This window comes from Amphibalanus amphitrite, unplaced genomic scaffold (genome assembly GCF_019059575.1).
Source record: "Amphibalanus amphitrite isolate SeventyFive unplaced genomic scaffold, NRLGWU_Aamphi_draft 000944F_arrow, whole genome shotgun sequence".
NCBI lineage: Eukaryota > Metazoa > Arthropoda > Thecostraca > Balanomorpha > Balanidae > Amphibalanus > Amphibalanus amphitrite.
Genome location: NW_024882438.1, coordinates 5533 through 66480, shown reverse-complemented (window position 1 = coordinate 66480; position 60948 = coordinate 5533). Strand labels below are relative to the sequence as shown.

Genomic DNA, 60948 nt, shown 5'->3' with positions numbered 1-60948 from the left:
GATGGGGAAAGACGCCCCCCTAAATCCGTAGGCTGTCCTTCAAGCAGCCCGTCAAATAATTTATTACATACTTGTGATGAGAGACAAAAGCCGATCTGGGACTATTGAGAGTTCAGTACGGTCGAGTGCTCCCCATGCCGGTCTCTCGGCCCACACAGCGACTTTTTGGGCGGCATCTGACTCTGAGAACCCTCACGACGGCCTCTGTGGGTCCCATTATTGGCTCCAGGGCCCCTCACGACATCCTTTGAGGGCTCCCACGTTGGCTCCACGGGCCGCGCTGGCATCTGAGGTCCCCACGATGGGCTCGAGGGCCCTCAAGCATCATGAAGACCTATAAGGGCCCCACAGTGGTCTCCGAACGCCACCACGGAGGTTTGTTTGGCCGCGCTGGACTATGATAGCCCTAACGATGACCTCTGAAGCCCTTACGACTACTTTTGAGGGCCCTTACGATGACGTTTGGTGTCTACTGCAGGCTCGAAGGGACTACTGATTCGTTCAGGCGATTCACGTGCCCATTTATGTCACTTATAGTGCAGGGGGCATCTTCCCCAACCCCAGGGGGCGTCTTTCCCACCCTGTGGGGTAAGATGCCCCCTTTCACTTCTTCAGGAAAATGCTTAATAGCAAATAAGTTTTCATATTTCAGGCACGAAAGTGTGATATTTTTTAAGAAAAATGATGTCGGCTTCCGTTGAAACTCCAAGTTTTTTATTTCCGATCGTAATTCTCGAATAATATATGACATAGCAAAACCCTGGGCATCTTTCCCCACTCCCCCCTACCGCTAGACTGCCAATACCATGAACAATCAAATAGCAATCTTGGATTTTCGATTATCGTTCCACATTTTCCAAATCTCGAACTAAATCTTGGCATTTTTTTTTGTATTTAGGTACTTCACGACCATAATGCATGCATTATTAACTTCACTTTTTTTACCAAACACGTAATCGTATGATAAAATGAATGTCAACATCGTGTTGTACGCCCAAAATTACCCATAAAACATGTGTAAATAGACTGCGAATAACAGTTCTCATTTCGGGGATATGTGCTTACCTGATTGACCTGACCTTGTCCCTGGCCTATGTTTCATTGACCCCTACATGGATCTGACACTCTTCTAGGCCTTTTATGAAGGACTGTGTACAGTTTTGACAGAGTTTATGACGATAGGCACTCATTACGAGGTGCTGAAGTCCATGCTATTGAAAACCCGATTTCAGGTGTTTGACCTGACTTTGACCCGACCTGTGACCTCGAAATCCAACTACTTTCAAGTACTCACCTGAAGCGTCTCGTCGCGTTCTTTCGTTTGCCGCTTCGTGCATTTCGCTGGGCCTATTGGTTCTTCAGTTATCGGCTGGAGGCGTTTAACGCCACCCTCCCCCCAGCAAACGGCGAGTGGCGGCGAGTGGCGAGTGAAATACCCCAGCGACTGCCGGGTTAAAAAGAACATCATATCCGGGTGTAAGATCACAAGTTCTAGGTAGTTTGACCATGTAGACTTCGGTAGTTGGACAATGTAGAGGTGGCCCATGACCATCTATCAATTAACTCGTGAGTCGGATGCCGGATGCTTGTTGACAGTAGTCCTCTGCTCCCGGCAGTAACGTTGCCAGAGTTCCGGGAGAGTGACCTCCGCATCGAGCCGAGCAGCTCTCGCATCCGCATCGACTGGATTGTGCCGGAGGCGTGGTCGGCCTCCTACCTGGTGACCGTGTACAAGCGCCCGCCGCCTACCCCCGGCGGCGCCGAGACAGGCGCCGCCAGGGACCGGCCACGACGTTCGCATCAAACGCGCCGCCACCAGCGACACCTACAAGTCACCACCAGGTATGACTTGCAGAGGGACCATCCACGGCTGCCTCCAGCGCGCTATGGGTCCGATTACGATTTAGCACGTCAAAGATATCAGCTGATGTCAACTAGCTGCTAAATGCCTCAAACATAATTTTGCTGGGGTTTAGTTCTCCAGCTGTTTTCTTGGGATAAGAACAGCTGGTTGGTGTGGTCTCTGCACCCCCATTGTTAGCGCGTAGACATACTACCTATAGGTATATGTCCTACACTGTTCAGCCCTTTCAGTGCTGAATACCCGGATGGATGTAATGCATGTATGTACAGGTCTCGCGAGATTAAGCGGTAGGTTTTGCACTTTTACATTTCCGGTTATATCTCAGAAACTAATCGATCTACGATGAAGCCATTTTACACGATCATGGCCGGCTTGTTACCCAACAAGTCGATCGCATCTTCAACACTTAACCCACGAGCCGCTGGGGGGGCATAAAGTTGCCCCCCCCCCCTTTACGTTTTGTAAATATCTCCGAAACCTGATGAGCTACGAACGTGAAACTTGGCATAGCTTCAAATGAATACCTAGGCAATGTTTGAGGAAAGTTTAGTGGTTGTAGCACCTAAGATGACGTCACAGTGACGTCATAAAGTTTTGTCGTTTTCCGATAAGGACCGTTTCTGATGACGCTGAGTATGAAACTCAACTGTAAATGAACTAGACAGCACCTGCTGTCATCCTAAAATATCTAACTACACTTCCATCTAGTTTCTGGCCAATAATCGACCCTTTATATTCGGTCCCATATATCTGATGTATCGTGAGGAATATAAGAGTCGCAAATCTATAATTTCACTTATGACGTCACTGTGACGTCATTTCAAATGGGATCGACACCAAATTTGGACACAACCTCGGCTAGGTATTCAGGAAGATGTGTGCAAAGTTTCGCTTCTCTATCTCTTCGCGTTGCGACGATATCGTCGCAGAAGTAAAGGGGGGCAACTATATGCCCCCCAGCGGCCGGCGGGTGGCGCGGAGGCCCAGCGGCCGCCGGGTTAAAAGCTTAAGACGACGAAGATATAGCCTGAAGTACACTAAATTTTCTAGGTGCAAAACCTACCGCTAAAACCCGCGAGCCCTGTACCTATAACCTAAGTACAAACCTCCGTGTGAAATGCGATCATGTGTAATGCGTATCCCTTGGCACGACAGTGGTGCTGGAAGAGCTGGACGAGAACGCCCTGTACGAGGTGACGATAGTTCGTGACTCGGCTGGAAAACAGACCATGGTGGGACCTATCATCATTCGCGCTTTGGATCCTCCGCGCAGGTGAGAACGCTGGTGCTCTTCCCTAGCGACACGTGTCACTGATCCTGTGTGTCACTGATCCTCCCTGGCGATGTGTGTCACTGATCCTTTCCGCTAGGCCTGAGACGCGTGGGTCCCATCCAGTGCCTAGCCCACATGAATGCATAAGTAACAATGGAGACATACCTATATGATACATTAATACGATTTATGATTCGTCTGTGCATGCTCCTGCAGCCATCAATGTTCCCGGTGGACGATGGACCGCGCATGTGTTTGGCGCTCAGCTACGTCATAGTGATGGTGACCGGCCTGCTGGTCGCCATTATCCTGCTGCTGGCCAGGTTAGTGCATTACGAGACCACTTCAGCATCACCTGGCACTTACGACAGAACACTGTAAGGTGTCGCAATGGGCTTGGAATACCCAATCCCTCGCGATTAAAGTGACCATCCCACCTTAATATTAGTTTTGAGTTGAGATAGCAAAATTGGGGTCCCTGGCTCGCACTTACTAGTTACTGGTTTGAGCACTCACAATGTCGAGAAAGGCTTCAATGCGGAAATATTTAAGTTCAAAGTTGCAGCACATTGGATTCAGATGGGCCAATGCATTTGAATGTCCCCTCTGAATTTTTGATGTTAGCGCAGATCTAGCGATTTTAAAACCTTATACCTACAAACATCTTTGTGAAGCAGTGATAGTAGGTATATATGCTATTTGCGCGCAACATCTGCCGTAAATGCCGCGCTTTTTAAATACCACATGATTGCCTCGAAATGACGCCGTAGGAACAGCGAGGGCCCCGAAAAAAAATAACAAAAGTAGGGGAGAGCGGGGTACGACGCTCCCCTTAAAGGGACTATCCCACCTTTAACATGGGGTTTGAGTTGAGATAGCCAAGTTTGCGGCGAGGTTCAGAAACCACTATCTAGGTTGCAACCCCCGCGGCCTCTTGGTGTTGAAGAAATTCGTTCCCTTCATTTGAAAATGGGCCTTGTACAAGGCCCTATCTTCAACATGGAGCGACCGTTAGTGTGACGTCACCTCGTTTAGTCATTCTGATTTAAATGGGTTTGTTCGTTGAAAAATCGCTTAAAACTTGGTCTGAACTTTGTTGTGGTGCCTACAGAGTAAAAAGAATCAGCTTTATGACAGTAATGTGGCCTGGGGAAGGAGGTAATTTTGGGCTGTGACGTCACATATTTGAAAGTTTGTGTTTGGAATATGGGAAGCCTAAGATGTTTAATGAAAAATAAATGCCAGAACCGTGTTTCTGGTCATCCAATCTATAAAGTCGGGCACAATTTAACTGGTTTTAACAACATTTTAGAAGGTGGGATAGTTCCTTTAAAGGTAGTGTGCCACCTTTGAAAGATTTCCCGTTTTATTTTTCCTAGGATAAGAAGCTTCTGTTTTTACCTAATATCGCAAAAAAATCAAAAATGGGCCTGGAATAGTGCCTTTTTCGCCTAACAGTTTATCGGTTTTTAGATATGTATAACAACTGTAGTGGGCTCACCTGCAAACAGGCGTCGGGCAACAATCGCGAATGCGGCGCACTTGTGACAATAAGCAAAGGTCATTATAGTGTTACGACCATACGACGTACGGGAATGAGTTATCAGCTGTCTAATCGTAGACAACACAATGTCGAGCCTTAACCCTCGCCGGACCTATTGGTTTCTACATACGCGCCGGCCGAGGGGGGGGCGGGTACGACCCCCCCCTCGCCGTTTCGCCCCTGGTGGAGCTAGCGCGTCGAGGAAAAAACGAGCGTGTGCGCCGTTACGAGACGCAGAGATTGGTACCCGATTTTAAGGTCCTAGGTCAACCGGTGACCTCTGAGGTCAGGTCAAGTGCCCCAAGGTACGGTTCAGTTTTTGGTGAATAACTTCGCAAAAAACGGTCGCAGAGCGCCGATTTTGGCAGCATCGTGTTCGTCTCGCTCAGGCGCGTCGAATGATATACTTTTTGTCCGGGTCAGGTCAACTTGGGGTGTTGACCTCAGGTCAAGGTCAGGTCAGCAGGTCACCCCCAGGTCACGAAGTTGGTCGAAAGAGGTCATGTCGCATATCATTCGATTCGGTAGGTCTTCCTGAGTCCATTGGTGGCTTTCCCGACTCGCTAGCTCAATTTGATCAAGAGTTATTGACGAAAACTAATATGACCTTGATGACGTCATAAATGACGTCACGCAAGGTCAACATTGCAAAAGTGACGCATCTAACCTTGCAAGGAGTGCATCAAATCACGATTCTGTGTGCTTGAGATAGTTGGAGATCGTTCCCGGCGCCAGAATAGCAGTTTGAATTTTTCCCCATTGACTTATAATGGTGAGGTCACGAAAATGACCTGACCTCATTTGACCTTTAGGAAAAATCTGAGGTATACAAGTTGTGGGACTCATAATGGATACTAGATCCTGCAAGTTTCATTTCCCTGTGACATCTCCTCTGGCAGTGAGGGCGTTGCGAAGTTACGACATCTGAAGACCGTGCAGAGGTTCACTTATGACGTCATAGGTCAGTGACCTGACCTGACCCAAAAATGCGGTTGGTGTCAAAAGATCCGGCTTGGATCAAAGGTCAGGTATGCCAAGTTTCAGCTCTCTATCGCCAGCGTGTTCGGAGCTATCGCGAAAAAACCCTATGGGGGGCGGCACCCGCCCCCCCCCCCCCTCGGCCGGCGAGGGTTAAACTGTAAGCCTGTATTGGTATTGTTTCTTAAATTTGGCTGTCGAACATTAATTTGTGGTTTGAAATATGATTTTATGTAAAATAATTGATATGAAACAGCCGTCTCTTAAGTCATGACCCCATTACACCACACGCAAGTGGCAGAAATGACAATGATCAGCTGACGCATTTTTCTTGGCCGAAGTCAGAGCGCGCGGCCCGACGCACCACGCGTATTTGGAAATTCCGACCTCGACGAGCATCAGAAGCCACCTAACAGGCGTGTTCGAAACCGCAGGAGATGATGATGAACGGGTTTATCGAAACTTGATTGGATGAGCCTATCGGTAATAGCGATTTTAGTGTGTGCATTTATTGTTCATAGTGGTGTGAAATGTGGTTGGGGTACGACCGACAACCCGTCGGGGCGAATTTCGCACTGGGGTACTCAAAATTTGAAGAATTTAAGACGTTTCCATAAGTTTTGAAGGTATGGATAAGTTCTAAAAATCCGGTTCTCCTTATCCGGGTCATTAACTCCATATGGTCCAAGAAAGCTGGCACACTACCTTTAAGGGAAAATGCATACACTCGCCGCATAATCGCATCCACCATGGAAATGTGTGTGCATTAGAATAGACCAACTATTTCTCTTTCTTTGCGAGCTGGAAATTGTGCATTATCACCTATGTAGTGAGCGAGACAGATGTTTTAACCCGCGCACCGACGGGGGTCTGCGCCAACTTCGTACCGACGGGGGGGCGGATGACCGCCCCCCTCCCCTGAGATCTCGAGAACAAAGCAAGATAGCGACAAGCGGTAAACGGCATCGGATATGCACGGACAAGGTCTACAATTTTTACTAAGGTCATTTTCAGGTCAGGTCAAAGATGACGTCACAGGGGTAAAAAAAGTCAAAATGGCGGCGCCAGATATGGGGAGAGTTTTTCTCGAATAACTTTCGAACTAGTCAAGATAGGAACAAACTAAGGGCACCATCGTAATCCTCTCGTCAATCCGCATCGAATGATATATATGTTGACCTCGAAAGATCAAGGTCAAAGGTTGACCTCAGGTCACGTGACCTCGAAGTCATCATATATATCATTCCATGCGTCTTGACGAGCTGAACATAATGTGACCATCCTAGCGGCTGTATCTTGTACCTGTACGGAGTTATTGGCAAAAAACCGCTGGTGACCTTTGATGACGTCACATGACCTTACAGCTGCCCAACAGCAAAACAGACCTCAAGGTAGTGAAGGTTGATCGTATATGAAGTCATGTATGGTAAATGGGGCCATTCGGACCCGTTTTAGTGGTAAAAACAGGGAGTTGATTTTTTCCCCATTGACTTAGGTATAATGTGGAGGTCGCGAAATTGACCTGACCTTACGTCACCGACATCAAAATTCTGAGATATACAAATTGTAGCTAATAATGACCTTATAACATCCTGCGACTTTCAAAGGCCTCCGACATCTACTGTAGCTCTGGCACGGTGACAAAGTTGCAAAAAAGTGACTTGAGGTTGGGTCATTCAAAGTGACTGGTGACCTGACCTAAAACGTTAGGAGGTTCAAACTTGCACACTATGTGTAAAATTGATGAGAGAATAGTCGTACCAAATTTCGCGGCGCTACGCGCCGCGGCAAAAAACCTCAGGAGGGGGACGGATATCCGCCCCCCGTCGGTGCGCGTGTTAAAAAAGTCTTGCAAAAGGGCGTCTTACCCCACGGGGTGGGTACTGGGTAACTATATACTAACATTATATACTTACTTACACTTACTTAACCTACCTTATAATTACCTCACCTTATACTTAACTTATAGTCGGAGTCGATTATGGAAATAAAGCCAGAGCCGGAGTCGGAGGCTCAGCTCTAGTCATTTCGAACTTCATATAAGCCCGGCAAACGGAAGCGAGAAGCCAGCTTGAGGCCCTATGGAGCTTGGAGGGCATCGGAATTAGTGCCACATGAGCGGATAAAGCTTGCAAAAAAGAAGATGATATCATGCAACATTTCTACGGTACCTACGTGCAGTCGCCTCCCAGATGGGCGATATGAGACTCGCTGGCCCTGGAAGGAAGATGGGAAGACACAGCTACCAACTAACGAACGTCATGCACTCACTCGGCTGGAAGCTTGCGAAGCCTCGCTCAAAAGAAACAAGCGACTGAAGAAATATGATGACGCTATCCAGGATTACATCGAGCGAGGTCATGCGGAGACAAACGCTCTCAACAGGGGCGTCGACGCGTAAGGAAAACTGGTCCGACTTTTTCTCGGGGGGCCCCACCGGTGGGGGCCCCCAGGTATCGAACGGCTTCCCAACGTACATTTACATACATACATGAGTATACAAATGTATAGGCCCCCGCGGTGTTTAGCAGGGCCCCAGAGGCGCAGCAGGGCCCCCGAATTCTATAGCAGGGGCCCCCGTGGCCGCAGCAGGGACCCCCGTGGCCGCACCAGGGGCCCCGTAGTCGCAGCAGGGCACCCGCGGGTCGCAGCAGGGCCCCCGCGAGCCGCAGAAGGGGCCCCCGCGGTGTCTAGCAGGGCCCCAGAGGCGCAGCAGGGCCCCCGCATTCTGTAGCAGGGGGGGGGGCGAGCCGCAGCGCCCCCGCGAGGCGCAGCGGGGCCCCCGTGGCCGGCAGGGGCCCCGTGGCCGCAGCAGGGCCCCCGAGAGCCCCAACGGGGCCCCCGCGAGCCGCAGCAGGGGCCCCCGTGGCCGCAGCTGGGCCCCGAGAGCCCCAACAGGGGCCCCCGCGGCCACAGCAGGGGCTCCCGCGGTCGCAGCAGGGCCCCCGCGAGCCACAGCAGGGCACCGCCTAGTCGAAAAAGTGGTCCGACTAGTCGGAAAAGTCGGACCGGTGTCGACGCCCCTGGCTCTCAACGACTTCGTCGATCTAGTCCTCATCGAGGGCGACCGGTCCAGGAACAGGCTGCTGTGGAAAACCGGGATCTTCACGGCGCTTTATCCGGGCCGAGACGGGTGAGCACGGGCGGCGGCTCTGCGCACAGTAGATTGTGACCTGCAGTGCCCCGTTCAGAGACTTCACCTGTGCAGAAACAAATAGCTGAGAGCGCTGCAGGTCACCCGGGGGAGGGTATTGCGGATTCTAAAATGGAGGACCGATTTCCTTTAGTCACGCTTCAAATCGCGGGCGTTGTATTTTTGGAGCCTGAGTTTTGAGCCTATACCTATATGGCCTTGGACGGAATGTGTGAAACTGAAAAAGAACGAAGAAAAGACTGGGTGGGAAAACGATCCTAGTTGGGTCCTTGATTGGAACCTAGATTGAGGAACCTAGATTGAAGAACCTAGATTGGAACTTACATTGAAACTTTGATTGAAAGTGAGCTTTTCGGTTTTGAAATGATCCTTGAATTGTGTCTGGTTAAGTACACGCATATCTACTTTCTCGTACCGACGCGATGATTTGATCAACGGCGATAAGTGTGCACACAAGTGTGGAATATACCTAGTACATCTCGTAACACGACTCGTATGGGCGTTATGCTCTATGGGTAGGACAAAATGCCCGATTTGTAGTCCTCTCAATTCGGATAGCATATCTAAAAAACTAGGTGCATGCCACATGTTTCTGATGTGTTATTCGAAGAAAGCCAAGGTAATGAGCTACCAAATCAGCTAACTAGTTGTCATTAAATCAGTAAGCTAAAGAGATATACTGATAACTGAGGCTGGAAAGTAAGGGTGGCCACTTTGCCCCACTCTACCCTAACAGTGAACGGCCTATTCGTCCTACCCAGTTGCCATTTTTTTCCAGAGTGCCCGTTCCCGAGGGCATCTACCAGGTGACCGTGGCCATCACGGTGTCGGTCGGGTATCTGTTTGTGCTGCTGTCGCACGGCGGCCCGCTGTCGGCGGGCGGCACGGCCGGCTGCCGTGCGGCCGCCGCCATCACCCACCTGGCCTTCTCGGTGGCACTGGCGGCCGTCCTGCTGCTGGCGCTGGCGCTGCCCGGCCTGCTGGGCGGCGCGGCCGGCCGCTTCCCCGGCAGACACGCCTGGGCGGTGCCGCTGCTGGCCGCCGGGCCGCAGACGGCCGTGGTCATGCTGCTTATCGCCGCCGCCGTCGACTCTCGCGGATACGTGGACGCCGCCCCGCAGACGTGAGTCGGACGCCATACCACCCCAGCGCGACTGGTTAAACCAACCCGCGTCCCAGTGGCGGTCTCAGCCACCTTCGCCATAGTAGGGGGAGGCATATGTTACCACCCACCTCTAACTCAAAAACTAAGTGGGCTAGAAAGACGCGGTAAAAAGCAGTAGATAGCACTCAATGCGTACGTTTGAAAGTATTTCCGTCATCTTTCATTTTAGAGCAATATTGGGGTCACCAAAGGTCATCAAAGGTCAAAATTTGCCAATTGTCATTAGGTACCTCTATTTTTAAGAAACATGCCCTTATCCCAGGAACTATGATAGCTAGAAAAACGCATGGAAAAGCATTCGATAGCTTTTGAACTCTTCTTTTGATAAGGTCAATATCAAATTGACCTCAGGTCAACGGTTTAGCCTCCAGAGGGCAAAAAATAAAAAAAATAGCTGTTTTTAAGAGAAGTGTTTTTTCGACAATAACTTTTGACAAGCCACGACATTTCTATTGCCAGAATCGTGTTCCTCTTGCCAAGACGCGTCGAATTAACTATAATTTGACCTTGAAAGGTCAACTTGAAAATTTGACCTCAGGTCAAGGTCATTACCTCACCGGAAAAGGTCATGTTGCATATCAGTCGATGCGTGTCAACAAGACAAACACAATGAGGCCATCCCCAGCCTTCTATCTCTTTCAAATCGAGAGTTATTGGCAAAAAGCTGTTTGTAGCCTCAAATGACCTCGGTGACCTTTCTAGAGGCTATCAGCAAAAAAACACACCCTGGTCGTCACGGGTGGTCCAAATCATTGTGATTCTGAAATATTTGGACTGTTCCTATGCGTAGGGGAAAGTGGGGTAAGACGGTCAGGGTAGGTAAGACGGGCACCCCTTCTGCAGACCAAACCAATAGCGCTACGAGCAAGAAAAGTTAGGACCAGAATTGCCTTTCCCACTACACACCACCATTCAAGTCTGGTGAATTTGTGTTCAGTCGATAATCTTTTATTTTGATTTCTTTAAAACACTCATTTCATTGAAAACATCCATAATGTATTGTGCAAGCTTTTGTGTACAGCACTATAGAGTTAAAAACTCGCAATCACTTGTGGTACACTCATATGCCAACAGTGTTCATTTACGGCGGATTTGCTTTGTCTGCATCAAATTGTCCACAGCGAAAAATCGTGCTGAACTTCTGACATTGAGTTTGGGGTAAGACGGGCAACTATGAACCCAATGGGTCTGTAATGGTGAAAATATTTTTGTTGCTGTAGGAAAAAAGAAGCATTTCTAATAAGAATATGTTCGATTCCGATACTCACAGACATGTTAGCAATATTCCTTCGGCACAGTTTATTCTCGAATAATGAATGTGAAAAACGGTTCTACATGGCTTCTGAACTAGGGCCTATATAGGAGCATACGCCTTCTGCACGAATCTCGTATACTGCCATTTCCGAAGCACTTGAGACCAACGAGCGACTGTATAAATGCGGCTAATCTCGGGCATTTGTTGCGAGCTGCGCTGATCGGTGAAAGAAGCTGGCCGTCTTGCCCTACCCATGTGACCGTCTTACCCCATGGGGTGGGGTAAGACGGGTTTTTGCAAGGTTTTGCAAAAATAGCTGCAGTTTATTTGTTGAATCAGGTCTAAGTCTCATCTTCTGGCAAATGAAAGTAAAATGTCTGAAAAAGGTTTTCACCCAGTTTCCCGTTTCTATGATGTTTCTAACCGGCCGAAAAATGGCTCCAAAGTTAAGGTGCCCGTCTTACCCCACTTTCCCCTACACACGGATCTAGAGGCATTTTCATTTTCTCCATTGACTTATAATGGTAAGGTCACGCCACTGTCCTGACCTTAGGTCACGGGTATAAAAATTCGAGATATGCAAATTATAGGCGCCCATAACATCACGCAATCCACCAAGTTTAAAACCTCTCTGACAAACACTGCAGGCTGGACATGATTGCAAACTTTTTTAGGCTTAGTCAGTTAACTTGACCTGGTGACCTGACCTGACATGACCTGGGGTCAAAAAATTCACACATTGTCCAAAATTGATGTACAGAAAGCTACTGCAAGCGCCGCAGCGCTACGCGCCGCGTTTTTTTTTTTCACACGCAAAAAAAAACGCGACAGGTTGGTAACATATGCTCCCCCCCCCCCCACTGGGGCGAAGGTTAACATCGTCGGCACAGACACATGAAATCAGGGTGCGGTGTGCTCATCCTATCATATACCAGAGGCTAATTGCGTTGCATTCCGAGGCCAGTTGCGATGATAGATTGCACCTACTAGTTACTACCAACTTCCAATCAATAGGAGTGAGCGTATTCAAGCTGTATCATGACGTATAACTTTAGAGACTGCTGGCGCCTGGCAGGCTACCCAATGACAATGTATCGCCAGTTGTAACATTGAAGTAGCTAAGAACGCATTATTACAGGTGCTGGCTGGATTTGGACCCAAACAACGCCATCATGTGGGTGGTTGCGTGTCACCTCCTCATTATCTGGCTTGCTGGACTGTTCCTGGCGTTCCGGGCGCTCACTCTTCCATCGGACAAAGTTCCACTGGCAATGAAACACGCCGACAAAGCGAAACGCAAAAGGTGAGACTAGCCAGAGCAGCAGGCTCACCACAGCCGCTCCGAGTCCCGCTGATCAGTGTCGCAGCACGCAGTGCGCTCTGTGAGTTCGCACATCTAACAGGACGTGTTCCGTTCCAGCGCGCTGGGACGCCTGCGCTTCACCACCACGGCGCTGCTGGTGCTGCTGGCGGCATGCTGGGCGCTGGGTGCCGCGGCGGCCTTCTTCGGCAACCGCACGCTCGTCATCTGCGAGGCGGTGTCGACAGTGCTGCTGGCGGCGGCGCTGGGCGCGATGTGCGCCGACACTTTCATCGCCGGCGCTCGGCCGTGGAGGCAGCGGGTGATGCCGCAAAAGGGAGCAGCGGCGGCGCCCCGGCCCGGCGGCCGCCCGCCAGCCAACCTGACACTGACCACCGTCCATCCGGCCGGGAGCACGAGTAACAACATGTTTGTCAAGAGGACATTCCACTTTGGCGCAGACCCGGCCGAAGCCGACAAAAAGATTATCCTATCCATGCCAACACCTGAATAATCAGTCAGAAATCATATCGTAGGACATTCAGAAACACAACGAATAGACTTCTTAACCAGCGCAGCGTATGGGGCCAAAACAGACCCTCTCCTTTTCCGTCGATATCTCCTCAGTATTACAGTTATCGTCACCAAACTATCAGGACCTCCGCCCCGGCATCAATTTTACAATTTTGTGGCAAAAAATAGGCTACGATAGGTTGGCCGCAGATGACGTCAGAATGACGTCTTGTTCCGCCATTTTCGATAAACAAGTTTTGCGGGAAGAGCCTACCGTTTTGAGAATAGAGAAAATGTCAATGACAAAAAGGTGTAAAATTACCGGTGCTATAAAAATGCTATCCTGGAAAATCCAAAATTTTGTTTTTGATAACACCAATTGACCGTCCCCAGCCCCCTCCAACAAGTCACGGGTTAGATGGCCAAAAGTATATTTTACGTGTCGAAATATCAAATTTAACCCGCCCCGCAGGGCTATCGGTGGACCCTACCACCCGTAGGGGGGGGGGGGGGCGAAACGCCCCCACCTAAGATCTCGGAAAGCTACCGGCCGATTTTCAAAATTCAAATGACGTTGGATAGTCCCAACGGGGAACTACTACCTTGTGACCAAATTTCATTGACCTCGGCCCAACCGATAACGTCACAGGTCAGGTCAAAAGTCGAATTTTCACCTTTTACAGGCATTTCAAGAAATGTGTTGTACCTACAGTCTGTCTTAAAAGTACCGCGCAAAGTGACGGTGGATCCATCAAGCCTGACCGAGGAAGGACCTACTATAATTTGAGTCACGAAGCAATTGACATCCTCGTGCATTCCCCAGGTCAATTGGTTCGGTCACTTTCAAATTATAGCAGGCCCTTCCTCGGTCAGGCTTGATGGATCCATCGTAACTTTGCGCGGTACTTTTAAGACAAACTGTACAATCGAGTAAAAAGGAATGCCATTGGAAATCATCGATGGGGAATTGTCCGTCAAACACATGTTTTGCTATTCGAGGTCACTAATACCAGGTCAGGTCACAGAGGTCAGGTCACTGAGGGTCACAATACGAAAGGGTCGTGTGATACATGTTTTATGGTCCATTTTACATGACCAATGCGATTATGTGAGTCAGGCAACCTTTAGGGCCAGCTAAGGCTATATTCTGGTGAAGGTCAGGTCCAGATCAGGTCAAATTAGGTCAAATTTCAAAGCTGACATTTTTGCATTAAATGGATATCGATTCAATGCAGCTCGTCACAAGGAGTCCAATGGTGGTGTTTGTTTAGCGCTACATGGTCTAGAATTGCTAACAACTGAGTTTGAAAATTTGACGTCATCAATTTTGAAGTTTTTTTTGCTATAACTTGGCCAAAAAAGAGATATCGATCTCAAGTTTAGTATGTAGATAAGAATACGGTACGAGTTATCATATACATCCGTTTTTTATTTCGAACAACATTTTGGATTTGTTTTGCTGCTATAAAAAAATCCTTATTCGATTTTAGGGGGTCAAAACCCCAGAATTTCAAAGCCATGAGGTATCAGTTTTGTAGCCCTATTTATTCTACACCTTTCATGTCTTAGACATTTTTCTGTATCTTCAAAGCTGTAGGGCTGACAGCTCTTCCCGCAAAACCTTTTTGGGTCGAATATGGCAGAACATGACGTCATTCTGACGTCATTTACGGCCAACCTATCATAGCCTATGAATTTTTTTTGGTCACAATGTGTAAAATTGATGCCCGGAATGGTCTTAAAAGTTTGGTGACGATATCTGCAGCCGTTTGGGAGATATCTGCGGAAAAGGACAGGACGCCGTTTCGCCCCCCCCCCATCCCCCTACGGGGCGCGGGATCAAGAGACACGAGAAGATTAGTCCCTGCTCTGTAGCGAGGTCACGCGTTATTGCCGCCACTTGAAGTACTACACCTTTTTGCGTTAGCTTTTGACCATCGGGCAAAACATTTGTACACATTCGCCATATAGGTGGCGTTACAAATGGGCGGTTGGTCACAAAGAATTACCATTGTGCAAAACTATTCGGCGATCTTTCTCTACAACTCGACATTGAACGAATGGTTCAACATTGTGCAAAACAAATCGTCAATGGTCGAAACTATTCGTCATATGCCGAGCTGGCTCCCTCTATGCCGAAGTCTGGCGAACTGTTAAAACTGTTTTGCAGATCGTTTATTTGACATTTCAGTGTTCAATCTGTTTTCCTAAATGGCTGAAATGAAACGCACCACGCCGGAAGAGTTGCGCTCAATGCCAATTGTCGAAATGGCTCCTCAAACATTTTTGCCGAATGGTTGAATTCAAATGCAAAAAGGTGTATTTGTATGTGCTTTTGTCACCATGCGTTTTTTTGTGGTGTTAATAATTGATAAAACCGTTGCTCACGGCTGGATCCACGCAATTTACAGGCGTATCTGCAATTGCTCGATGCGTTACTGAAAGGAGAGTGCGCGGTATATTATCCCTCGCCGGCCGAGGGGGGGGGGGGGTGCCGCCCCCCCCCATAGGGTTTTTTCGCGATAGCTCCGAACACGCCGGCGATAGAGAGCTGCAATTTGGCATAATTGAGCTTTGATTCAAGCCGGATCTTTTGACACCAACCGCATTTTTAGGTCAGGTCAGGTCACTGACCTATGACGTCATAAGTGAACCTCTGCACGGTCTGCAGACGTCGCACCTTCGCAAGGCCCTCACTGCCAGAGGAGATGTCACAGGGAAATGAAACTTGCAGGACCTAGTATCAATTAAGAGTTTCACAACTTGTATATCTCGGATTTTCTCTTAAGGTCATATGAGGTCAGGCCATTTTCATGACCTCACCATTTCAAGTCAATGGAGAAAAATGAAAACTGCTATTCTGGCGCCGGGAACGATCTCCAACTATCTCAAACACACAGAATCGTGATTTCATGCACTCTTTGCAAGATTTCATGCGGTACTTTTCCAATGTTGAACTTATGTGACGTCATTTATGACGTCATTAAGGTTATATTAGTTTTTCGTCAATAACTCCCGATTAAATTGAGCTAGCGAGTTGGGAAAGCCAGCAATGGACTCAGGAAGACCTGCCGAATCGAATGATATGCGATATGACCTCATTCAACCAGCTTCGTGACCTGGGGCGCTGACCTCAACAAGTTGACGTCACCCAAACAAAAAGTACATCATTCGACGCGCCTGAGCAAGTCGAAAACGATGCTGCCAAAATCGCGGCTCTGCGGCCGTTTTTTTTTTTTGCGAAGTTATTCACCAAAAACCGAACCGCACCTTGGGGCACTTGACCTGACCTCAGAGGTTACCAGTTGATCTAGGACCTTGAAATCGGGTATCAATCTCTGCGTCTTGAAACGGCGCACATGCTCGTTTTTTTTCCGCGACGAGCTAGCTCCACCAAGGGCGAAACGGCGAGGGGGAGGTCGTACCCTCCCCCTCTCGGCGGGCGCGTATGTAGAAAACCAATAGGTCCGGCGAGGGTTATAAATCACGGATAATCAGCAACCACGTATTTTATGTTATAGCCTTTAGGTATGGATTACAAAATGTGGGTACCTATGTTAACCCGCGCCGGGCCGGGGGGGGGGGGGTGTTTGAACACACACACCCCTCCGGCTTTTCGCAGATATCTCAAAAACGGCGGCACGGAGCGCCGCCGTTTTTGGCACACCTGTTCGTGCATCTTTTCCACACATGTTGTGAAAATGTCAGACCCAGGTCGCCTTAGGTCAGGTCACCAGGTCACGCCAAGTGACCTCACCTTCGAAAAAAATTAAGAATGCTCGTGATAGCTACACCGACTCATCGATTGCCCTGAAACTTTCAGCGATTGATTAGAGCAACATTATCTATAAAATGTATATCTCGGAATTTTGACATCGGTGATCTATGGTCAGGTCAATTTTGCGGCCTCTCCATTATAAGTCAATGGGAGAAAATTGAAAAGCGTCTGTTTTGCACGAACGCTATTCTAGACACTCTCAAACATCGAGATGTAGGTAAAATTGACACACTGAACCGGAAAATGGCAGCTGTGACCCCTCGTTATGTCCCCGAGGTCATCTCAGGTCACGAACAAAATCGCTCGAAGTTTTTCGCTAATAACTTCTGATAGAGGCGTGCTAGAGCGCTGAAAACGCCTTAGATGTGTTAGGCTCGACGTTGCAGCTCGACTGATATGCAACATGATCTTTTCCGGTCAGGTCATGACCTTGATCGGAGGTCAAATTTTCAAGTTGACCTTTCAAGGTCAAATAGTTCATTCGACGCGTCTCGACGAGAGGAACACTATGCTGGCAAAAGTAATGTCGTGGGTCTTTTGAGTCAAAAGTTATTGCCGAGAAAATTTTTTCGTAAAAACGGCTATTTTTAGTTTTTGTCCTCTGGAGGCTAAACCGTTGCCCTGAGATCAAATATGAGAACATTTATCAGAAAGGTCTGTAAAAGGGCTATCGAATGCGCTTTTCCGCGGCGCTGTAGCTCTATCGGTTCCCGAGATAGAAGTTGGCAGTTTCCAAAATGTTGAAATAGTCAACATTTTACCTTTGGTGACCTATGGTTAGCTGACCTTTGACCTGACCCAAAAATGACCGAAGTGTTTTTGTCCGTCTTTTGGACGTTCTTTCGATTGCCCCGTCCCGGCGCGGGTTAAGAACTGGAGAAACTGGATGGAATCCTCTGATTAGATAGTTCAGACTTTTGAGGAAATATGCAGAAATGGAAATTACTAGGTATACAGACCATTTTTTAAGGAAAACGGCGAATGAAATTAGCGTGTGATCATTCTGCCAGGGTTCTTCTATGGCAGAGCTTTTAATCCATTTGATAGATGTAAACAGTTAGGGGAGAGTGGTGCAGGAGGCCCCCCCCTTAAGCTCAGTTGCTATTTTTAGACAACTGATAATATTTAAGAGCTAACGTGTGCATGCGCTGTGAGCATGCATCATTTTCCCATACATATTTGCATTCAAAATGAATCTAGGGGGTACACAAACCGTAAACTTTAACATTTTGGAAAAAGTTGCAAAAGGGCCTCTTACACTATGTGTATGGTAAGACGCCCCCCCCCCCCTCGGGCGTTTAACAAGGCAAGTCGACTTGTAAAAGACGTTTTGCGAACACAGCTGCAAGGCCTTTTATTTCGAAAAGCTAAGCAAATACGGTGTTATCGAAACCAATAACACTTCCAAAGCGCTCGAACAATGCGAAAACTAGCACAACCAAACGCTGATGACCAACGAAAATTGTACCTATTACCTCTAGAAAAAGAAACAGAAAAAAAAGTCCTTGAAAAAAGAATGCCACGCCTGCCGCAGGTGCAGGCGTTTTAGCATCGGGGGCGTTTTTTATCGGGGGGGGGGGGCGTTTTATAATCCTCGAAGGGAGGGCCTCTTAAAAAAAAATGCAGTGTTTTAACGTCACAATATTTATGGTTTATGAGACATTTGCAGCGCACCAGAACATGGTCTATTCTGAAGCTAACATGTGACAATTTCGATGAGATAAGATTGCATTTGATAGTCATTGTTTTTTCAGATATATAAGGGTGATAAAGATGCATATATCTAGCAAGTAAAGGGGCAAAAACAGAAACAGGCTTACCAAAAGCCGCTGCGACGCACCTGATACCTCAGGTTTCGTGAGTTGTTGTTTCAAGAGGGCTTCTGCTTTACAAGAACATTGAAAAATAAATAACATTATTGGTTTGGTAAAAAAAGCGATGGGGCCTCTTACCGACCCTGGGCGTCTTACACGGATCTCCCCTAATGTCGATATACATATTTTTGACCAGCATGAATGCTTTTCTAATTACTTTTCTAACAGCTTTTCTAATTGGTCAAATTTCCAACAACCAAATAACAAGTGCCTTAGTCCCCAAGTGCCTTCACTGTTCCATAGTCGTAGACTACGGCTCTGCACGTCATCCTGGCTCTTGTATGTGGAAGCATTACGGACACTAAGTAGATCATGTCGTTCGTAAGCGTTATCATCGCTGTTCGTGCACTGTGATGTGTTGATTTGCTGTCAATAAATCGTGCGCATCGTATTCTTTCAACTGTGTATTTTTTCAACACCTCTAATGCACAAAAGACGACGTTCGAGAACGACAGTTTTGAAAATCAGTATAAACGGAGAGTTGCTAATTGTATTTAGAATTATATTGGCTTAGTGGAATTCTTAACAGAAAGTCACCCAGTTTAGTCTCATCTTTCAAAATAATGAATAAAAACATTACGAGGGTTGTTTTGAGCATTACATAGTTGCAGGCAACGGAGACTAATGAAAAGTTGGTCGCTTATTTTCCCACGACCCTTGATTCGAGCCGGATCTTTTGCCATCAACCCCATTTTTAGGTCGGGTCAGGTCACTGACTTAACTAATGATGGCATAGGTAAACCTTCACACAGTCCTAAAAAGTCGCAACATCCCCAAGGGTCAGTCAGGTCGGTTACGTTAACTGTTTCAAAGCATTTAGGTACTTTAAAGAAATTGGCATTCATCAGCCGATTCAGAGGTTAGCGAATAAAAGCATTGTGACTTTTGGGCACATTTTTCATCGCCTCGCTGCATTTAACCTTCGCCCCAGTGGGGGGGGGGGGCATATGTTACCACCCTGTCGCGTTTTTCGCGTGTGAATAAAAAACCGCGGCGCGTAGCGCCGCGCCGCTTGGGGTAGCTTTTGGTACATCAATTTTGGACAACGTGTGAAATTTTTGACCCCAGGTCATGTTAGGTCAGGTCATCAGGTCAAGTTAACTGACCAAGCCTTAAAAAAAGTTTGCAATCATGTCCAGCCTGCAGTGTTTGTCAGAAAGGTTTTAAACTTGGTGGATTGCATGCTGTTATGGGAGCCTACAATTTGTATATCTCGGATTTTTTATATCCGTGACCTAAGGTCAGGTCAGTGGCATGACCTTTCCATTACAAGTCAATGGAGAAAAATGAAAATGCCTCTAGATCCGTGTGTACGCATAGGAACAGTCCAAATATTTCAGAATGACAATGATTTAGTCCACTCGTGATGACCAAGGTGTCATTTTTGCTGATAGCCTCTAGAAAGGTCATCCGAGGTCATTTGAGGCTACAAACAGTTTTTTGCCAATAACTCGCGATTGGAAAGAGATAGAACGCTGGGGATGGTCTCATTGTGTTTGTCTTGTTGAGACGCATCGACTGATATGCAACATGACCTTTTCCGGTCAGGTCATGACCTTGACCTGAGGTCAAATTTTTAAGTTGACCTTTCAAGATCAAATTATAGTTCATTCGACGCGTCTCGGTGAGGGGAACACGATTCTGGCAATACAAATGTCGTGGCTTTTTGTAGTCGAAAGTTATTGCCGAAAAACACTTTTCGTAAAAACAGCTATTTTTGGAGTTTTTGCCCTCTGGAGGCTAAACCGTTGACCTGAGGACAATATTGATAATGACCTTTTCAAAAGAAGAGTTTAAAAGCTATCGATTGCTTTTCCATGCGTTTTTCTAGCAACCATAGTTCCTGAGATAGCGGCATGTTTTCTGAAAAATATAATGACAATTGGCAAATTTGGACCTTTGATGACCTCTGGTGACCCCAATATTGCTCTAAGGTGAAAAATGACCGAAATACTTTCAAACGTACGTATTGAGAGCTATCGATTGCTTTTTAGCGCGTCTTTCTAGCCCTCTTAGTTTTTGAGTTAGAGGTGGGTGGTAACATATACCCCCCCCCCCCTCACTAGGGCGAAGTTGGCCGAGACCGCCACTGGGGCGCGGGTTAATAGACAAAAATAATGCCAAAGTGGCCAATTATGGACAACAGAAATAATGTCCATACTCTGTCGGTTATCGGTGTCCAAGCTGTTGACTTCCGCCATGGCGATGGGTGATTATCACACCGACATGCTGATGGTACATAATGTGCGATATCACACTTCGCTTACTCTGGTAGACCTTAGCCCCCGTCCCCCTCCAAAGAGGCTCCCGTCACCAGGCAAAACAAGAAAGATACATTGTTTCTCGTATATTCACAAACATGCTGGGTGCAGTTTCATTTGACACTAGTGAAGCTTCTTATTCTTCCTCTTCCTTAGCCACATACTTGTGTTCAATGTGCTTCCACAGTTTCTGAAAGAAAAAAAAACAGTGTCAATGGTAGTAAGCGATAGATCTAACACATCACAGGTATCTGAGCCGTAAACAAGTTGACGGTTTTAGCGCTGATGCCGCTAAATTACACTGCCAACCCAAGCTAGAATTCAGGGCAAATCAGTGTCTCAAAATTGTATTTTTGTTTGGGTGTCAGAGCGCATATTACTCTCCAAAAGGGGGAAAGAGTGAAAAATGGCCAGTCAGATAAGGCCCAAAAGAGTAAAAAGGGATCAATGGCATTTATTTATATAAAAATGTGGTAAAATGTAGGATGTAAAACGATCATCCATGCAAATGCCTTTTCTTGGTAAAATTGAGAGGGTGAATTTCTCTTATAATTTAGAGATGAGAGTAAGAAATAATTTTCATATGGATGTCATTTCCCACCCAAATCAACACGTTTTGGGACACTTGGGCAAATGGATTAAATCCGACAATTATCGATTCATATCCTTAACTTGATCGACCGAAGTTTGAAAACAGTAAAGGTAGTGTGCCAGCTTCCCTGGACCGTATGGAGTTAATGGCCCAGATAAGGAGAACCGGATTTTTAGAACTTATCCATACCTTCAAAACTCATGGAAACGTCTTAACCCTCGCCCTGGCAGGGGGGTCGATGCGACCCCCCCCCTAAGGTTTTTCGAAGCTAGCGTAAAAACGGCGGCGCGCAGCGCCGCCAAATTTGGCACAGCCTATGGGGCAACCTTTTTACATATGACCTGAAAATTTCAGGTCCGGATGACCTTGGGTCAGGTCACCAGGTCAGAAAATCGGTACAGGGTCATGGTCAAATTTCAATTTTCTTTTTGCACCTGTCCAACTCACAGTTTTGGACTGATTTACTTCAAACTTTCAGGATGTGCTAAGTTCACCGAGTTGTATAACATATAGTTCGGGTTTTTTGAGGTCACTGACCTAAGGTCAGTTAGAGGTCATTACGTCGTAATGTTAAGCCTATGGGAAAATACTAAATTCGGAAAATACTGGAGATATCCGCTTCGTTCTATCACTTTTGTGCTTTGAAACCACAGTACGTAACAGCAGGTCACTTGGTGCTTCTTTGTTTGGTGTTCTTATCCATGGGTCAGGTCAAATGAGGTCAACTGAGGTCAAATGACGTTTTTGCCAATAACTTGGCACATAATGACGCTAGAGCTTAAAAATGGTATCATTGTGTTCCTGGTGATCAGGCGAATCGAATGATATACGATATGATGCAATTTGGTTAACTTGAACTTAATTTATAAATTTAAGGTTACTTAATATTTAAGAAAAACTTTAAGTACACAGCTAAAAAGTATATCATTCGACGCGCCTTGATGTGCTGAGTTCACTGGTGCTTTTCTTTTTATTCTATCTTAACCCTCGCCCGTATAGGGGGGGGGGTCGAACGGACCCCCCCCCATGGTTTTTCGCGAATAACTCGCGTAAAAAGCGGCCGATCGCGACGAAACTTTCAGTACCCTCGCGTTCATCAATTTCACACCTACCCTCAAAATTTCATGACCCTGACCCAAATGACCTTTGACCTGTGACCTACTTTTCGAGACCATGTTTGGCTGGAATCGCGATTCGGCGTATGTCGGCTCGCATTAGCCGCGCGTTTGCAGTCTTTTCGTGGTTTCAAGCGTTCAAACATGTGATATGATGTTGCCCCCATGCATTAGGGTGGGTGTCAAGGTCACCTGAAGGTCAGGTCAGGTCATTGACCTTTGATGACCTCGGTTCACTTTTTCGAGTTTTACATGTTTCTAGGCCAGTTTTTGGAGCTGAATTCGAATTTAGCAACCATATGAACATTTACGAAGAAGTTTTGGTGCCTTCGTAACATGTTACGAAGCTGTCAGAGGCGACTGCCACCTACTACGAATACCCTTACTGGTTGACCTGACCTGACCTGACCCGACCTGGCCTAAATACATGAAGACATCATCTGTGATCAAAACTAACATGATATTCGTGATCAGCACCCCGAAAAACCCCATAGCAGCCACACTTTACGACGTTCTAACAGGTCCCGATTTTCCCGCCTTTGGGGTCATTGACCTGACCTGCAAGGTCAACCAATGACCTAGGACCTTAAAATTGGGTATCATCGGCTTCCTCTCGTCACGGGCAACACGCTCGTTTTTTCCGCGAAGCTCTAGCACGATCAGGGGCGAAACGGCAAGGGGGGGTCCAACGGACCCCCCCCCCCCCCCTTATACGTTCGCGGCTGGAAAAACACCAATACGGGCGAGGGTTAAAGGTAGTGTGCCAGCTTTCTTGGACCGTATGGAGTTAATGGCCCAGATAAGGAGAACCGGATTTTTAGAACTTATCCATACCTTCAAAACTCATGGAAACGTCTTAAATTCTTCAAATTTTGAGTACCCCAGTGCGAAATTCGCCCCGACGGGTTGTCGGTCGTACCCCAACCACATTTCACACCACTATGAACAATAAATGCACACACTGAAATCGCTATTACCGATATGCTCATCCAATCAAGTTTCGATAAACCCGTTCATCATCATCTCCTGCGGTTTCGAACACGCCTGTTAGGTGGCTTCTGATGCTCGTCGAGGTCGGAATTTCCAAATACGCGTGGTGCGTCGGGCCGCGCGCTCTGACTTCGGCCAAGAAAAATGCGTCAGCTGATCATTGTCATTTCTGCCACTTGCGTGTGGTGAAATGGGGTCATAACTTATAAGACGGCTTTTTCATATCAATTATTTTACATAAAATCATATTTCAAACCATAAATAATGTTCGACAGCCAAATAAAAGAAACAATACCAATACGGGCTTACAGTTTAAGGCTCAACATTGTGTTGTCTACGATTAGACAGCTGATAACTCATTCCCGTACGTCGTATGGTCGTAACACTATAATGACCATTGCTTATTGTCACAAGTGCGCCGCATTCGCGATTGTTGCCCGACGCCTGTTTGCAGGTGAGCCCACTACAGTTGTTATACATATCTAAAAACCGATAAACTTTTAGGCGAAAAAGGCACTATTCCAGGCCAATTTTTGATTTTTTTTTGCGATATTAGGTAAAAACAGAAGCTTCTTATCCTAGGAAAAATAAAATGGGAAATCTTTCAAAGGTGGCACACTACCTTTAATTAGATGAAAAGTTATAAGCGAAAATTTTTTGACCTGTTTTTTTGCGAAATTTTTACATTTATACCCCCAAAACCCCCCTAAATACTGACTTAGAGCAACCAAATTTGCACAGGGGCGAGAAATCCAGGGGGCCCACCTACCTACCAAATTTGGTGTTTCTAGGTGCCATAGGAGCCAATCGCGAGGGGGGGTCGCATCGACCCCCCCCCCCCCCTGCCAGGCCGTGTTATGAAAAATGCCCTGCCAGGGCGAGGGTTAAATTCTTCGAATTTTGAGTACCCCAGTGCGAAATTCGCCCGACGGGTTGTCGGTCGTACCCCAACCACATTTCACACCACTATGAACAATAAATGCACACACTGAAATCGCTATTACCGATAGGCTCATCCAATCAAGTTTCGATAAACCCGTTCATCATCATCTCCTGCGGTTTCGAACACGCCTGTTAGGTGGTGCGGTAGACCGCGCCCAAAGCCAGGGCCCCGGTAACGTGAGGTAGCCGAGTCGGGGCAGCGTGCGCTAACCCAAGCCGGGGCCGCGCGTCCTCCCGGTGTCATGTGATAGCCCGGGGCTGCCCGCGGGGATGCGGTAGACCGCGCCCAAAGCCGCGGCCCTGGCTTGGGTCAGCTCACGCTGCCCCGACTCGGCTACCTCACGTTACCGGGGCCCTGGCTTTGGGCACGGTCTACCGCAGGTGGCTTCTGCTCATACTTTGTGGTGCGGTGGTGGTGCGTCGGGCCGCGCGCTCTGACTTCGGCCAAGAAAAATGCGTCAGCTGATCATTGTCATTTCTGCCACTTCATGTGGTGGGATGGGGTCATAACTTTAGAGACGGCTGTTTCATATCAATTATTTTACATAAAATAATATTTCAAACCATAAATTAATGTTCGACAGCCAAATTAAAGAAACAATACCAATACAGGCTTACAGTTTAAATTCGACATTGTGTTGTCTACGATTAGACAGCTGATACCTCATTCCCGTACGTCGTAACTCTATAATGACCTTTGCTTATTGTCACATGTGCGCCGCATTCGCGATTGTTGCCGACGCCTGTTTGCAAGTCAGCCCACTACAGTTGTTATACATATCGAAAAACCGATAAACTTTTAGGCGAAAAAAAAACACTATTTTAGGCCCGTTTTCGATTTTTTTGCGATATTAGGTAAAAACAGAAGCTTCTTATCCTAGGAAAAATAAAATGGGAAATCATTGGAAGGTGGCACACTACCTTTAACTCTCGCGGGCCCGGGGACAATTTGCCTCTCCCCGCTGATGAATATTTGCGATAGCTCCAGAGCGCTTAGGGATAGGAGCACAAAAATTTTAGTACATTTTCCCTATCAATTTGATACACTCTGGATAAAACATGGACCTTGCCCCACGACGACGTCACCGAGTCAATTTTTCTAGACCATTGAGCGGCAGATTTCGACGCCACAGACGAGGAATTCAAATAGCGGTCAAAAATGGTTTGATGAAAAAAAAAGTTACGAGCAGGTTTGTGTAGCATGATCTGAGGAAATATTGCAACAAATTTTCTTGACCCAAGGTCAGAGGTCAGTTAAACGACCAATCGCTGAGATTTTAGTCTTCGCAACTAGCTCCAACAGAAATGGTCCCAGAGGTAAGGCAGCGGTACCAATGCATGTCTTATTTAGAAGCGTCGAATGACAAATATTTAACATTTTGTTTGGAGAGGCCAAAATGTATGTTGACCTCATGTCACCTCAAGTGACTTGGTTGAATTGACACATGCAAGGTTTTATCTGTTGCCGCTGATCAAAATCTGGCATCTTTTTTTGCTTTAAGCATTCATTTAGAGCCACAGGATAGCGAAAATGACTGAATCATTATCACTGACTAGAAATTAGTGAAATGGCTGCTAGCAAGGTTACTGTTGCGTGACCATGACGCGCCACTCAGGAGGGGTAGGGCAAAGCTTAGCGCTGACGTCATTACGTGGCTCCGCCCCATGAGCGCGTAGCCTCTACCCAAACAGCAGATTCGTTCCGTGAAATTTAACATTACGAGTGAGAGAGAGAGAGAGAGAGAGAGAGAGAGAGAGAGAGAGAGAGAGAGAGAGAGAGATCCCTTTATTGGCAGACGCTGGGCCCATAAGAAGTAACACTCAATGATGAAGACGTGACAATCATATGATGATGACGGTATGAAGATAACATGTGTAAATGACCAACATCAGCAGCGCTCAACAACCACACAATGCTGCAGTCAACAATTTACGCATAGGAGATGTGTGGGCGATATCACTGTAATACAGTGTAGATATTATTCGGTTTTCTGACTTTTTCAAACGCGACATGAAATTCTACAGTCTACGGTAGGCCGCATCAAAGCCATCTATGTGTTCTTGCGCAAACATTCCAGAGGCACTACAATAGGGGAAAGTGGGGTAAGACGGTCAGGGTAGGTAAGACGGGCACCCCTTCTGCAGACCAAACCAATAGCGCTACGAGCAAGAAAAGTTAGGACCAGAATTGCCTTTCCCACTACACACCACCATTCAAGTCTGGTGAATTTGTGTTCAGTCGATAATCTTTTATTTTGATTTCTTTAAAACACTCATTTCATTGAAAACATCCATAATGTATTGTGCAAGCTTTTGTGTACAGCACTATAGAGTTAAAAACTCGCAATCACTTGTGGTACACTCATATGCCAACAGTGTTCATTTACGGCGGATTTGCTTTGTCTGCATCAAATTGTCCACAGCGAAAAATCGTGCTGAACTTCTGACATTGAGTTTGGGGTAAGACGGGCAACTATGAACCCAATGGGTCTGTAATGGTGAAAATATTTTTGTTGCTGTAGGAAAAAAGAAGCATTTCTAATAAGAATATGTTCGATTCCGATACTCACAGACATGTTAGCAATATTCCTTCGGCACAGTTTATTCTCGAATAATGAATGTGAAAAACGGTTCTACATGGCTTCTGAACTAGGGCCTATATAGGAGCATACGCCTTCTGCACGAATCTCGTATACTGCCATTTCCGAAGCACTTGAGACCAACGAGCGACTGTATAAATGCGGCTAATCTCGGGCATTTGTTGCGAGCTGCGCTGATCGGTGAAAGAAGCTGGCCGTCTTGCCCTACCCATGTGACCGTCTTACCCCATGGGGTGGGGTAAGACGGGTTTTTGCAAGGTTTTGCAAAAATAGCTGCAGTTTATTTGTTGAATCAGGTCTAAGTCTCATCTTCTGGCAAATGAAAGTAAAATGTCTGAAAAAGGTTTTCACCCAGTTTCCCGTTTCTATGATGTTTCTAACCGGCCGAAAAATGGCTCCAAAGTTAAGGTGCCCGTCTTACCCCACTTTCCCCTATTTAGGGTAGCCTAAAACATTCTAGCAGCGTTATTGAAACACACTTTAAATTTCCGAAGAACCGATGCATGAAACGAGTGCCATAAATGCATGTAGCTGATGTTAGAACAATATGCATAATGTACAAATGCTTTTTAACCGAATATGTACATAAAGCGAATTTGCGACTCAATGAATTGGCACGACAACACAGTGATCGGTATTGATGACAGATCTCGACATTGTCCACTTTGGTTCGTGTGCTCGAAATGTGATATCCAAGATACTTATATTCGTCGACATATGAAAGCACACTATTGCACAATGATATCTTAGGGAGTGATAGATTTCGAAGACTCACGGGAAGCATGGCCATGCAGACTGTCTTTTTAGTATTGAATAGAATGTCATGATCATTCGCATACTCGGAGCAAATGTTCAGCAATTTTTGAAGCCCAAAAGGCGTAGGCGAAAGAATGACCATATCATCTGCGTAATAGAGATGGTTGAGACTACCTAGATAATGGCACCCCACACCACTCTGGTCGAGAAGAGTCGATAAATCATCCGTATATGCATTAAATAAATAAGGTGAGAGAATGCCGTCTTGCCTAACGCCATTTGACACGGAAAAACCATCAGATAATGCCTTACCCCATCGAACCTGAAAACGCTGTGACCTATACCACGAACTGAGTAATTTCACTAAATTTGAATCCATCCCCTTATCAAGTAATTTGTCAAACAATGTCCAGTGATTTACACGGTCGAACGCCTTTCGTGCGTCCAGGAAACATATGAATACAGGGCAGTGGCGCAGCCAGGATTTCATTTCGAGGGGGGGGTCATCGCCTCCAAAGCGGGCCCCCTAGTGTGCGGGCCCCCCACCCATTTTTCAGAATCTCTCCATATTTTATACACATTCTGCTGGGCGGGCCCCCTTTATCTGCACGATAACCCTTGAGCGAGTTTGAATCGGAAAGTTTTGATAGAACAAAAGCACGGTAATCACCCGGTGTGTCATCAATGGGTTAATTTCCACGCAAATTGACCACGACAGAAATATTGGTAGGTACTGTTACTATGAAGTATGAATTCGTATCTTTCGAGGCCGAAATGTACGCCTTCCGCAATATGCATAGCAATAAATAGCATATATGCAAACGGAGCTGTTACCTGCTTCTGTCGGACAAGATATGATATATGTACAGTCCACAGCAGAAGTAATGTGGGGTTTCAGTCATGGGTATGTTCTGCTTCTGAAGCTTAGGAACGATTAGCCAGGCTACAATGCAACTTTGAATGTAGCTTATATGTATCGTCACCCTTGCAGCTGCAACTTTAGCTATTGACATCTTCTTTTCGATCACTCCGCATTAAACAATCGCCAGTCAAAGCCAACCGTTGAGATTGGTAAAACCCTACATTACTTTAGCGGTGGGCTGTACATACTTTGTAGTCCCATGTGCCTGTCCTAAAGTTATCTATTGGCTGCTGTAGTACCTAGATTGTGTCATTATTCTTCTTCATTACGTGAATTAGCTCACAAGAAATTTTAACGCGCTCATATGGGACATTTATTGCCTTTGGCCGGGTTTGTTGTGGTGTGGTAATGTGGTGATGTAGATTCTGTCTGTTACCGAGGTTCCGGCATGGTGATACTCCATGGTGTTACTTAGCGCGGGGTGCAGGCCTGCAGACTGTTGCACCTAGCGCGCTGAAATTTGCGCAACTTATAGAACAAGGATGGACAACGTGCCTTCTAGGGGTCTCAGTTCGATCGGGACGATAGTGAGCACATGGCGCATGCCCAAAAAGTGCAAATTCGTGTCATATGCTTTACGTGTATAAGTCGGCTTGCAAAATCGGGCGAAAATGGTTAAATTTGCCCGACACGGGTCCGGTCCCCGTGCAATATCTCGGTAACCGTGGATCCGATCGGCACGGGGAACACAGTATCGTGTAGTGAATCGAACGGGCTATCGAATGATGTGCGATGCAGGGAATGGCACGCGCCACGTGCACCTGTGAGGCACTTTTGCTTAAAAATTGACGTTTCAGACGGATTTTGGACCTTATACCATTTTCGGGTGACTGTCAGACGGGGCGAACTCAAACAGCACCTATAGGCAAGAGAAATGTACCGCCTCTCATGAAAAATGTGAAAAGTTAATTGATCAAAAACAAGGTGGACAAAGGCTGGAGAACATAGTATTTGTCCATGATGTGCCACTTGCTTAAAGGGACCCTCCCACCTTTAAAAAAGTTTATGAATTGGCATGAAAGTGATGTCGCTCGGTTCAGAAAGAGCGAAAACGAATATCTACCAAAGTTCACCGAAAAATATTCACCGGTTTTCAAGATATTAGACTTTTACTTTTGTTTACTTTTTGGGATCTCCGCTGTTCCTAGCGACTTTATTTAAAAGTGCGGCATTTGTTGCGCGCAACGCAGCATATACCACCGCGTGCTACAAAACGTTTTAGTCAAACATTTACGGACGTTCGAAAGCCTGATGACGTCATCAGATTTAAGTGCCTATACCAATACATTGTGGCACTTATTTGCACAGATGTCAAAATCAAACTCAAATTTCTTTGCGATGAAGTTATTGCTGGAGAAACGGTTTTCACGGCACTGATTTTCAAAGAACGTCCATCAAGATGGCTATCTCAACTCAAATCTAATGTTAAGGTGGGACAGTCCCTTTAAAGGGACTATCCCACCTTTAACATGGGGTTTGAGTTGAGATAGCCAAGTTTGCGGCGAGGTTCAGAAACCACTATCTATCTAGGTTGCAACCCCCGCGGCCTCTTGGTGTTGAAGAAATTCGTTCCCTTCATTAGAAAATGGGCCTTGTGCAAGGCCCTATCTTCAACATGGAGCGACCGTTAGTGTGACGTCACCTCGTTTAGTCATTCTGATTTAAATGGGTTTGTTCGTTGAAAAATCGCTTAAAACTTGGTCTGAACTTTGTTGTGGTGCCTACAGAGTAAAAAGAATCAGCTTTATGACAGTAATGTGGCCTGGGGAAGGAGGTAATTTTGGGCTATGACGTCACATATTTGAAAGTTTGTGTTTGGAATATGGGAAGCCTAAGATGTTTAATGAAAAATAAATGCCAGAACCGTGTTCCTAGTCATCCAATCTATAAAGTCGGGCACAATCTAACTGGTTTTAACAACATTTTAGAAGGTGGGATAGTCCCTTTAATTGCATGGGTTTTGCTGCATAACCTGATACGTTTGACAATTGAAAATGGCATCGTTGGAAAGAGTTGGAACCTGAATTTTGTCCAAGATCTAATCATCGCTTTTGCAAGACGAGCAACAGCATTCTTAAAAAGATAAATGTTTCAAACCTCTACATGGCAATTCATCGCTAGCTTTCATTTTTCAATAACCTACGTCAACCTATGTTATAAAATACACTTGACATGTTCTATAGTAGAACGCACGCTTATCTGACACGGGCACCTTGATGCGATGGATATTTTTCCCAAACCAAAATGTTTAGCCGTCAAAAAGCAATCGACCGAAATGGATACATAGCTCACGGAGACAAGACCAACCAAACGCCTACCGATAAAAATACCCCTTATCCGCGTTGCGGAGCAAGCGGGTCACGCTAGCGGCCCAATCCACCCGGGGGCCTGGGCCCCATCCACACGGGTTCCGTTCTCCCAGGGTTCCGGGCCCCATTCTCCCGGGGCCCGGGCTCCGTCCACACCGGGGCTCCGGGGCCCATCCACCAGGCGCCCGGGCCCCGTTCTCCCGGGGCCCGGATCCAATCCACCCGGGGGCCCGGGGCTCCATCCACCCGGGGCCCGGGCCCGTTCTCCCGGGCCCGGGCCCACCCACCGGGGCCCGGGCTCAATCCACCCGGGGGCCCGGGCTCCGTCTACCCGGGGCCCGGGCCCCGTTCTCCCGAAGGCCCGGGCCCCGTTCTCCCGGGGGGCCGGGCTCCATCCACCCGGGGCTTGGGCCCGTTCCCCCGGGGGCCCAGGCTCCATCCACCCGGGGGCCCGGGCCCCATCTACCCGGGGGCTCGGGCCCCATCTGCCCGGGGGCTCGGGCCCCGTTCTCCCGGGGGCCGGGCTCCATCCACCCGGGGCTTGGGCCCGTTCCCCCGGGGGCCCGGGCCCATCCACGGGGGCCCGGGCTCCATCCATCCGGGGGTCCGGGCCCCATCCACCCAGGGCCCGGGCCCCATCCACCTGGGGCCCGGGCCCCCGTCCACCTGAGGGCCCCCGGGTGGATTGGACCCGGGCCCCGGGTGGACGGAGCCCCGGGAGAACGGGACCCGGACCCCTAGGAGAACGGGACCCGGGCCCTCAGGTGGACGGGGGCCCGGGCTCCGTCCAACCGGGGCCCGGGCCCTGTTCTCCCGGGGAGTCGGGCTCCATCCACCCGGGGCCCGGGCCCGGGCCCATCCACCGGGGGCCCGGGCTCAATCCACCCGGGGGCCCGGGCCCCATCTACCCGGGGTCCGGGCCCCATCTACCCGGAGCCCGGGCCCCTTGCACCTGGGGCCCATGGACCATCACCCGTGGTGTCCCAGTAGGCATTTCTCGAAGCGGGCTCGTCCGATTAGATTAGGACCTCTCTCCTCCCTCCCTCCCTCCCTCTCTCTCTCTCTCTCTCTTTCTCTCTCTCTCTCTCTCTCTCTCTCTCTCTCTCTCTCTCTCTCTCTCTCTCTCTCTCTCTCTCTCTCTTTCTCTCTCTCTCTCTCGCTATCCCAGAGCGGGCCCCTGACAGAAATTTCGGGGGGGGGGGGTCAGCTGACCCTCTGACCCCCCCTGGCTGCGCCACTGATACAGGGCTATCATTTCGTAGGAAATAATCAGAGATCTCTTTTAGTGCATATATAGCCATGTCTGTAGAGTGTTTTTCTTTAAAACCAAATTGATGGCATCCTGTGCTAAGATATGAGGAACATCTGCTCAAAACGACCCTTTCTAAAACTTTCGAGCTCGCGCTTGCAACTGCTATTGGGCGGTAGTTATCCTTTGCGGACAAGCTCGAAGTCTTGTCCTTCACAATTGGCGTAAGAACAACATTTGTAAGCTTATCTGCCAAATGCATATGCTTGGCGATCATAGTAAAGCATAATGACAAATGTGTCGCGACTGCATTGCCGCCAAATTCAAAATGTTCTGCATAAAGAAAATCATTCCCGCTTGAACGACCTGATGACAGTTCTCCGAAAGAGTCAATAACTTCCCTGACAGTAAAAGGTTGAAAGGTATCGCCAGCTGTCGAAAGTTTGTCCTCCACAACTTGAATGAATGAGAAGTACCTTTGAGTGAATGAGATTGAGTGAATGAGAAGTACCTTTCATAATTGTTTGGCGTCAAAATACCTTAGTAATAAAAGTTTCGGCAGGTTCTGAAACACACATTGCCAGAATATCGTCAACGAGAGTTAACGCATTTAAAAATTTTCGCAAAAAAGTGGGGTCTCAAGGGGTTTGACGTCCATAGTAGAGTTCGACGCCCCCTGCCGTAACTGGACTTGACTTCATCGACAAGAACGAGACTATTCCGTGTGATTGATGTCAGAATATGACTGGACATGAATCTTTACATTGTATATTGACTTTTCTAAGGTCATCCAAGGTCAATGACCTCACATGTTCACACGCTGACCTCCGCGATATAAGCTGTGTTTAGTGGGGTTTCTTGAAATCCTGAATCCGAATATGTGGTTCAATTTTCGCCTAAACGCCTTCAAAACTGTTTCTTGACCTTAACGAGGTCAACCCAGGTCAATTACCTAGATTTAACTTTGAAGAAGTTTTTACCTTGCCGGCGGTGGGTGTGACCTCCCGTGTTCCCGGGGAATACGTCACGCCAGTAAGGACTGAAATGCAGTCAACTATATATCATTTTGTAGCTAATTCGTTGAGAAACACGGCCATGAAAGTTTCATGTCGCCATCTTTCATAGATTTGTCAGTATTGTTATTGGCTGAGTAATTTGGAAAACTATAGCTTTTCCCCCGAAATTTGACATTTCACCAGCCATAACTGGGTTAAATATTGACCTAAGGTATGTGTATATATATATATATATATATATATATATATATATATATATATATATATATATATATATATATATATATATATATATATATATATATATATATATATATATATATATATATATATATATATATATATATAGGGGAGAGTGGGGAAAGATGCCCAGGGTTTTACTATGTCATATATTATTCGAAAATGACGATGGGAAAGCAAAAACTTGGAGTTTCAACGGAAGCCGACATCATTTTTCTCCAAAAATATCACACTTTCGTGCCTGAAATATTATTACTTTTTTTGCTATTAAGCATTTTCCTGAAGAAGTGAAAGGGGGCATCTTACCCCACAGGGTGGGAAAGACGCCCCTGACGTTGGGAAAGATGCCCCCTGCACTATAAGTGACATAAATGGGCACGTGAATCGCCTGAACGAATCAGTAGTCCCTTCGAGCCTGCAATAGACACCAAACGTCATCATAAGGGCCCTCAAAAGTAGTCGTAAGGGGCTTCAGAGGTCATCGTTAGGGCCATCATAGTCCAGCGCGGCCAAACAAGCCTCCGTGGTGGCGTTCGGAGACCACTGTGGGGCTCTTATAGGTCTTCATGATGCTTGAGGGCCCTCGAGCCCATCGTGGGACCTCCGATGCCAGTGCGGCCCGTGGGGCCAACGTGGGAGCCCTCAAAGGATGTCGTGATGGGCCCTGGAGCCAATAATTGAGCCCACAGAGGCCGTCGTGAGGGCTCTCAGAGTCAGATGCCGCCCAAAAAGTCGCTGTGTGGGCCGAGAGACCGGCATGGGGAGCACCCGACCGTACTGGACTCTCAATAGTCCCAGATCGGCTTTTGTCTACATCACAAGTATGTAATAAATGATTTGACGGGCTGTTTGAAGGACAGCCTACGGATTTAGGGGGGCGTCTTTCCCCATCAGGACAGGGGGCATCTTACCCCAAGGTACCGAAGTAACATTAAATCAGTACAATTTGTTAGCCATAAAACTACACCATGAAACAAACTGTTTGGGACACAGTACACGCATGCTAATGTATCACGACTATAGCAAGGGACGCAAAAATTATTTACGTTCTTTGATATTTACAATGTTCTGACACCAAAATATTTTTGAAAGCAGCAAATAAAAAACATGCAGTCATAAGCCAGCCGCTGCCAAACTGAGCTTCGCAATTTTTTGTGCCGTTAACAAGGCAGGCTTCCGCTTTACGCTAAGAACATTAATTTCCAGGTCCGATTCTTTGTTTCGTCGCTAGAGGGGGTGGGGCGTCTTTCCCACCCTGGGCATCTTACCCCACTCTCCCCTATATATATATATATATATATATATATATATATATATATATATATATATATATATATATATATATATATGTTAACCTCCTTTGACTGACATGCACTTATACGGGGCCTCCTGGTTGTAACTATACCTACAGTTCGATTCCTTCTCCTGTATTTTAGAGGTGATATTTCAGGAATAGCATTGTCTTTGGTGGCAAAGGCGCTTGCATAAGAAGGGCCTGCTTAGCAGGGATGCGGAGTCGTGGTAGCGATTTCCGACTCCGACTCCGACTCCGACTCCGAGCTCCTGGTCAGCTCCGACTCCGACTCCGACTCCGACTCCGACTCCGGGTCTGATGCGAAATATGACGCGCCGCTCCACCCGTACCTAACGGTATCAACCATGTGGCGACCGCTGCTGCTCAACAAACATTCTGGCAAGTTGTTGCTTGCTTTCACGCATGCAGTCAGTGGTTAAGTAACCTACGGACACCTTGCGCAAGGTCGGTCACAATTTAACTGGTTTTAACAACATTTTAGAAGGTGGGATAGTCCCTTTAACTTTCTCAAATTAGGAACTTAATATGACTCAAAGTTTTCCATCGCAACTGTCCCTTTGCACCCCACTGTCCCTTAACCCCGCAGTTGCTGGGATATTTCGCCACCCACCGTTTGCTGGGGGGGGGGGGGGCGTTAAACGCCCCCAGCCGATAACTCGAGAACCAATAGGCGCAGCGAAACGCACGATGCGGCAAACGAAAGAGCGCGACGAGACGCTTCAGATGAGTACTTAAAAGTTGAATTTTAAGGTCACAGGTCGGGTCAAGGTCAGGTCAAACACCTAAAATCGGGCTTTCAGTAGCATGGACTTCAGGACTTCGCAATGGGTGCCTCTCGCCATAAACTGTCAAAACGGTCCACAATCCATCAAGGCCTACAAGAGTGTCAGCTCCATATAGGGGTCAGTCAAGCATAGGTCAGGGTCAAGGTCAGGTCAACCGGGTAGGCACATATCCCCGAAGATCAAAACTGATATTCGAAGCCTGTGACACATGTTTTATAGGTTATTTGGGGCGTAGAACACGATGGTGACATTCATTTTATCATATGTGTACGTGTTTGGCTCAAAAAGTTTAATTTAAGAAATTCATGTATCATGGTCACGAAAAATTGCCAAGATTCAGTTCAAGATTTTGGGAAATGCGGAACGATAATCAATAATCGAAGATAGCCATTTGATTGATCATGGTATTGGCAGTCTAATAGCGTTTACGGCATGTTTTTTTTTTTTGTCTATTCTGTGATTTTATGATTTTTTGAACATATGCCGTTTTTGGTCGAAAACTCAGAAATCATGACGTCACTAAAACCTCGATATCTCAAAAAATTTTCGACCAATTATTTTGAAACTTTGTCACAATAAACTTCAATCAATTCTCTACAGGGGTACCCAAAATTTGGCGCGCCATGGGGTTTGAGTTGAGGTAGCCAAGTTTGCGGCGAGGTTCAGAAACCACTATCTATCTAGGTTGCAACCCCCGCGGCCTCTTGGTGTTGACGAAATTCGTTCCCTTCATTTGAAAATGGGCCTTGTGCAAGGCCCTATCTTCAACATGGAGCGACCGTTAGTGTGACGTCACCTCGTTTAGTCATTCTGATTTAAATGGGTTTGTTTGTTGAAAAATCGCTTAAAACTTGGTCTGAACTTTGTTGTGGTGCCTACAGAGTAAAAAGAATCAGCTTTATGACAGTAATGTGGCCATGGGAAGGAGGTAGTTTTGGGCTGTGACGTCACATATTTGAAAGTTTGTGTTTGGAATATGGGAAGCCTAAGATGTTTAATGAAAAATAAATGCCAGAACCGTGTTCCTGGTCATCCAATCTATAAAGTCGGGCACAATTTATCTGGTTTTAATAACATTTTAGAAGGTGGGATAGTTCCTTTAACACCCCATTTTACGGTAGGTAGGTATGTGTAAATGAAGTCTGACTTCCGAGTGGTTGGTAGTTTGTAAATTGTAGGCATATAGGTTGTAAGTTGTAGTTTGTAGGTAGTAGTTTAGTAGGTAAGGTTACATCAGGTTAGATTTTGTTGATGTTCCTCTGACTATCTACACATTTACCAAAAATCCTGTATAGTAATACTCAATGGTAGTCATAAAGCAGGCACCGCACTTTCCATGTAAACAGCTGCAGGCAAGCATTGTATGAAGTCCGAGGGGGATAAAAACATGATCTAACCTAACCTTACCTTCTAACCTACTAACCTACAACCTAGAACCTACCAACCTACAACCTACCACCAGATATGTTTACACGGAAGTATGACGCCTGCTTTACGACTCCCGAGGTACTTGACTGGATAGATAGGTATGTATCACATATTTTTAAAGCAGTAGATCATACCATGCCTTTCTTGTAGTGTTTAATTTGTTGCTATTTTGACATTGACTTTTTGCCATTTCTATAGACTAGGCTCATTTGAGAAAAAAGTGCCATCCATTCTATTTCTGAGGTTCAGTGCACCCTATCGTGAAAAAGTTTTCATATTTAGCATCGCAGTTCAGCCCGCTTTATTTCCATTTTATAGCTTCACTAATTTGACACAAATTATCAGTTTAAAATATAAATTTAGTTTCCATGCATATTGTTTCAGAGGCAAAGTAGGTATCACCGCAAGTTCCTCGATTTGAAGTTTCTTCATCCAATTTATACCTACATGTGAGCCCCCATCTAACCATTGTCTCTGCATCATAATTAAATTATTTTCATTGTGGATAGATTCCTCCTCGGAACACGCCCATTATTACATGAGACCCACATTCGCCTGGGTTACATGAAGTGAATAAGTATCAGGGACAAATTGTCCTATTCTCTCACCATTGTAGTCCACCTTTCATAGGCATGAATTAACTCTGCTCATGTAACACTGGCCACTTTCTCCTCCCTTTAGAACTTAAAATGACCATCAAACATTGATAAATATTGATATTTGACCTGATAAATTATGAATGCTTACCCCTTGGTTATGCCTCTCGAAGATTACGTCTGCAGCAGAATCCAGCCCTCTTTCAAAGAAAAACGCTGCTGCAATAACACCCAGGGCGAATGTGGAAGTTCGCCGGAAAAGACTGTTGTACACTGTGCTAGTGAGAGTCATTTTCACCTTCGTTTAGGAACTAATGACAGGGATTTTATCTCCCCCGGAACCGAAACTAGCACCTCAAGTTGCGAGCACACAGAAGAGAAAAGGTAGCAAATTGCAAGAGAGTGCGTAAAATTGTAATCGTCACAGCCGCGCTGAAAAAGAAACATGCTGAAGTAGTGCTGGAAAAAATAGTGATGTGAATAAGGCCGAACTTTGGACAACACTATTCGACCGCCACCCTTGCAGCCATGCTATAACTCAGAAACCACTGGACCGATCGGGATGAACTAAACGACATTGAAATCAGGGGGTACGATTTTATACGCCGTTTTGAATATGGTGACATCAGGTGACCTCGGTGACCTCGGAAGGTCAACTTTACGTTTTCACCTATTGCAGCCATTCTATAATTCAGGAACTACTGCCTACTGGGCTGATCGAGACGAAAACGCCACCAATCGATTCAGCGTGTGCGGTTTAACCAGCCGTTTCAAAAATGGTGACCTCAGGTGATCTGGGTGACCTTGGGAGGTCACATGACCGCTGTCGCTTGGCAGCCATTCTATAACTCAGGGACTACTGGGCCGATTGAGACGAAAACACCACCAGTCGATTCAGCGTGTGCGATTTCAACATCCTTTTTGAATAAGTTGACCTCAGTTGACCTCGGTGACCTCGAAAGGTCAACTAAACGTTTTCGCCTATTGCAGCCATTACTCAGGAACTAGTAGTTCCTGAGTAATGGCTGCAATAGGCGAAAACGTTAAGTCTAAAGATGACCTTTCGAAGTCACCGAGGTCACCTGAGGTCACCATATTCAAAAGGCTGATGAAATCGTATGCGTTGAATCGACTTGTGGTGTTTTCGTCTCGATCGGCCCGGTAGTTTCTGAGTTATAGAATGACTGCCATAGGTGACAACGGTCATGTGACCTCCATAGGTCACCAAGGTCACCTGAGGACACCATATTGAGAACGGCTGATGAAATCGTATACGCTGAATCCAGGGGCGTAACCACGCTAGAAAAAAATGGCGCAGACAAACTCATAGGGGGCCTATCCTTCAAAGGGGGCGCCATCCAATCGATTCAGCGTGTGCGGTTTAACCAGCCGTTTCAAAAATGGTGACCTCAGGTGATCTGGGTGACCTTGGGAGGTCACATGACCGCTGTCGCTTGGCAGCCATTCTATAACTCAGGGACTACTGGGCCGATTGAGACGAAAACACCACCAGTCGATTCAGCGTGTGCGATTTCAACAGCCGTTTTGAATAAGTTGACCTCAGTTGACCTCGGTGACCTCGAAAGGTCAACTAAACGTTTTCGCCTATTGCAGCCATTACTCAGGAACTAGTAGTTCCTGAGTAATGGCTGCAATAGGCGAAAACGTTAAGTCTAAAGATGACCTTTCGAAGTCACCGAGGTCACCTGAGGTCACCATATTCAAAAGGCTGATGAAATCGTATGCGTTGAATCGACTTGTGGTGTTTTCGTCTCGATCGGCCCGGTAGTTTCTGAGTTATAGAATGACTGCCATAGGTGACAACGGTCATGTGACCTCCATAGGTCACCAAGGTCACCTGAGGACACCATATTGAGAACGGCTGATGAAATCGTATACGCTGAATCCAGGGGCGTAACCACGCTAGAAAAAAAATGGCGCAGACAAACTCATAGGGGGCCTATCCTTCAAAGGGGGCGCCATCCAATCGATTCAGCGTGTGCGGTTTAACCAGCCGTTTCAAAAATGGTGACCTCAGGTGATCTGGGTGACCTTGGGAGGTCACATGACCGCTGTCGCTTGGCAGCCATTCTATAACTCAGGGACTACTGGGCCGATTGAGACGAAAACACCACCAGTCGATTCAGCGTGTGCGATTTCAACAGCCGTTTTGAATAAGTTGACCTCAGTTGACCTCGGTGACCTCGAAAGGTCAACTAAACGTTTTCGCCTATTGCAGCCATTACTCAGGAACTAGTAGTTCCTGAGTAATGGCTGCAATAGGCGAAAACGTTAAGTCTAAAGATGACCTTTCGAAGTCACCGAGGTCACCTGAGGTCACCATATTCAAAAGGCTGATGAAATCGTATGCGTTGAATCGACTTGTGGTGTTTTCGTCTCGATCGGCCCGGTAGTTTCTGAGTTATAGAATGACTGCCATAGGTGACAACGGTCATGTGACCTCCATAGGTCACCAAGGTCACCTGAGGACACCATATTGAGAACGGCTGATGAAATCGTATACGCTGAATCCAGGGGCGTAACCACGCTAGAAAAAAATGGCGCAGACAAACTCATAGGGGGCCTATCCTTCAAAGGGGGCGCCATCCAATCGATTCAGCGTGTGCGGTTTAACCAGCCGTTTAAAAAATGGTGACCTCAGGTGATCTGGGTGACCTTGGGAGGTCACATGACCGCTGTCGCTTGGCAGCCATTCTATAACTCAGGGACTACTGGGCCGATTGAGACGAAAACACCACCAGTCGATTCAGCGTGTGCGATTTCAACAGCCGTTTTGAATAAGTTGACCTCAGTTGACCTCGGTGACCTCGAAAGGTCAACTAAACGTTTTCGCCTATTGCAGCCATTACTCAGGAACTAGTAGTTCCTGAGTAATGGCTGCAATAGGCGAAAACGTTAAGTCTAAAGATGACCTTTCGAAGTCACCGAGGTCACCTGAGGTCACCATATTCAAAAGGCTGATGAAATCGTATGCGTTGAATCGACTTGTGGTGTTTTCGTCTCGATCGGCCCGGTAGTTTCTGAGTTATAGAATGACTGCCATAGGTGACAACGGTCATGTGACCTCCATAGGTCACCAAGGTCACCTGAGGACACCATATTGAGAACGGCTGATGAAATCGTATACGCTGAATCCAGGGGCGTAACCACGCTAGAAAAAAATGGCGCAGACAAACTCATAGGGGGCCTATCCTAAAGGGGGCGCCATCCTTCGAGGGGGCGCCATCGCCTAAAAGGGAAATTGGGTGCGAAAGAGGGGCGCCTTTATGTGAAAGCGGGGCAGTGGCGTAGCCAGAGGGCCAGGGTGAGCGTTTCCCCCTTCAAGTACAGGGGGCCCGGACCCGAGGTGCCCTGCGACGCCAATTGGCTGCTGGGGGTCCATGCTAGTCATAATTCAACTTAGAAGGGCCCCACAGGGCTCGCAAGAGCACCTAATGGCACCTACAGAGGTCGAAAAAACTGTTAGACTTTCTCCAACCGACCTAAAATTTGCTCCACAAGAAAAATGATTTGTTGCACAGCCTAAAGCACGGGTCAAGAACTTGAATCCCTCTGGCGTTTCTATGCGCACTGAGCACCAATACAGTTAGCGTCAGACAGCTTCAATGCGCTGAAACAAAGGCGTGCACGAGTTTATGCCGTGCCCGTGCTTCTAAGTTCTTACTGTTCGGCGCGTAGATGTCGCTGAATATCGCGGCCGGACCGCAGCGACATCTATTCCACGGACTGCACGCTCTAAAAAACTGCCATCTTCTACAACTGGTGTAAGGGCGAAATTCCGTTCGTGATAACGGGAAAAGCAGCGCAGCCTTTTTGACACCGACTTGCTTCAGGAAGATGGAAGCAACCGGGAGCAAGTCAGCCAGGCCGTGGGTAGGTTAGAAGGTACCCACAGTGGATCATTGGCTGAAGCTTGAAATTGCACATGGATGCAAGGAATGGCCATGCAGGTAAAATATTGATCATTGGTGATCGATTATTTTCCGTTTGCATTGATATTCGGTCAATTATTTGCTCCAACACCGGTTGGAGGGATGGGCAGTTTTTCGACCTCTGGGCACCTAAGTAGCCAAGTTAACCTTCGCCCTGGCAGGGCATTTTTCATAACACGGCCTGGCAGGGGGGGTCGATGTGACCCCCACCCCCCTCGCGATTGGCTCCTATGGCACCTAGAAACACCAAATTTGGTAAGTAGGTGGGCCCCCTGCAGAGTTCTCGCCCCTGTGCAAATTTGTTTGCTCTAGGTCAATATTTAGGGGGTTTGGGGGGTATAAATGTAAAAATTTCGCTAAAAACAGGTCAAACGTTTTTTGCTTACAACTTTTGATCCAATTAAAATAGAGCAAAAAGAAAAGCACCAGTGAATTCAGCACGTTAAGGCGCGTCGAATGATATACTTTTTAGCTTGCTTAACCCGCGCCCCGCTGGGCTATTCAGCCATACGCGCCCTGCTGGGGGGGGGGGGGCAGATTCTGCCCCCCCCCCCCCTGTCTAACTTCCGAACCGATGGTCGTAGAAAGACGGGGAAAACGGCAATCGAAAGCTCTCAACAAGGCGGATCTTAAGAGCCCAATTTTTTTTGCTTAAGTAGGTCAGAGGTCAGGTCAAGGTCAGGTCAGGGGTACAAAATGCAAGTTTCTACAGTATCGGCCTTGCACCGTAGTTGCCGAAGAATGGACTGAGACTGATTGCCCAAAACGTGTTCTTAGACTACCAAGACAATATTCGTTGCATACAATGTCATTCAAAGGTCAAGGTCAAGGTCAGGTCAGGTCAGGTCAGGTCACCAAAAACAAAATATAGTAAAGGGCATGTGCGACACATGTTTTATGGGTCATTTTACTCATAGAATTCAATAGGCACACTCAATAAGTGATATGGACCACCTCTGGATGAATTTCAGGTCGAGGTCAGGTCAAGGTCAGGTCAAGTGAGGTCAAATTTTGAAGTTGGCTTTTAAGGACTAAAAAGATGTCTATCTGATGCAGTTTTTCACGGCGAATCGAATGGTGCTATTTTTGTTTCCGTACGAGGTCTAGAACTTCCAAAAAATCATTTTTCAAAATTTTTGTGTGTCGTGACGTCATAAAATTTTGAATAACTCCCAAATGTTTGAACCGATTCTTCTAAAAATTGGTATGTAGGTGCACATAGACCACTTCTCTGACATATATTCCGGTTTTTTCGATACACTTAAAATTTTGGATTTTATAATTATTTTCCCAAAAAAGTCAGTTTTTTTTTTTGAAAAATTTGGGCCAAAATCCAAAATTTTCAAAAAACCGAGATAGCCATTTGATAGACAAAGTGGAATCACGCATAACCTTTTTGTTACGTCTTGATTCCTTTAAAAATGAAGATGTTAGCGGCGTTTGAAATTTTGCCGTTTGGAGGCGAAAATGGCGAACATGACGTCACTAAAACGTCAATTTCTCAAAAATTTTCCGACGGATTTCGCTCAAATTTTCAGGGAACGTGTCAAATTGATGTATGATAAGGTACCGAAAGTTTGACGTCGCTGGCGTAACGCGTTTAGAAGTTATTGGCGAAAAACGGGAGGGGGGCAGATTCTGCCCCCCCCCCCCAGCGGGGCGCGGGTTAAGCGTACTTTAAGTTTTTCTTAATTTCCCAAGTAAACTTTAATTAATTAATTAAGTTCAAGTTAACAAAATTGCATCATATCGCATATCATTCGATTCGGCTGATCACCAGGAACACAATGAAACCATTTTTTAACCCACACCCAGGCATCGGTAGGATTGTGATTGCAGGATTGCAAAATCCTGATTGCATTCCTTTTTGGTGGATTGCACCTGGATTTGAAATCCATTCCAAAAAACAGGATTTGATTGCGGATTGGATTGCATCATACTTCCAATTTTTGCAATCCAATCCGTTAGTGCTTTGAAATGGTTTGCTGCGATTGAAAATTATGAGATCGGCTTCATCGACTTAATGTACTTTGCTATCAAGGGCTTTACATCGAAACTTGAAATAAGTTAAACGCTCAAAATAATATACGCTGATGAACTACGTAGGAAGGGCAAAATTACGTACCTATTTGAGGGCGAGTTTTAAAAATATAAAACACTGGTTGGGTAGAGGTTTAAATGTGGGGGTGTTTGAGGCAAAAAATATTTCCAATAAAATACCTGTGCCGCCCTTAGATAGGAATTACTCGCAAGACTAGGTACTAGAAATGGGTGATTTGGGGATGGAGGCACGGCCCTATGCCCCCCTCCCTCCCCCAGATCCACTAGTGCACATAATAATACAACAGGATTGCAAAAAAGGATTGCGGATTTGATCACAATCCAAGTGAAAAAAGGGGATTGCGGGTAGGAATGCAATCCACTTTGGCACTAGGAATGTGGATTGGGAATGCGATCCTTTCAAAAAGGATTTTACCGATGCCTGCCCACACCCCAGTGGCAGTCTCAGCCAACTTCACCCTAGTGGGGGGGGGGGGCATATGTAACCACCCACCTCTAACTCAAAAACTAAGAGGGCTAGAAAGACGCAGTAAAAAGCAGTCGATAGCTCTCAGTGCGTACGTTTGAAAGTATTTCAGTCAATTTTCATCTTGGAGCAATATTGGGGTCACCAGAGGTCATCAAAGGTCAAAATTTGTCAACGGTCATTATATTTTTCAGAAAACATGCCGTTATCTCAAGAACTATGGTAGCTAGAAAACGCATGGGAAAACAATCAAAAGCTTTTGTACCCTTCTTTTGATAAGGTTATTATCAAAATTGACCTCAGGTCAACGGTTTAGCCTCCAGAGGGCAAAAACTCCAAAAATAGCTGTTTTTACGAAAAGTGTTTTTCGACAATAACTTTCGACTACAAAAAGCCACGACATTTCTTTTGCCAGAATCGTTTTCCTCTCGCCGAGACGCGTCGAATGAACTATAATTTGACCATGAAAGAAAGGTCAACTTGAAAATTTGACTTTAGGTCGAGGTCATGACCTGATCAGAAAAGGTCATATTGCATATCAGTCGATGCGTCTCAACAAAACAAACACAATGAGGCCACCCCCAGCGTTCTAGCACTTTCCAATCGCGAGTTATTGGCAAAAATCTGTTTGTAGCCTCAAATGACCTCGGACGACCTTTCTAGAGGCTATCAGCAAAAATGACACCTTGGTCATCACGAGTGGTCCAAATCATTGTGATCCTGAAATATTTGGACTGTTCCTATGCGTAAACACGGATCTAGAGGCATTCTCGTTTTTCTCCATTGACTTGTAATGGAAAGGTCACGCCACTGACTTGACCTTAGGTCACGGATATACAATATCCGAGATATACAAATTGTAGGCGCCCATAACGTCATGTAATCCACCAAGTTTAAAACCTTTCTGACAAACACTGCAGGCTGGACATGATTGCAAACTTTTTTAGGCTTGGTCAGTTTACTTGACCTGGGGACCTGACCTGACATGACCTGGGGTCAAAAATTTTACACATTGTCCAAGATTGATGTACCAAAAGGCAAAAGCTACCCCAAGGTGGGCGGCGCTACGCGCCGCGGTTTTTTATTCACACGCAAAAAACGCGACAGGGTGGTAACATATGCCCCCCCCCACTGCACAGTGGGGATTTTTCCGATCCATGGTGTGTCAAAAGTGGAAATAGCCGCCCGACTTTAGTTCGCCAGCCTTGTCAATAGATGGCAGTACCACAATATGGGCAGCGGATCGTGCAATTGACGTCAAATTTTCGTTATCTGCTAAGAATTGAATGGCGGATCTTTTCATGCAAGAATCAAGTAAATCGGTCCACAACTTTTCTAGCAACGGAGATATGAAGTCAAACACCCTGCCAGAGCGGCGGCGCGGCGGCCGGCGGCGCCCGTTACGCGCCGCCTGGGAGACTGGCGGCGCTGAACGGTTCCGACTTGGCACTGCACTAAAACCTGTTAACTGCTTGGAATAGTTATTATAGCAAAATTTTCATTCAAGTGAGGAATAACCAAGGGCAGGAAGTATGTATGCTTGTGTGCGTACTGTGTAAGCCAAGAAACTGCATTAGCAGATACTCGCTAATATTAGATCCAGCCAAGTCCAAACGCATTCCAGGGGATGTGCTTCTGATGGGTCAACAATATTTATCGTTCGAGGGCGGATACAGTTTTAACAATACAAAAAATATTTTTGCACAGCTCTATTTCTTGAATAATTCTCTTCAACGCCTCATTCCTAGTTAAGCGAATTAGCCCACCCTGGTTGAATAAATAAGGCGATTTCGCCACAAGGTCGCGGAAAACCGACCGAAAACGGCCGCGCTCAACGTTAATTTGGGCATGCACACTCTTAAAAACTCGCATTGGGCGGGTAGGGTTTCCCAGGTATTGGCTCCAAAACACCGTATTCGGCTCCCGAATACGTCCACGTGACCCGCCTCGTTCCTAGTTAAGCTCTAATTAGATCAAGTGACTCATAAGGAGCGAAAAGGCGACAAAAAGCATGAATTTCCCTATGGCGGCGGGCTGCCGGGTTGCCAGACGGCGCACCGGCTATTTCCACTTTTGACACACCATGTAGTGCCTCTTAATTCAAAAAATATTTTCTGGATTTTTGTTTATTTTTGTGTTAGTGGGGCTAAGAAATGTCTGAATTTTTCCTAAATGGCATTGGTTTATCTGTATGTCCACAGCAAGACTAGGAAAAATGGTAACGGTGGGGCAGGCGTCATCAACAGCTTTCTGTTGTAAACAGCCAAGGTTGATGCATTATTAGGGCCTGTTGAAAATCAAAATGAAATAAATAGGGCCGGCTCTCTGGTTTGACTTTAAAAAAAAAAACTTAAATATATGAGCACTTCAATTATATTGGTGGCGGTGGTGGCAGCAGATAGCACACTGGCGGTACACAACCTCACACGGCGGCGGTGGCGACAGAACTCAGAACGAAATACGACAACAAAGCGAAATCGGCGCGGTTAGGAAAAATATTCGTGAAAGATGCAGGGGTTACCAAATGGGCTGCCATGAGTAAAATAAAATGACGGGGCGTAAAGGAAAGGTAGGATACAACACAGTAACGATGGAAAACAAATACGGTACGGTAACATAAGGAGAAAAAGGTCACAGGGCAGTAACGAATAGCGACATACTCCCCACTTTCGAAGTGAGCCGTCACTTCGAAAAGTCTCTCCTCACTCAGCACACAAGTCACTTTTTCGGCACTCGCCTCGCCGACGCTCACTTCACTCCGACGCCTCTAGTCTCAACAGTTTGTTGATCGGGCGGCGGGTAAGTCGCCCTCTTAGCACGATACTCGCCGCGCGAGCGCGGCCGTCCGCTCCAGACAGGAGGGACACCACGCGCGCCAGAGGCCAGCGACCACGCGGACCTTCCGCGTGCACCAGCACAATCTCTCCGACCTCGGGCAGCCGAACCGGACGGCCGCGCCGAGAGAAGCTCCATGTGCGAAGAGTCTGCAGGTACTCTTTGGTCCATCGCTGAACCAGGTGCTCGCTGACCAGCCGCTGGTGCCGCCAGCGCCGACTCAGGCTGTCCAGCTCGTGGCCAGACGGAGAGAGCACGCCACGGATGGACGTGACCCCGAACAACAGGTGCGCGGGCGTCAGCACGTCGTCGTCACCTGGGGTGAGAGGTCGGAAGTTCAGTTATAACGCCAACTCATACAGGGTGACTGCCAACTCCTCATGGGTAAGATAACACTGGTGCAGGGTAATGCGCAGGGACTTCTTGGTTATCCCGACCAAACGTTCCCAGAAGCCGCCCCACCAGGGCGCCGCCTCGGGTACAAAGCGCCAGGTCACAGCTGCAGGTAGGTGCCCGAGCAGGGCATGAAACGTTCTGGCATTGTCACTCACAACTAGCGATGGGGTGCCACGTAGCGCAAAGAAGCGGCGCAAAGCCAACTTGACGTCAGTGACATTCTGAGTCTTACACAGTTCGAGATGCACAGCTCGCGACGAGGCACAGGTCAGCAGCAGTACCCATACCTTGTCGCCGCCCTTGACGTACATCGGACCGAAAAAGTCCACACCGACCCGGCTGAACGGACGACTGGGCTCCGTCCTGAACAGGGGCAGCGCGCCATCAGCTGACCGGTACGGCGCACCCCGGTACCTCCGGCACCTGAAGCATGTACTGACCACACGATGAACAGTTCGTCTCCTCACACAGTATTCACCAGACAGCAGTGCCAGTGTGGTGCGGGTACCCTGGTGAAACGATTTACGGTGTGCATCATCCACTATCAAGGTGGTCAGATGGGCAAACTCAGGCAGAATGATCAGAGCAGGTTCGTGAGTTCGCGTGACTGCTTCTAGGACACCATCTGCGTTTAGACGAGGTCTGACCTTCTCGAGTCGCGAGTTGGGTGGCAGCGGCGCGCCTGCCGTCAGCGCCTCCAGCTCCGGCGCGTAGGCGGCACTCTGCGAGACCCGGATCCAGAACAGCAGCGCCTCCCGGCGCTCCTCGGGTGACAGCGCTCCACTCCTCCTCTCCGTGCGCTGGTGCCTGGCGTTGTGCGCGAAACGAAGAATCCACGCGGTGCGGTTCACTGCCTGCTTGAGATGAGAACACCGAGTCACATCAAACGGTCCACGCATGACGTCCGGAATCAGATCAGGGCCACGCCCTCGTCTCACGGTCACGACCTGACGTCTGACCTCGGGCCTCGTCTCTGCTTCGGCTTCTGCTGAGGGAGGCGTCAGTAGCACTAACGAGGCATCATAGTCAGGCGGACTCAAATCAAATGGTGGACCCTTCCACCACTTGTCACAGGCGATGAGAGAGGTCAGCGTTACCCCTCTCGTGCCTATGTCAGCGGAGTTATCAGAGCCTCTGACGTACCTCCACTGGTCGGCGGTCGTCAACTGAAGCACAGTCTTCACCCGGTTCTCCACGAACATCTTGAGAGGCCGCCTCCGGTTGAGCCAGTGAAGCACGTCGGTCGAGTCGGACCAGTAGGTGACTGTTGCGCTCTCCAGATGCAGCGCGTTCTTGATGAAGTCCATCAACCTGGCTCCAACAACAGCGGCCATCAGCTCCAGCCTGGGGATCGTTAGATGTGGAGACAGGGGGGCCAGCCTACTCTTCGACATCACCAGGGCAGGCTCCCCACCCTGGACCACATACACCACCGCGCAGTAGGCGGTCCGAGACGCGTCACAAAACACGTGAAAAGTCGCTCCGGACTGATCGTCACGCGCTCCGGCTAGGCGAGGGAACCAGATCACCCTCCCCGGCGAGTCTCTCCACCAGGCTCGGACCTCGGTCTGCAGCACCCCACTCAGGGGACTATCCCATGTGCATTCAGCGTCAAGCCAGGTACGCTGAAACAGGGCCTTCCCCCAGATCAGCCACGGCGTCACCACGCCGAGCGGATCAAACGGTCTACTCACAGCAGATAGCAGCTCAGTCCGGGTGCCAGGGCAGGTCACCTGTGGCACGGTCACGGCCAGACGATCCGATCTTGTGCTCCACAGTAGGCCGAGCACCTTCTCGTCCTCAGTGTCGTCACCAGACATCCTGGTCTTGTGAAGATCCATGGAGGCCTCGCTGAAGACGTCACCCATATTCGTCAGTCCGGCCTCTGCCTCCGCCCTCGTACTGAAGGACGGGCACATGTCGTCCATGTAGACGGAATCCTGAACCTTCTGCAACAGAACAGGTTCATCGCGCAGACACCGGCGGACGTGCTCAGCGATAGTGCACAGCAGCATGTAGGGCGAACAGGTGAGTCCAAACGGGACCCTGCGAAACCTCAGCCGCTGGCCCGCCCACAGCAGCTGCACGAACTGACGGTCCTCCTCAGTGAGTACAATCTGATGGAAAGCTGCACGAATGTCCGTCTGACAACTCACGGCTCCTGAACGGAAGTTAAGTAGCACAGCTGGTAAACGATGCAGCAGGTTCTCTCCCGGCTCAAGGTAGGAGTTCAGGCTCATACCTGCACCGTCTGGCGCTGATCCATCGAACACCACTCGCAGTTTGCCGTTGCGGTGCAGTCCTCGGTGCGGTAAGATGAACTCTGATGGTGGACTCGGCAGCGCGGGCTCGATGACGGCGTCTTCCAGCAGCTGATGCAGGTGGTCATCGTACTCCTGAAACTGTTCAACATTCAATTTCTCTGTCATACGGTGAGTCCGGGTCTTCGATAACATCAGGTTAGACACTGGGCGCTGGTCGGACTTCCATACTAGCCCCATCTCATACCTGTTCTCGGTGGCGTTCCAAGTCGGTACAGGTGGGTCTCTCTCGGCGGTCTCCTCTGCGGCGACTCCCACAGCGTCCAGCGTCCACATTCGCTCGACGTCAACCAGCTGACAGCGGTAGGCGTGCCGCTGCCGGGTCGTCTGCTGGCCTGGGGACTGTCCGTGGAGCACATACCCGAACACAGTCTCCACCAGACGGAGGCCAGGATTCACCTCCACCTGGTTCCACAACACCACCTTGTACAGCTGATCACACCCAATTAGAACATCAACAGGTCCGTCACGGAAGTCATCAGCAAGCTCTACACTTGGGGGCAGAGACTGAATGGGTGGTGGAGCTCCCACGGGCGCACACAGCTTATCAGTTCTCCAGAACACAAGCTCGGCCTCACCTTTCTGGTATCCAGTGAGCCGCGCGCTTACTTGGTCGTACTGGTGAGCCTCCTCAACTCTTTCCTTGAATCCGACACACGCGAAGGTCCCCTGGCCGACCTTCTCGAGTCCCAGCTGGTCAGCCAGTGAAGCCCGGATGAAGGAGGCGTCTGCCCCGCCGTCAATCAGCGCGCGTACTAGACGCACGCCCCGAGGACCAGCCACCTCCACGAGCGCCGTCTGCACGTAGCAGTGCTGCTGGCTCCGCACGCCCATGCACATTCGTCCCTGGTTGGCAGAAAAAGTACCAGCAGCAGCAGGGGGCGGCAATGGTCTGCGATCAGGCATGCGACTCTCAGACACAGCAGCAGCGGCAGGGGGTGACAGAGGTCCGCGATCAGGTACCCATCTCTCAGTAGGCATGAGGGCTGCATGCTCTCCGGGCGGCGGGTGCAATGACGAGTGGTGCGGGCCACCACACCATGGGCATCGGGTGCTGTGGCAAGCACGCAGCAGATGGGGACCAAGACACTGGTAGCAGAGCTTAGCCTGGCGCACAACATCCCAGCGAACAGGCACAGTCATGGTGCGGTAGGCCGAACACGCAGCCAGGCCATGCCTACCCGTTCCGCATGCCAGACATACCCAGTCAGGTCCCTTCTTCTGCCTCACGTTCAGCATGCTGACTGTCGGCTTCCCAGGTACTGCGGTAGGTGGCTGCTCACTGGTGGTCCTCTTCCTCCGAGCAGCTGCCTCCTCCCTGATGCTCATCTCCTTCTGCAGGAACTTCAGGAAGACTGTGAGTTCATCAGATGAGTCAGCACTGCATCTCAGCCATTCAATCTTCCATGACTCAGGGATGCACGACAATAGCACAGGCATCAGCAGAACAGCATATGAGTCAGGCAACACGTTCATCGTCTCCAGCGCCCTGACCTCAGAAACCAGCCCATCAATCATGCGGCGCAAGCGGACCAAGTCATTGTCACTGTGCACAGGGGTGGTGGACAACAATCTCTGCATCAGCACCTTAACACGCGCACTGCAGGGGGGGTTGTTTTCAACCCCCCCTGTGGTTTTTCGCAAATTGCGAGAAAACGGCGGCGCGTAGCGCCGCCAAATTTTGCATACCTGTTCTCACAACTTTTGCACACCTTGAGTAAAAATTTTGACCCCAGGTGACCTATGGTCAGGTCACCAGGTCAGGTCAAGTGACCCTACCTCGAAACGTAAATTTCGAAGTTTGCAATCCCACCAAGCCCACAGTTGTTGAGATATGATCTTGAAACCCACAGGAAATAGTAAAGTCATCACGAGCTACAACTTGTATATCTCGGAATTTTTATATCGATGACCTAAGGTCAGGTCATTTTTGCGACCGGCCCATTATAAGTCAATGGGAGAAATTTCAACTTACTCTGAATGCCATCCTATGACTTCAATACGCTCAGGATCATAGTATTACAGGTCCCTGTTGGTGATTTCACCGAAAAATATCACTTATGACCTTTGGAAGGTGATCTCCAGGTCATCTTAGGTCACCTGAGGTCACCAGCGGTTTTTCTTCAATAACTTGAGATTGAGTAGAGATAGAGACTCCGTTCGACGTTTATCGTGTTTTTCTCGTCAATGCGGATCGAATGATATGCAACATGACCTATTTCGGTCAGGTCATGACCTTGACCTGAGGTCAAATTTTCAACTTGACCTTTCGAGGTCATATTATATATCATTCGATGCGCCTTGACGAGCTAAGAACGATGGCGTTCGAATCGATCCTCTGTCTTGTGTGCAAGACAAGTTATTCAAGAAAAACTACCGCGAAATTCCTGTTGTGAAAATCGTAACATTTTGTCTTCGGTGACCTCTGGTGACCTCGTTTTTTACCTGACCCAAAAATGATCTTAGTATTTCTTGTCGATCTCATCTTAACCTATCCAACGCCGTTTACCGCTTGTCGCTACGTTGCGCCGTTTTCGAGATCTCAGGGGGGGTTGTTTTCAACCCCCCCCCCCCCTGCAGTTCGTGTTCGGCTCAGACCCGCTGCAGTGCGCGTGTTAATGCACAAATCTGGGCGATCAAACCTTTCCTTCAGGGTCTCCACAGCCTTCAAGTAGCCCTGGTCAGTGATGGGAAGACCCTGCACAGCCACCTCTGCCTGATCGACGAGGTGCGCCTTCAAGTGCACCAGCTTTTCGACAGGTGCATAAGCAGGGTTGTCATGGACAGATACACAGAACAGGCTCCAGAACTCTGACCACTTTTCCACATCCCCACAGAACTTGGGCAGCTTCAGGTCCAGCTTTCCCCCCAGGTAAGGCGGCACACACTGAGCCCTTCCAACAGAGACCTCAGAGCTCCTTTCCAGACGAGCAAGCACACGCTTAGCTTTGAAAATCTGATCCTGCATATCCTGAATATGCGAGGTATCATCAGGCACAGACAGCTTTGTCAGGCTCACCTGGATCTCGGTCATCAGATCAACGTGCTGCTCAAGGTGGTGTATTGCCAAGGCAAGGTCGTCCTCTTGAGAATTATCACATTCGGCAAGCTCTTTCATCAGTCTGGTTGCCTTACCTCGAGCCACAGTCCTTTTCTGTTTAAGCTGTGCCTCACTCTCCATCTTGATATACACAATTCACAAGTCAATCTCAGTCTTGATCAGTCAAAATCAATCAGCAAATCATCAAAGAAGCAAATTTAACAGAAATCAAAAAGTCATCCGGCCCGGAGGACTATGTTGAAAATCAAAATGAAATAAATAGGGCCGGCTCTCTGGTTTGACTTAAAAAAACTTGAATATATGAGCACTTCAATTATATTGGTGGCGGTGGTGGCAGCAGATAGCACACTGGCGGTACACAACCTCACACGGCGGCGGTGGCGACAGAACTCAGAACGAAATACAACAAAGCGAAATCGGCGCGGTTAGGAAAAATCAGCTGCCGGACATTGGTCACGTGACCACATTTTCCGTGTGACCTTGAGTTGGCACCAGATTTTGTCGACAGACGTGGCGCAGCTTATTTTACTGCATTATTTTAGATACTAAATATTTAGACGCATGGTGGTAAATGATACCGTGCAAATAATATTGAATCATCGGTGACATAGTTACCATTGATACTTGAATAGCATCAATAAAATGCAATTAATCTATTATTACTCTTCCATTGATTTTATTGTGTTTGCAGGCATAGGTAGAAACTGAAGAGCTGAGCCTGCAGCTTACAGTTGTTCAATATAGTAGCGGCGGAACACCTTCAATAGGGGGGGGGGGGCACTGCCGACTTTCGGTCCGATTCTTTCCATGCAACGCCCATAGGGCTAATGTTTAAATGCCAAAATTATAGGGGGCACGGTGCCCCGGTGCCCTCCCCGTTCCGCCGCCTATGGTTTTATAACTCTTAATGCATGAATCAATGCTACTGAGGGCTGCAAATTTGTTTCACTTATCTTTAATAACTGATGCCCTACCTTCATCTGCCATTATCTGTAAGAATCTTGCATCAATCATCACCAGACTTCTTAGTTTTTTTTTTACATTCCTACGCCCCCGCCGCGAGAGTGGGCGGGTACGACTCCCTCGCCCTAATTGAGCTAGCCTCGCGGGAAAAACAAGCATGTGTGCCGTTACGGGACCGGGGACGCAGCGATTGATGCACGGTTAAAAAGTCTCAGGTCAACTGGTGGCCTCTGAGGGTCAGGTCAAGTGCCCCGAGGGCCAAAATACGATTTTGGGTTTTGAAAAATAACTTTGCCGAAAAAAAACGGCGCAGAGTCGCGATTTTAGTACCATCATGTTTGTCATGCTCCGGTGCGTCAAAATGGTACACTTTTGTTTGGGTGGGGTCAACATAAGGTGCTCACATCGGGTCAAAGTCAGGTCAGAGGCACTCAGGTCACGAACTTGGTCGGAGGAGGTCATATCGTATATCATTCGATTCGGTAGGTCTTCCCGAGTCTATTGGCGACTTTTCCGACTTGCCAGTTCAATTTTGTCAGGAGTTATTGACGAAAAAACTTGTGACCTTTGTGACGTCATGAATGACGTCACGCTAGGTTAAAGATGCAAAAGTGAAGCATTGGACATTGCAAGAATTGCATGAAATTGCGATTCCATGTGCTTGAGCTAGGTTTAGATCATTCTCGGCGTCAAAATTACAGTTTCCATATTTTCCCCATTGACTTGTAATGGTGACGTCACGCGATCGGCCTGACCTCATGTGACCTTTAGGAGAAATCCGAGATATACCTACAAGTTTTGAGACTCCTAGAGGATACTAGGTCCTGTAAGTATCATCTCGCTGTGACAGCTCCTCTGGCACCGAGGGCATTGCGAAGTTTCGGTATTTTGGAACTATTGCAGAGGTTCACGTGTGACGTCATAAGTCAGTGATCTGACCTGAGACGGAAATGCAATTGGTTTCCAAAGATGCGTATGGAAGCAAAGATAAGGTGTGCCAAATAGCAGCCCTCTACCTGTAAGGTGTTTTGAGCTATCGCCAAAAGTCGTGAGTGGAGCGCTACTGACTCTCCGGTCGGCCGCCGGGGGTTAGGAGGCGTGCAGGGTATCGGAAAACCACCTGGTACTTTGCGAATTTTGCCGATAAAAATATGTTTCTTATGCCGACTTACAGCCAAGAGACTACTGAATCTCAAACCAGTCGTATCCTTGCACTAAATGGCTTGGTTTAGACACGATAGGTCTGAAAAGAAAAGGTCCCATGTATTCTCTATGGGCGCCGCGAGGCCGTTGGCACCAGAGTTTCGGGAAGTGCCCTCGCCACAACCGCACGTGCAGATTTGGTCACGTGACCAAGCGCATTTGCCGCCACTGTATTTATATACACTGTGGGAAAAATATTCGTGAAGGATGCAGGGGCTACCAAATGGGCTGCCATGAGTAAAATAAAATGACGGGGCGTAAAGGAAAGGTAGGATACAACACAGTAACGATGGAAAACAAATACGGTACGGTAACATAAGGAGAAAAAGGTCACAGGGCAGTAACGAATAGCGACAGGGCCCAAATGCATAAAAAAATTTACGTGAGATTACCCACAATGCTTGGACACGTTGATGACGTCACTGGTGGCAGTTCGATCTATGCATACTATCGATGCAGGGTTTTCAATCGATATGAGATCTTTGATTTGCGGAACTGGAAGATCACACGTGATAATGCATTTTGAGCTCTAAAATGAGACTGAGATCGCCGGTTCGAACCCCACCGGCTCGGCGGCAAGAATTAGCCGGGCATATTTAATAGGGTGTGTCATCGAGGGGGTGATTCTCGCAGAATCAAACGCCGTAAGGTTTTTCCTTGGCACATTGATCAATAATGAATTTTCATCCATATCCGAGTCCACCAAAATTAAAATTCGTGCGGCGCCAGCCGTTCAAAGTTTTGGCGCCCGGCGTTGCAGTCTCCAATGCTGAGCGTCACCCAGCACTGCGAGTAGCACCAAGTATTGTAGGAGGTAATAATGCAAAATAACTACCGCTGAAAATGATGCTTTTGAGCGCTTCTAAGGCTGATTGTTGCAAAAAAGCATGTCCTTAGAGTGTCCAATTATTCTTTTTATTGTGCTCAATGAATTAAATCGAGCATGGCTTCTGAAACTAAAGAAGAAGCTGCCCGATTTTGAGAAGCGGGCGGGGTGGAGGCGGAGACGGCAAGTGACTCAGATTCGTCTTCTGAAAACACCGACTCCGTGGCATCCTCTGGGCGGTGCTTCTTCTTCTTCTTCTTCTTCTTCAGCATGTCATCTCGTGTGACCTGGCCCGTCTCCACCAGGAAGTCCCGGATGAGTCCAGCCTCGGTGGAAAGGATCTCCCTCAGCGTCGGCAAAGGGCCCCACAGGCGGGTCCGTGGCCCCTGGTAGGCGGGGTAGTCGACCAACAGGTGTTTGGCCGAGTCCGGTTCGTCGCAACGGACTTTCTCGTCAGACTCGGCCGGACCGAGTCGGAATCGGGTGTCTCCGGTGAGTGGGGAGCAGCTCACGCGGAGCTGTGCCACTGTGATCGACGCTCGGCGGCCCAGTTCTCTCTCCGTGGCCCAGAGCGCCACATCTTCCGCATTCGCAGATGTGTACCTCAAGTTCCCGAGCCGCAGTAATAGCCGGTCATACGAGCCTGCAGGGTTAGCGTCCGATGGCTGCGTTGGTCCTTCAGGAAGACAGCCTCCTGCTGAGTGACTGTGGGCGATGAGACTTGTGCACCTGCTCTGAGAGTTGCATTTGCATTTGGCGATATCCAGGAGCTGTTGAATAATGCAGTGGCGGCGCTTTGCTGGTTCCCTGTGTCGTGCTATAATTGTCGCATGGGCATTTCCTAATCAGCTACGTTTTTTTTTCGCCTCGTGAGTTATGATCCGGATAGCATAGGGCCCTGCCGAAAGTGACACGGCCGCGTACAAAACATTTCGTGATAGGACAGCCGGCACTTTTGTCCCAACAGCGACTGCTGACTAAAGCAGAGGCCTTCAGTTATGTCAGGTGGCTGAGTCCTCAAAGAAGAAATCCAACAAATAGTGCATTTAGGGCCGTGGCGAAAAAAGGACAAGGCAACTCTGAACTAATGAAGGAATCCCTGTTCGTGATCTATGTAAAACACACGACGAAAGTGATCAAAAGGGACTGCTATAAGCCCTACAGACAGCCCTACAGACTTCTGAACAAAACACCAGAGACACAGGAAGGAACAAAGCGCCGCCACTGCATAATTCAACAACTCCTGGATATCGCCAAATGCAAATGCAACTCTCAGAGCAGGTGCACAAGTCTCATCGCCCACTGAGTCACTCAGCAGGAGGCTGTCTTCCTGAAGGACCAACGCAGCCATCGGACGCTAACCCTGCAGGCTCGTATGACCGGCTGTTACTGCGGCTCGGGAACTGGAGGTACACATCTGCGAATGCGGAAGATGTGGCGCTCTGGGCCACGGAGAGAGAACTGGGCCGCCGAGCGTCGATCACAGTGGCACAGCTCCGCGTGAGCTGCTCCCCACTCACCGGAGACACCCGATTCCGACTCGGTCCGGCCGAGTCTGACGAGAAAGTCCGTTGCGACGAACCGGACTCGGCCAAACACCTGTTGGTCGACTACCCCGCCTACCAGGGGCCACGGACCCGCCTGTGGGGCCCTTTGCCGACGCTGAGGGAGATCCTTTCCACCGAGGCTGGACTCATCCGGGACTTCCTGGTGGAGACGGGCCAGGTCACACGAGATGACATGCTGAAGAAGAAGAAGAAGAAGAAGAAGCACCGCCCAGAGGATGCCACGGAGTCGGTGTTTTCAGAAGACGAATCTGAGTCACTTGCCGTCTCCGCCTCCACCCCGCCCGCTTCTCAAAATCGGGCAGCTTCTTCTTTAGTTTCAGAAGCCATGCTCGATTTAATTCATTGAGCACAATAAAAAGAATAATTGGACACTCTAAGGACATGCTTTTTTGCAACAATCAGCCTTAGAAGCGCTCAAAAGCATCATTTTCAGCGGTAGTTATTTTGCATTATTACCTGCTGCAATACTTGGTGTTACTCGCAGTGCTGGGTGACGCTCAGCATTGGAGACTGCAACGCCGGGCGCCAAAACTTTGAACGGCTGGCGCCGCACGAATTTTACTTTTTTGCAAAAACGGTTGCTATGCCGTGTGTTTGCAGGTCTCAGTGCCAAGGAATTTCTTTACGGCATTTGGTTCTGTTACTGATGACACACCCTAATATTTAACATATTTTGAAATTCTTTTATAGATCGAAGGTCTATTTTCGGCGGCGGAGTATCGTAGTTTTATTTGATATGCCCTGGCGCGAACTGTTAAGTGATGTATTTCCCCGTGCTCGACTTAAACACGTGACGTAACAGTACATTGCCGTAGGCAATGTTACTCGTGGGAGAGATTGCAGGCAATAGGAAGTCAAATATTTTAGGTTAAGTGGTTGTGTATCTGGCTTCAGGCCGAAGGCCTGAAGCCTGATGCATAACCACTTAACCTAAAATATTTGACTTACTATTACCTGCAATCTATTCCTGGGAGTAACTTATTCCTTAACCCCAGTAGGCAAAATCAGTAGGTTAGGTTAGATTAGGTTAGGTTTATTTATGCCCGGTAGGCAAAAATCAGTAGGTTAGGTTAGGTTAGGTTTATTTATGCCCGGTAGGCAAAAATCAGTAGGTTAGGTTAGGTCAGGTTAGGTTAGGTTTGGTTAGGTTATGTAGGTCAGATACAGCCATCAGAGACAACGGTTATCCAATTCGCCGGTGAAAATAAGCTCCCGATCTAATAACGGATTGCAAAACTCGATAAAAGGCACGGTAATTTATTACCGCCGATGGGATTCGAACCGCGATCTCAATCTTGTTAGAGAGCTCAAAAGTCATTTTCACGTGTGATTTCCCGCTTTGCATATCAAAGTTCTCATAACAATAGAAAACCCTGCATCAATAGTGCTTTTAGATCGAGCATACCAATTATTTTAGCCACCAGTGACGTCATCAACGTGTCTGAGCATTGTGGGTAATCTCGCGTAAATGTTATATGCGTTCGGGCCCTAATAATGCATGAACCTTGTTTGTTTACAACAGAAAGCTTTTGGTGACGCCTGCCCCACCGTTACCGGAAAAATGCGCCCAAAGTTCACACTCATGCGTGATTACTCAATGGGCTCAGTAAGGCCCGAAAGTATAGCTCAATTTCATTGTCCTGTCCTGTTGGTTTTAATCTTGCGAGGTCTTAAAGTTGCATATCTTCTGAAAGGCATCTTTATGTTACGGGTCATATGCTAACTTGGGCAGTATGCAAACTACCCGGGCAGTATGCAAACTACCCAACAGCCCGGGCAGTATGCATACCGCCCGGGTAGTATGCATACTACCCGACCCCTTGGGCAGTATGCATACCGCCCAAAATCTTGGGCAGTTTGCATACTGCCCGCTTCTTGTCGTGAAGTTGTGTATTCCATGTCCATTTTAAAAAGTATTAATGGCTCTATAAGTATTGGCCGGTCCCGTAGCTCAGTCGGTAGAGCGTTGGACTCCGCGTGGTGAGAGCACGCGTTCCCGGTTAAAACAGTTCGGGTTCGAAGCGCGACGGGCGATTGACGTTTAATGAGCCTCCTTACAGGTATGATTGCGGTTTGTGGCAGGCTGTAGCCAAGCGAAGTCAGTGAGAGGACCGGTCGTGCGCGGCTCTGTGCGCATTTTAAACTTTGGACTCCAAATTCTGCCATAGAACCGGCATTGCCCGATCGGAGGGTAGAGGGTAGGGTTACCGCAACAAGCTTCGCTTAGCGGGGGCTCTGTCCCTGTGAATCCTTGTATTCAAAAGGTTCGGACTAAATTTAAAAAAAGCAACGTAGTTCAATGGCGAAGTCTTTTTTTGCCGTCAAATGTGATTTATCGATTGAAGGGTGAAATAATGCTTTGAATATAAAGACCTAAAGTATTTCCCCAGAATTTCATTGAATTTCATTGCCAGCGGCCAACAAGCCATTTTCATCTGAAATGAGGACAGATTTATAGTGCCATCACTCGCTGGTTTTTGTTTGGCACTTGGGCCTGTAGAGGGCGTTATTATAGTTTCAATAGCTAATGTTACATGAAACCATTTACATGAAAGACGTTACAAGTTGTTATGGTCGGGTTACCAGGTCAGGTCAAGTGACCTTACCCCAGAAAAAGTTAGAATGCTCGCCATAGCTACACCGATCGAACGATCGCTTTAAATTTTTAAGCGATTAATAAGAGTAACATTAGGTTCAAAATGCATGTATTTGAATTTTGATATCATACCGATGACTTTAGGTCAAGTCACTTTTGCACAGTCTCCCTAAGAAGTTGACAGGAGAAAGTTGAAGGACGCTCCTTTTGATGAACGTCATTCTAAACACCCTCAAACATCGGGTTATAGGTAAACATGACGCACTGAATCGAAAAAATTGCACTTGTGACCCCTTTTTATGACCATGAGGTCATATCAGGTCATAAAAGGTCTCCAGCAGTTCTTTGACCATTATTTTTTATGAAGACGTGTTGGAGTGATGGTCATGGAAACAACCTTAGATGTGTTCAGTTCGACGATAAGGAGCGGCTGATAAACAACATGACCTTTTCATGTCAAGTCATGACCTTGACCTCAGGTCAAATTTTGAACTTAGATCAACTCCGAGTAGGTACATATTCCAGAAAGCGCTAAAAGAGCTATCGAATGCGTCTTTCTGCGGCGCTATATCTTCCGAGTTATGGGCGAATTTATGTAAAAAAATGAAAAAGACGAAAGTTGATCTTTGATAACCTCTGTTGCCTTATTCTTTGAACTGACCTTAAAAATGACTAGGGCACTTTCGTCATGATCTTTGACGCTATTTCGAATGCCGGTTACCGCATCTCACATGCCGCTTACTTCTGTTCCGCTAAGTGGCACGGGAGTCGAGCAGGGGTGTTCAACCCCCCCCCCGCCCCCCCAGCCCGGCACGACTGGCGCCGAGCACCGCCCCAGCGCGGGTTAAAGCGTCTGTCATTGACATGTATATGTGAGCTATTGCAT

At 47.7% G+C, this 60948-nt stretch overlaps 2 protein-coding genes and 1 long non-coding RNA gene across 4 annotated transcripts; 1 reads left to right on the top strand and 2 right to left on the bottom strand.

Moving 5' to 3' along the window:
• The first annotated feature begins 3359 nt into the window (after window positions 1–3359).
• Window positions 3360–13622, top strand: LOC122368388. The gene is made up of 4 exons (XM_043342287.1): window positions 3360–3460; window positions 9591–9935; window positions 12371–12535; window positions 12653–13622. The coding sequence occupies exons 1-4, from the start codon at window positions 3360–3362 to the stop codon at window positions 13044–13046; spliced, it is 1005 nt and encodes a 334-aa protein (XP_043198222.1). The 3' UTR covers window positions 13047–13622.
• A 7407-nt stretch (window positions 13623–21029) lies between these two features.
• Window positions 21030–38265, bottom strand: LOC122368381. The gene is made up of 2 exons (XR_006254236.1): window positions 37965–38265; window positions 21030–21148 (listed from the first exon to the last, which is right to left on the bottom strand). It is a non-coding gene; the product is annotated as an uncharacterized LOC122368381 (long non-coding RNA).
• An 8382-nt stretch (window positions 38266–46647) lies between these two features.
• LOC122368394 lies at window positions 46648–50109 on the bottom strand. 2 transcript variants are annotated; one of them, XM_043342295.1, is made up of 3 exons: window positions 50033–50109; window positions 47812–49926; window positions 46648–47444 (listed from the first exon to the last, which is right to left on the bottom strand). In XM_043342295.1, the coding sequence occupies exons 2-3, from the start codon at window positions 49762–49764 to the stop codon at window positions 47427–47429; spliced, it is 1971 nt and encodes a 656-aa protein (XP_043198230.1). In that variant the 5' UTR covers window positions 49765–49926; window positions 50033–50109; the 3' UTR covers window positions 46648–47426. The 2 variants fall into 2 exon arrangements, with proteins under 2 accessions (XP_043198230.1, XP_043198229.1); XM_043342294.1 differs by having other exon boundaries at window positions 46648–49926.
• Between the last annotated feature and the right edge of the window lie 10839 nt (window positions 50110–60948).

Excerpts from the sequence above, each read along its gene's own strand:
- LOC122368388 (XM_043342287.1), top strand. The coding sequence starts at position 3,360 with ATGTTCCCGGTGGACGATGGACCGCGCATGTGTTTGGCGCTCAGCTAC. Across the intron at positions 3,461-9,590 it reads ATTATCCTGCTGCTGGCCAG|AGTGCCCGTTCCCGAGGGCA; the intron begins GTTAGTGCATTA and ends ATTTTTTTCCAG. Across the intron at positions 9,936-12,370 it reads GTGGACGCCGCCCCGCAGAC|GTGCTGGCTGGATTTGGACC; the intron begins GTGAGTCGGACG and ends GCATTATTACAG.
- LOC122368394 (XM_043342294.1), bottom strand. The coding sequence starts at position 49,764 with ATGAGCCTGAACTCCTACCTTGAGCCGGGAGAGAACCTGCTGCATCGT.